General features: G+C 33.2%; 5 protein-coding genes across 7 annotated transcripts; 3 read left to right on the top strand and 2 right to left on the bottom strand.

Moving 5' to 3' along the window:
- Positions 1-9,569: 9,569 nt before the first annotated feature.
- Positions 9,570-10,539, bottom strand: LOC120184331 (zinc finger protein 7-like). The gene has a single exon (XM_039188826.1). It carries the CDS (start codon positions 10,461-10,463, stop codon positions 9,678-9,680), a length of 786 nt encoding a protein of 261 aa, XP_039044757.1. The 5' UTR covers positions 10,464-10,539; the 3' UTR covers positions 9,570-9,677.
- Positions 10,540-29,416: 18,877 nt separating this feature from the next.
- LOC120184289 (histidine kinase 4-like) lies at positions 29,417-34,662 on the top strand. Its single transcript, XM_039188790.1, has 11 exons — positions 29,417-30,156; positions 30,370-30,603; positions 30,720-30,889; positions 31,259-31,477; positions 31,569-31,755; positions 31,839-31,890; positions 31,982-32,211; positions 32,434-32,532; positions 32,628-33,328; positions 33,430-33,918; positions 34,030-34,662. Exons 1-11 carry the CDS (start codon positions 29,809-29,811, stop codon positions 34,289-34,291), a joined length of 2,991 nt encoding a protein of 996 aa, XP_039044721.1. The 5' UTR covers positions 29,417-29,808; the 3' UTR covers positions 34,292-34,662.
- Positions 34,663-36,802: 2,140 nt separating this feature from the next.
- On the top strand, positions 36,803-40,787 carry LOC120184288 (IAA-alanine resistance protein 1-like). 2 transcript variants are annotated; one of them, XM_039188787.1, is made up of 6 exons: positions 36,803-37,463; positions 38,348-38,431; positions 38,571-38,620; positions 38,810-38,861; positions 39,946-40,038; positions 40,343-40,787. In XM_039188787.1, exons 1-6 carry the CDS (start codon positions 37,130-37,132, stop codon positions 40,582-40,584), a joined length of 855 nt encoding a protein of 284 aa, XP_039044718.1. In that variant the 5' UTR covers positions 36,803-37,129; the 3' UTR covers positions 40,585-40,787. The 2 variants fall into 2 exon arrangements, with proteins under 2 accessions (XP_039044718.1, XP_039044720.1); XM_039188789.1 differs by lacking the exon at positions 38,348-38,431.
- Positions 40,788-47,078: 6,291 nt separating this feature from the next.
- On the top strand, positions 47,079-50,183 carry LOC120184286 (aluminum-activated malate transporter 4-like). The gene is made up of 5 exons (XM_039188784.1): positions 47,079-47,201; positions 47,440-47,805; positions 48,485-48,622; positions 48,716-48,985; positions 49,189-50,183. The coding sequence occupies exons 2-5, from the start codon at positions 47,448-47,450 to the stop codon at positions 50,067-50,069; spliced, it is 1,647 nt and encodes a 548-aa protein (XP_039044715.1). The 5' UTR covers positions 47,079-47,201; positions 47,440-47,447; the 3' UTR covers positions 50,070-50,183.
- A 4,995-nt stretch (positions 50,184-55,178) lies between these two features.
- Positions 55,179-70,580, bottom strand: LOC120184287 (glutamate decarboxylase-like). Of its 2 annotated transcripts, none has more exons than XM_039188786.1 (6): positions 70,560-70,580; positions 57,051-57,266; positions 56,512-56,927; positions 56,162-56,415; positions 55,999-56,051; positions 55,179-55,796 (listed from the first exon to the last, which is right to left on the bottom strand). In XM_039188786.1, the coding sequence occupies exons 2-6, from the start codon at positions 57,246-57,248 to the stop codon at positions 55,314-55,316; spliced, it is 1,404 nt and encodes a 467-aa protein (XP_039044717.1). In that variant the 5' UTR covers positions 57,249-57,266; positions 70,560-70,580; the 3' UTR covers positions 55,179-55,313. The 2 variants fall into 2 exon arrangements, with proteins under 2 accessions (XP_039044717.1, XP_039044716.1); XM_039188785.1 differs by lacking the exon at positions 70,560-70,580 and adding an exon at positions 57,350-57,505 and having other exon boundaries at positions 57,051-57,255.
- Between the last annotated feature and the right edge of the window lie 1,509 nt (positions 70,581-72,089).

Here is a 72,089-nt window from a genome sequence, read left to right as displayed (position 1 = left end):
CGCGTGGTTCGTATGATTGTTATTGTTGTAGCACAGAACCTTTATTGGGTTGTTTTTCTAAAGATTCTGATTGTGAAAGTGTTTGTCCTGCGTAGAATTTTATGTATTTTATTTCTATAAACTCTTGGAATTAGAATAAAATTAAATAAGAAGTTTTCTTGAACTCTGAGGGCAAGACGTGGAATTTGAATTCTTTTATATTTTAGATTTTTAATGTATTTTTTAGAGTAAAGTATATAAATAATCTCCGAGTATAGGGTGCATCTTTGTTTAGTCCCCGACAGCTAAAAGTTATAAAATGGTCCCCGACTATAGGGTGTTGTTTTGTTAAGTCCCTCGACTTTTAAAAGTTACAAAATGGTCATTCAACTATTCATATATTCCAAACTTGTTCATTTCCATTAAAAAAGTAGTGGTCGTCTAAACTATACATTAACTTCTTAATTTAGATATGATATTACGTATTCAGTTAATTAAAGATTCACATATTATAAATTCTAATGATAAAAAATTTAAATATCTTATTTACTACACATATATGATTCCATAGCTTATGACGGACACTTCTCATCAGACTAGCATAGACAAAGGAGATAAGGAAACTGTTGGCGTTCCCTGAATCCACGCAAATTCCATGAAGAAACTGATTCGATGCCACCACGAAATCAATAAAAACAGTATCTTTCCACATCACCCAAATACCACCCGAGAAACCATTCGCTTCAACTTGGAAAGAGCGGTCAAAACTCGACTTTCTAATAAACCCCTCCGCTTTGGCTCCACTAACACGAGGCTCAAAGATAGCAAAGATATCAGGCCACTAAGTCTAGATTAACAGCTTAAAATAACAGTGAAAAGTAAGGCCGAGAGTGCTTTGCGAATTCCAAAAGATCATTTTAACCATTAATAATAAAAAAATAGTTAAAACAAACAAATAGGACTCATGCTTGTTGAGGGTCTTGCTTGCGCCTCCCCCTCAAAGGTCATATTTTCCCGCCATTGCACCGTTTGTCCACTACTGTCACCCAAGACATTAGGATCGACGCCCCCGATTCTCAAATTGGCTTCAGCTCGCTTAAGGTCCCTTGTTAACGATTCGACCCAATCTGCAAGAATGGTTTGGGCGGACCGCGCTCCTCTTTTTTCCTTGACCTCGTTCCTTTCTTTGAAACGCCCTTAGAATTAGCCAAGTTTCGTAACACCGGCTTTGATGAAGAAACATGGCCACTCCTTATACCAAATCTACTATGCCGCCCATGTAACACCTCTCTTCGACCCTCATCAACAAGTTGGATTGCTGTACGCTTCCCAGTACTGAGCTCAAATTGAACCTGCATCATATTTTCTTTAGATCCAATTACAATAACCTCATTGCTCCTTTCATGTTGCTTCCCTTTCTTTTCCCCACATCACTTCTTACTTGCTCAAATCTGCATGCAGTAGCTGGCCAAACTCACTGCTCGAAGGGTCTGTATGTAGCCGAGGCATGGATATCGCCCCTGATCTTCATCCGCAACTTTCTTACCCTTAGTTTTGTCGCTGATGCTTCAAATAATGTAACAGAATCAGTGCAAGCATATCAAGTAATAAAGTCGATGCAAATTAATGCATTGAGTATAGTATCCACATAGACTAGTATTGCTTAAAGAATTGCAATAGCATTTAGTAAGTAAAATAACATAATTGTATAGGAGATGCTGTAAACAAAGTGTTGAACTATATTTTGATATAACAATCTATGGCAAAATATTTTTGGACTTAAATTGAATTTATTCAAAGCTTTCAAAGTTTTTCAAAAATAATTCAAAGTTCTTAAAGTAGATTTGAGCACAAAATGATTTTCACGTACAAGAATATCTCATGAACAATATCGATATTGTTCATATGGTACCAATACCAAAGGTAAAGGAAGTATCGATACTCACTAGGTAGTATCGATACTACCAACAATACTCAAATTCCAGAATGCAAAAATGGTACAGATACCCAAAGGAGTACCGATACTACTTTGTATAGTAGTATCGATACCATAGGTATAGTATCGATACCATCAGGCCCCAATGGCTAGTAACAGCTAGTTGATTTAAAAATAACAAAGGTAGTAACGATACTCTATTTAGGAGTACTGATACCCTCTGTACTGGGCAGTTTTATTTTGTAGAGATTTCATCCTCAAACGGCTATAAATCATCTGCTAGAAACAGCCACAACTTCATTCCAACATGTAAATACAAGTTCAAGACACTTGAAGAAGGGTTATGTAACATCCCAAAGATCGGGCTAGTGACCAGAGTGTAAGATGTTAAAACTTCATGTCTAATTTTGAAAAATTGAAAAGTCCAGGGATTTAATTAGAATATTTGTGTAGGATTAAATAGCAAAGAAGAATGATGGAAGGGAATAATGGTCATTTGATAAGAAAATATTTTTTAATTTATCCCTTGAATATTATATATCCACGTATAAGGGAAAATAATGGGTAAAAAAATCCAGAAGTCTCTTCATCTTTCTTCATCCTCCCACCGTGAGCTCCATAGATAGGTAAGTATTCTTCCAATTGATTATTTATTGTAATTTATGAGTGGTTTTGACTCTGGGAGTATTAGGAAAGCTTATGAAGGTTTAAAGGAGTTTTGGTCAAATTTCGAGTTGGAATGAGTAAGTTCTGGGCAAGAGGTATCTATACTGGATGAACAGTACCAATACTTCAAGGCAAAATAGGTGATATCTTAGTATGGGTATCGATACTGGATGAACAGTATCGATATCATAAGGTAAAAGTGGATGAATTTTTTAAAGAGTATTGATACCGAAGTAGTAGCATTGATACTAGGGGTATCATACCAATTTTAAGTAACGATACCACAGTAAGGAAGTATCGGTATTGTGCTTGAGGTACCGATACTAATCAGAATGAAATTGTAAAACAAGTTGTTCGTTTAACTTATGTTATTAAGGATTGATTATAGTGATTTGAGTTTTGATATTTATACCAATCGTATTATTGTGTAGATATCGAACGAAAGCCAATTTTGGACGAATCGAAGATATAAGATTGATCAAGCAAGAGATAAGAGTTATAGGTGTTTCTTTGACTAGTGAGGCCAAGGTGAGTACATACACTTATAATATATGGTGATGCGTGAAATAAGACTTGCGATGAGTCTATTTCCAATGTTTTGATTTCATGATTTTATGAATAATAGTATGTTGTTTATACGGTTTCTAGGTGTACATGAATATAAGTATAGTTGGTATCTGTTATTATGTTACATGCATTGTTGTACATGAACTATGTGCTATATGTTATCCTATGTGTTACATGATCTATGTGGATATATGAGAAAATGATATAAGCTATGTGAAACTTAACTACATGAACATGTGAACATGTGATATAAACTATGTGATACCGAATTATGTGAACATGTGATATAAATTATGTGATATCGAACTACGTGAACATGTGATATAAACTATGTGATACTAAACAATGTGAAAATCTGAAAATGTAAAATAAGTTATTTGACAATGGTCTATGTTATATATTGTTATAAATTTAGATTTTATGTTATATGAACCACATACTAAATATAAAATAATTTTATATTTTATAAAATTAACAAAATTAGTTGAGTTTGACTTTAACTTTGAATGTTAGAGTTCAAATTTGGCTAGGGATGTGCACGCGATCCAAACTCGACGAGTTTCGATCTGATATTTAAAAAAGTTTTGGATTCGGGTCGGGTAGGTTTTTTTGGATATTATCCTCAGACAGATTCTGGTTTAAGATGAAAAATATATTATCCGACTTGAAAAAAAAATATCTTATATTCAGGGATAACTGTAGTAAGACCCCCTATATATTGTTTTTTTCAATTAAATCTTTATTTTTTATTGAATAAAAACAATATTTTTATAAATATATTATTCTGGATTGGGTTAGGTCGATTTGAGTTTTATCTCAAAAAGACGTGTCAGGTTCGAGTTGGATAAAGGATACATAATTTTCGTGTCAGATAGAGGGTGTATAATTTTTTGGTCGAGTCAAGTTGACCGAAAACCTGACCCATACTCATATTTAAATTTGACCCATATTTGAAAGGGAAATTATCATTCAAGTCACTTTTGTTCAATTTTATCTTAGAAATTTAAAAAATATATTCTAATCACTTACGTTATCATTAGTTAAAATTTTGATCACATAATCATTAACTCTTGTTACTTTAGTGATGTAGAAAATTAAAAATAATTAATTTTTAATTTAATCCCTAAAGTTTAGAGAAAATATCGATTTAATCTTTAAATTTTATTCCATTCATTTTTACTTCCTTAAAGAAAGCCCTAAAAACCTCTCTCAATGTTAGAATTTAACCAAAAAAATTTATTATTGCCGACGGTTATTGAATCCCATTCGCAAACTCTATAATTTAAATCGTTGATCTTACTTAAAGAAATCTAGTGTCTCATCCAACTAAATCAACTGGTTATTAGTATAATTCACCCCTTTTGACATATTGAATGTGAATATATTATTTGTTTTATAAAAAAATACTCTAAATTCTACAAATTTATCATAAAACTCTCCAACCTCCTCTTTTTGATTCCCTAAATTTAGCATCGGATCATATCAATTTTAATCCATGTTGCTCCACTTTTCAATATACTTTGGTGCACTGTTGGGATTGGACACTGGATTTCTAGGCAACTATTTGAATGTGTAGGACATAGATGTCGGTAAAGATGATATTTTTTTGGATTAAGTTAAGATGATTATAAAGTAGTATATGTTTTAAATACTCTCAACTATTTGACAATGAACATTCAATCACCCTATTGTAGCCGCTGGTGCTCGAACCCGTAGCCTCTAGGAACAAAAACAATTCCTTTAACCAATAAAGCAAATTGACTCGTGGCGGTAAAGATGGTAATTAAATATAAATATTTTATTTCATATACACAACGAATTTTGAGTGAATATATATGTTAATCTTCAAATGTTTATTATCTAAGTTCTCGTTATATTTACAAATAATATATTTGATATCTGAATCCACATTTAAAATTCATTTTATATCACAATTACTATATTTCTATAAAGTGACTAAGATTTCTTGAATTTCTTTTTCGTGTAATTTTTATTTTTTAAAAAAATCATTATAAAATTACTTTTAAAATATATCTTTTGTGCTATTAAATATCAAAATCTAATAGAATAAATTACTATACTAACATTTATTTTTGCAGTACATGGAAAGAAATCCAGGATCCTTTAAATTAAACAAATCCAACACCAAAAGAATTAAGGCTAAATTACAACCATGGTCATTTAATTATGAAAGGATTCTAATTTAGCTATCAATCTTTTAATTATATCAATTATATCACTGAATTATTTAGATGAGATTAACATTCGATCAAGGAGTAAACATGATTGTTAACAAACTTGGTATAATTACATAATTGGTTCTCATTACCTGCACACCCTATTAATATGGTCTTAATTTTAATTGAATTCAGTAAATTTAACTATCATATTAGTTCCTTCAGTAAATGTTAACGACATGTAACTTGATCGGTATCATTTAAATAATTGAATGATTTAATTGATAAAATTGAAAGATCGGTAATTAGAGTATAATTTCCTCGTATTTAAATGGTCATGAATGTAGTTTACCTAAAAATTCATACAAAAGCTATATATACACACTAAATCTTAAAATATTAGAATACATTTAGTTTTCCATATGGGTGAGATTTTATTCCATTTTAAGAAAAGAATACCTTTAAAGGGTATTGCCATATAGCATATATATAATATAAACCCAATTTCTGAAATTGATACTATCAAACTTTCAATAGATACAATGGCAAATATTAAGTTTCTCTCCATTTATCTCCTTCTCTTCTTCATTGTATGTGCTGCAAACTCCCATCTTTATGAATGTAAGTATATTTTCAACTTTAAAAGAATAATTCTATTATATTAATATAAAATTATATGGTTTTGTATATAATATATATATATATATACACGTACGTATATATAATAGAATTGCATTATTCTAATATATTATGTTTATTGATGGTCGACTGGTAAAGTAATAACCAAAAGCAATTTAATTGATCGACGATGGAGACGGGTTGTTTGATCAGTCACAATTTATCCCTTTTAACGAGGATGAAAGATTATGGTTTGACGATGAAGATAAGATGCAGAATTTTTATTAAGAAAAAAAAGAATTAGACGAAAAAAGAAGGATTTTTCTTTATGTGGACGAGGAATGCAATATATCGTTAAATTCGATAATTAAATTAAGCTACTTAATTGAATGACTCTCCCCTTATTTATCTCTATATTAAAATTTCTATTTTAGTTATGTAATATTTGTTATTATTTGTAATTTTGTAGGCAAAAATGGAGGAGATGGAAACGAAACGGGAGGTGTTGATATAACATTATCAAAATGTCATAAAGCCAAGTGTCCTGGCCCGCGTGGTTCGTATGATTGTTTCTGTTGTACTGCAAAACCTTCGTTGGGTTGTTTCTCTACCGATTCGGATTGTGAAAGTGTCTGTCCTATTTAAAATTTTATGTATTTTATTTCAATAAACTCTTGGAATTAGAATAAAATTAAATAAGAAGTTTTCTTGATTTAATATACTGATAAAGATCAATAATTATTTTTATAATAATTTAATTATTATATATTAGTATGAAAGGACCACATGTGAACTTATAATTAGACCGAGAGGACGGCGGGCGCAATCGAACTCATGAAATTTTCAAATCCTTCTATATTTTAGATTTTTTTTATATATTTTCTAGGGTAAAGTACATAAATGGTCCCGACTACAGGGTGCAACTTTGTTTAGTCTTTCGACAATTAAAAGTTACAAAATGGTCTCCGATTATAGGGTGTTGTTTTGTTAAGTCTCTTGACTTTTAAAAGTTACAAAATTGTCATTCAACTATTCATATGTTTCAAACTCGTTTATTTCCATTAAAAAAAATAGTGGTGATCTAAACTATACGTTAACTTGCTATTAAATATCGATATCTAATAAAATAAATTATTATGTTAACATTTATTTTTGCAGTACATGGAAAGAAATTCAGGATATTTTAAATTAAACAAATTCAACACCAAAAGAATTCAGGGTAAATTATAGTCATGGTCATTTAAATATGGACGGATTCTAAATTAACTATGAATCTTTTAATTTTATCAATTATATCACTGAATTATTCATATGAGAATAACATTTGATCGATAAACGTGATTGTTAATAAATTTAGTATAATTACACATTTGGTTCTCATTACCTACACACTATATTAATTTCATAATATATTTAATTTAATTCAATAAATTCAACTATCATGTTTGTTCTTTCATTAAATATTAACGACATGTCACTTGATTGACATTATTTAAATAATTAAATGATGTAATTGATGAAATTAAAAGATCGGTAGTTAGAATATAATTTAGTTTATCCAAAAAAATCATACAAAATCTATATCTACACACAAAATCTTAAAATGTTGGAATACATTAACTCTTCCATATGGTGAGATTTTATTCCACTTTAAGAAGAAGAAAAAAATACTTTTGGAGTGTATTGCCATATAGTAGTATATATAATATAAGCATGATTTCTCAAATTGGATACTTTTAATGAAGTGCTTGACTCTAACGAACTATCTTATTCATCGACTATTAAATTGACAATGGTATTAGGAAGTTAACTGGTTCTACGTTCTTTAGAGGGTTTCTAAAGTTTGACAATGGTTATTTTCTTAGGTCCCAGTCGATATTGGGATTTCAATGAGTCTAAACGAGATAGCAATTGGAAAACTTGCATCATTCCAGTGGTTTTCTTTACTGGTTTTTTCATTCAGGTTCCACAAAACGAGGTTGAACCTCATGATGTGGAAAAAGAATTGGTTATCTTAGTTAATGACAAGGTCAACCCAGTTGGGGATCACTCATCGGGTACTAGTGGTTGTCATAACGTAACTCCCCACGGATTTCTTCCACGAGGTAAACATGTTCTTCTTTCTTACTTCATCTTTTTCTTGGCATTGCAGGTTGAGAAAGGTGTTTGCTCACTTGGAAGAGGATGAACGAAAGATGTGTTTGCTCAATGGTCTAATAGGAATCGGGGAAGGAGGAGAAAGAAGAAACGGGTACATAAGTTCTTTAAAGTTGGCTTAAGGGGATGGGGTAGCAGAAAGAGAGATGGAGTTTTATCAAAGGTGGTTCCCTACAAAGGCAAGCAACTGGAGCACCTCCTTTTTTCAAACAAATCTCATAATTCGAACGTTATGCGATCAGACATAGGGAAGTTATCTCTTAATCGGACGAGCAAAAGGTGGTCGGAGGTTGCTCGGATGGTTTGGGTTAATTTTTTTGGTCTAAGGGAAAATCCCAAGCTTTATGACGGGACATATCAATTCACCTCAACATGGAAGGGTTCAATGGTAGAAGATAGCAGTATGGGGGTTTTAACAAAATGGAAATCAAGTCAGAGGAGGAAGAAACATAGAGAAGCTACGGGTGTTATTTCTTCTGACAAAGTGGAAAATTCAAAGCTTTGAATCTAAGGTGGCGTTTGGTTGGATGGAATCGCTTGGAATTGAGGGAAATTAGAATCCAATTTCATCATTTTCCCATGTTTGGTTTAAATTTTCCAAGAGAATTGGAATCCCTCGTGCCTTTAACTTTCTATCTAATAAGAGAAAGTGAATTTCATCCAAGAATGGATAGAATTCAATTTACTACCCTCATCAATCTTTTGATAACTTATTCATATATTGAATAAAAATATTTTTTTATTATTTCGGGTCAGGTCGGGTCAGATTTCTAATTCATATATTCGGGTCGGGTCGAGTGAAACTTTATTTTGGTCGGTCGGGTCAGTTTTTTTAAGTGTGATATTCGGGTCGGGTCGAGTTCGGGTTTATGATGAAAAATACCCGACCCGAAAATATATATAATTTTATCTTATATATTTATGAATAATTACAATAATACCCCTCTCTATATATATTTTTTCAATTAAGTCGTCGTTTTTATTGAATAAAAATACTTTTTTATTATTTCGGGTCGGGTCGGATTTTTAATTCATATATTCGGGTCGGGTCGGGTTTTTTAAGTGTGATATTCGAGTTGGGTTTTTTTAAGTGTGATATTCGGGTCGGTTTCGGGTTTAGGGTGAAAAAAACCGGACCGCCCCGAAAAAAAATATATAATTTTACCTTATATATTTAGGAATAATTACAATAATACCCCTCTATTATAAATTTTTTCAATTAAGTCAATGTTTTTATTGAATAAAAATATTTTTTTATTATTTTATATCGTGTCTGGTCGGGTTTCTAATTCATATATTGAATAAAAAATAGTTTTACGTATACTTTTTGGTAACTAATTAACCTACTCCGATTGGAATGTATCGAAATATTGCCCTATCTTTTGGTAATTTATTAACATATTTTGATATGATTTTAACTTATAATGTGAATCTGATTCCTGCAATCATATATAAATGTTAAGGAAATCTAGCAAAAGTTATCTTATGATCTTAGCAGCCATTGCTAATTCATCTCGATTATACAGAGTAGTGCCGTAACGAGTATCACGTCTAGAAGTGAATGAACCTTCGGAAAATTAGAGCTTCAATGTAAGATCCAGCGAAGATGTATCTGTTCTTGGTGGTGATGCTGTTGCTACGAAACTTATGTTTGAACTTCGAGTAGAATCTCGAGGGTAATCTGAAGCCTGGTTGCTGCTGGCCCCTTTATTCACTTGCCTGAAAGTCCCTGGCCAAAAGAAGTCAACGTCATCTTCTTCCATGAATATCGGCATCCCGAAATACGCTTGATCGAACCTTGCTCCAGTTCTTGTGTCCAGAGGCCTCTGAGATTGCATGGTTCCGTAGTGCATAGCAGAATGAGCTTTGATCCGGAGAGACCGAAATGTAGAACCATGAAGGGGCAAAGACGCCAAGCTTGTATACCTATCAGACAATATCCCCATCCGCATTGCATGCTTTGTCATCGTCCTCTCCCTCTTATGAGCATTCTGATGTCCACCCAGTGCCTGCGAACTATAAAACTTACGCCTGCAATAATTACAAGAGAAAACCCGAGGGATAGTCGGTGTATTGACCCCTATCTCACTACTAGTCTCTCCGGTTCCCTTCATCTCGGCATCACCGACACTGAAATGGAGAGTCAGGTCTAGGGAAACAGACCCTGAATCTGGTTGAGCCTTTACAGGATTCGTGAGGCATGAAGTAGTGGCTGTGCTATCCTTTGAGGGATCCGAGGATGCTTCTTGCAGACACACGTTGGAAGCTGCTCGGCTACTCGCATCTGAATCATTTTCTGATTCTAACCTCGGGTTCGGTGGTGTCATTCTCGGGTACTCAGCAATGTCTACTGCTAGTTCCATTTGATATATCAGGTACGAAATGTTAACGTGTTAATAAGTCGGATCTCCAACGCATGCATGTAAGTAAAAGAAATGAAATGTTGTACTGTCAACAAGAACTTGCATTGCATAGCTGGACAAAACTGAAACACAAACATTCACACGTATCTATACTTGTGTCCAAGTTTCTTGTTCGAATTGTGCAAACCTTGTAAGTACAGAAAGGATGCGACTATGTATTAACAAATCAATAAGAAACAAAGAAACTTCCCGGTCAGAAATATTTCGTGTCTCGTCAGTTCAGGAATTTGGGTTTTTCTGTTTCTTGCGGGCCATGTACATAAAGAAATTCGAAGCTAAACTAGCATTCAACCAACACAGGTCGATAAATCATATGAAAATTCACCAACACAAATACAAGTAGACTTTCTTTCAGACTTTCCATTGCCATCTAGAAGAAGATAGTAATATATAAGAAAGATGGAGCAAATTGTTCGATGATCGGCAGAGCTAGGAATGCATTGGAATAGAGAGTAATCACCTCAGGCACACAGACTCAAACTTAACCTAGTGTTGAATATATTCTGTGGTTTCTCATTTCTTCCTTAAACTCGCTATTTCCCGGCTTCATAGCGGTCAAGAGTGACGATTCAAATAATCGAGTTTTTTTAGGAATATCAGTTCTTCGTGATGGAGGAAGCAACATGTGAGATATCGAGTTCTAGCATTCATATTAAAAGTTTAAAACTACCTATCATGGTACACAAGGACCTATAGTGAGGACTTCCTTTCCATGTTACTCGAGTTCGGGTGTTTTATTCCAAACACAAGAGATCAAAAAAGAGTTAAAGAAATTAGTATCCGGCCAAGGCCAGAGAGCTTAGCAGATAAACGAGTAGAGAATCAATATTAGCAATCCTAGGATCTAAGATGATCGATCGCAGGTGGTCGAGTTTCATGCCACCATAACTCTCCTTAATTTCATATGGTACCATATGCTTCCTAGGAGCATCAATCATGAATGCAACAAGATGCTTGATTCCATAGAAAACACAGCGCTAAAATCACCCAGAATCAATGAAGATAACAAAAAGTTCTACATATTCGACCCCATTTCCTTCTCGAGCAGCGATAGACCGAGGGGCTGCTGACCTGCTGGGGTGTGGCCGCACCTCACGAAAATTTCGAATCCCTACATAATTTAGTTTAGGTATTTCATGTGTATTTTCATTTGATGATCTAAATTCTCATCCCTGCAATTTTATCATTTCATACACCTAAATTTCAAATTTACTTCTTAAAGGTCGACACTCATGACATAAATCTAGCAAGCACGGCGTCAAACGAAGAACATCGTGGAAGATTTTCATTACACAGAATAAAATATAAAACAAACTAAAATTGATCTATTAAACATGCATACAAGCCATGAAAAGAAACAAGAAACAAAACCCAGATTTAGAAACCAGGTAACAACAAGCCAAGAAAAAAAAGGGGGTTAAAATTCAACAAAATCCAAAGCTAAAAACAAACACGGCAAGAACCGAAGCTTAAAATCAGCAAACACAAACCAAAAGCAAACCCAAACAAAAATAAAAATCAAATCAAATCCGCAACATATGAAAAAGATTCTTACTTGGTACAAAAATACGGATTTGGGGGGCAGGGATTCTAATTTTACCACAAATAGTACAGTGATCGTTAAAGAAGAAGAAAGGTGGAACAAAGATTGCAAAAAAAAAAAAACTCAAAGAAAGTAGATGGAATACAGTAACCCCGTGGTGCGGTGATTGTTGAATTCGTGCGGGGAAATGAGAGAGAAAACACTAAAGATTTGTAGTTACTGTAAAGTGTAAAGTCCCACGAAAGAAGCAAGATACTATGAAAGTGTTCGTCTCGTCGCTTTTCTCACTCTTCTTTAATTTTCTTTTTCTAATTAAAAAGCTGTTTGTGGTCAGATTCTTCTTTCCAATAGTACCTTTGTCAGATGAAAACACTCCCATGCTCTCACTTATGGAATTTGCATGGACATGACCCTTTCATCTCACACTACCCCATACCTTTTCCTAAAAAACTGTTAATCATATAATTTTTTATTATATTAAAAATTACGTCAAGAATTTATAATTCAAATTTTTTTTTTTAATCGGATATAAAAGATTTATAATACGACTCATTTAATCAGAACGGAGAATTTATGATAGATATGAAGATTTTCATATCAAAAACCATCACTAATCTCAATAACTATGGGATTAAAGTCATCACTAATCTCAATAACTATGGGATTAAAGTTATTAAATAATTAGATAATAAAAATTAGAATTATTATAAATTTATATTCAAAATTATAATGTATTAATAAACAGTTACACTATTGTAGGTGGTAGGCTATGTTTGAATATTTATTTCGTGAATAGGAAAAGAAGAAGATGAGAGTTGTAAAGAAAACATTATCTTTTGCTTGTGGGAATGGCATATGATATTTTTCATTCATTTTGTCTCCAAACTTTTTATTGTTTGTCGTCCTATTATCTATACTAATTAAATGTTATAAGTTTATATTTTTATTAGTTTATAATGATTATAAGATACTATTTTTATTTATTTAAAAAAATTACCATCTAATAATATTGAAACATTTTTATAAACGTCGTGTTCGAACTCAAGACCTATAGTAATAATAATCATTCTATCAATAATTAATATTACTTGATTCGTGTATATGCAACTTTCAAGGTTGGACGTAAATGATTAAAGTAGAATTGTAAGGTAATTGTTTGATTAGAGGTATGGATAGATGTAAAAATTTAGTTTAGGGAGTATAAATTTAGTAAGTTATATTAAAATTTTCAGGGGATGAGAAGTTATAAAATTATATGGGATGTAAAATAAGAAAATAAATAAAAATATATAAAAAATAATAAAATTTAAAATTTTTAGGAGGTGTGTTTAGTGACAACTAAGTCTTTGAGGGGCTAGTTTAACGAATTATTAAAAGCATAGGATCCGACAACTCGGAGTAGAAAATCGAGACATGTCTTTAATTAAGACATTAACTAGTGTGGTCCAAAATCACCTGACCCTCCCTGTCTTGCTCGGGTCGGATAGGATGAAATTGGACTTCTGCAATGTTTCAGTGTGACAAACCCATAACTTCAAAAAGAAATGGCCGTCGCTATGAAACGAGCCATGTAATCAGGGATGAGTATGAATCGAATTTCGGTCAAACCGATTTGATATAAAAATTATATAACCTCTATTCGATCCAAATTAAACTTAAAAAATATGACAAGTAAAAAATATGTTTTAAGAATTACGATATTTATTATAATGTTCATAAAATTCATCATGTTAACGTGAAAAGAGCCTAAACTCCCCTCTCGATAAAAGGATGGGTAAATTATAGATATGAAGATTTTAAGATATTTTATTATATTTCAAAATAAAATATTTTTTGTACCAATAAGAAATTGAACAAAACGTGGATTCAATTTTAATCTACAAAACGTCGACTCGAATATTGTTATGTTACCGTAAAGATTAATCTTCCAAGATCGGTGATTTAATTTTAGGGTAAATTACATAAATTGGCCCCGATTATTAGATATTATTTTATTGAGTTTTTTTACTATTAAAAGTTATAAAATGGTCCACCGATTATAGGATGTTGCTTTGTTGAGTCATTCGGTTATTAAAACTTATAAAATGATCACTCAACTATTCATTATGTTCCAAATTCGTCCTTTTTATTAAAAATTGATGACGGAATGAGTTAAATGTTAACTTAATGTATAAGATATGATAAAATCTGATCAGATTATCTCAAACGACTATCATATCTCGCACACATATTAACATCCAGCTTAGATTTTCATCATTTTTTAAACAAACAAAAAAGATGAGTTGCAACATAATGAATAGTCGAGTGACCATTAATAATAGAGTGACTCGACAAAGGAATACCCTATAATCATGATACCATTTTGTAACTTTTAATAATCAAATGACTTAATAAAATAATATCCTATAGTTTGAGGACCATTTATGTACTTTATCCTAATTTAAGGTCCTATACTTAATAGACCTAGCAAACTTGACCCAAACTCGATTACTCGAACCGATTTACCCGATGTTAACCTGAATATGATAATCAAATTTGATCTGATACCCAACTCATATCCGATCCGAACCATACCCGACCCAAAATTTAGCGAAACTGAAAGTAACCGGAACCAAAACTTAAATTAACCCGAACCGAAAAACCCGAACCAAATTTTAACCCGATCCAAGAATAATCCAAACCGAATTTAACACGACCCGAAAGTTACCCGAACAAAAATTAATTCGAACTGGATAATAAATTAATTTAAATAAAATTTATAATTAAATAAAAATATTATATTTATAATAAAAATAATATAAAGTTTACTTATGTTTACATAAGAGGAATATAAAAGTAAGAATATAATTGTAAGATTGAAAACACTAATAAATAAAGTTTTCTTATCTTTATTGTAATAAAAAATATTAGATTTATAATAAAAATAATAGAAAATAACTAAAATAAAGGAAATAATATTATATTTATAATAAAAATAATATAAAGTTTACTTATGTTACGACTAAAATTTAACAAATAAAGTTATGTATTATTTTTAAAATTTAATAAAAATTCTAAATTTATAATTGGAAATAAAATTTTTAATAAAAAAAAATATTTATTTATCAAATAGTTCTCATTATAATTTTTTCGTACAATATCAATATAAAATTTTGATAATACATTCTAACACGCATTATAGGATCATATTTGTGTCAAATTATCGATTTATCATCTCTAAATATTGGTTTAATTCAAAATATTGAATGATTGAGAATTGAAATTATGTCTAAATGATAAGATAAACAAACAAGAATACATTTTTTTACAATAATATATCAATAATTATATATATACTTGATTATACTCATAATCAATTCAACATGAATTGACATGATTTAAAGGTTGACATAAATCGAAAATCAACCGATTTGATATTGACCCGACTTGAAATCTAACTGATATGATATTAACCCGACCCAAAAATCAATCAATTTGAACTAGAAAACAACTGATCCGATAATCACCGACCTGATCCGATTTAATGTCCACTCGAACTAGATTCAAACCAAATTCGATCTGACCCGAACAAAATTAAATCAAATATAATTTAAACCCAAAATAACATTACTCAAACTCGATCTGAATGACTCGTTTATCCCCTCTAATACTTTTTATCCCCTCTAATACTTAATAGCAAGGTAGAAGGGTCCACAACATAGAAGCCAAGACTCGAGTGAGCATATCATAGGTAGGCGATCAATGCCAATTGCCTACGCAATGTAGATCCTCCGCTAATTACTGCTTGACAAATAAATCAATAGTCAAAATAAATCATAATACTATTTAATTATGAGATCATTAGTCTCCTCTAACAAGTCAGATTTGATCAAAGCTTATAACCCCACCGGTTTTAGACTTCAAGACTTAAGTATATTCTCATGATATGATGTGAGATTTAAAGATTTTATATGAAATTATTATTTTATGATATAATCAAACATTAATGTACACATAATTTCATATCAGAAGTATGGGTTTTAAAAAAATTATTAAACATTTACACAATGTTAAATTATAAAATTTTAGAATATATCAAAGAGAAAATAACCTCAGTGACCAAAAATGCCTTATAATATACGATTTTAACCAACTTTTTTTGGATTTACCAAAATGACCAACTAAATCGCAGTGCGATCGATAATTCGCAACGCGATCTCCGGTATCGCAAATCAGTTTCCAGGTTCGCAACGCGATTCTGACTATCACATTGCGATTTCCCAAATCCGCGTTGCGATTTACGTAAATCGCAACGCGATTCTGACTATCGCATTGTGATTTCCCAAATTCGCGTTGCGATTTACGTAAATCGTAATGCGAATACGTAAATCGCAATGCGATTTACATAGCGCCATTCGTATTAACGCGTATTTTTTTTCAAATTCCAAACACGAATATATTAATATATCGGAACAATGAACCGTAGGGATGGCAAACGGGTACAGTTTCGTGGATTCCGCACTTCATCCGCTCCAATTGGAGCGGGGATGGGTATAATTTTAGCGGGTAGTGAGCGGGTGTGGATTTATAAAGTAGTACCCGTCATGGGTGGTGGGCGGGTAATGGGTTTGAGACATTACCCGCCCCCGCATTCGCCCGCCCCACATCCGCCCGCCCAGCTAAATATCTATTAAATTTTGGACTATTATAAATTTAGGTGTAATTTTAGAGACTAATTTATAAATTTTAATATTATATAATATATAACATATAATTTAACCAAATATTAAATATATTTAGTCTTTAATCTAGTCTTTAATTAGGGAAATATTCGACTCTTTGATTAAACCCATGATCCCACTAACCACGTCATTTTCCATGTTCTTTAGCCCATGCTGCCCATCCAAACACAAATTAGCCGTACTATAAGCATTAACATCAAAAGCAGCAGTTTCCATATTCTTTAGCCCCTCAAGTCCCATATTATGCGCACTATGAGCATTAACATCGAAAGCAACACAACAATCCAGCTCTGCGACTACATGCTCCCTATAATATGTCTTCATAACATTCGTAGAGCCACTCCTCTGACAAATTGAAGCATGCGCTGCTACCCCATCACGAACTGTCTGGGAACCAACTCTAACATCCCATTAGTTTGCTGTCAGGTGGGTCTAGATGGGTATGTCGCTAGTGGGTAGTGGGTGTGGGGATGGATTTGAAAATGTACCCGCGTGGGCGGGTCTGGATTTGAAAATTTGTACCCATCATGGGTGGTGGGCGGGTGGTGGATTGAAAAATATTATGTGGGTATGGGGATGGGGGAGGGGGTATCCGCACCCGACCCGCCCGTTTTCCATCCCTACTGAACCGTCCACAGTATATCCCGTAATCGCAACTCATAACCTAAAACCCTAAATCACAACTCAGTCTCATCTCCATCTCTCACTCTCTAAGGCGACATTCGTCCCCATCTCCGACGAAATCAGTCCCCACGACGATAATAGTCTCCATCTCCGGCGAAATCATTAACGGTCAGAAATGGAAAATCAACCAAATCAACCACCGAGGGTTAGTTTTTTTTAATTATTTTTATTTTGAAATTTTTGCATTATTATTAGGTTTTTCATATTGAAATTGATGATAAGTTTACTGGTGTTTTCAATAATAGATTAACCATTTCACTTAGATTGCTTATATTCATTCGATTGCTGCCAATACTGCTAAACTGTTTAGTCTTTAACCCTGTGAAGATAGTATTTGTCTTTGTTTTGTCTTTTGGTTGAAGTAATACAATCCATTCAAGTTTCTTTCAATTTTAGTATTTGAAACCGAGAATGACTATCGCAACGAGTGAATCGCAACGCAAAAATGACTATCGCAATGCGAATTTGACTATCGCAACGAGAGAATCGCAATGCGATTTTCATTTCGCGTTGCGATAGTCAAATTCGCGTTGCGATAGTCATTTTCGTGTTGCGATTTAAAGTTTCAGAAACTATTCTTCTTCTGCAAATTGAAACTTGAATGAATTGCATTACTTCAACCAAAAAACAAATACTAAATTCACAGTGTTACAAATTTAAGTTTGAATAATAAACTACTACTCTTTATGTTTATTGTTCATATCTTCACAGTGTAGTTTTTGGTATATCTAAATTGGTATGTTTATTGTTTTTGCAGAACTTTTATTCGGCTCAATTGACCTTAAGAAATAAAGTAAGCATGGCCAAAACAATTGCGTCGAAGCTTTCACATGCACAAAGAAAAATATTTGAGGATATTTGCTTCAGGCCATAGTTGAAAGTACAACATCCGGGTGGAGATGCTATGTTGACCCATCTGTTTCTTCAAACCATGACTAGTGATCTACCAGAGACTATACAACGTCGTGATGAAGCGATATGGTTTGATTTTCCACCGGCTTATACGTGTTTTGGACGGGAGGAGTTTTGCTTAATCACCGGTCTACGCTTCGGACACGATGATGTAGATCGGTACACTAGACATATTACCCGCCTATCATGGTTTTCTCGGGTTTTTCCTGAGCAGTCAACGGAGAAGTCGAATTTACACGTGGAAGACTTGACGAGATTATTGAATAAGAAAAATGGTTTTACTTGGATGGATGACGTCGATGTTGTCCGAGTATGCCTTCTAATACTTTTGCAAGCCGTCTTTTTAGGCAGAGATGCCCGACAACCTATTCCTAATGATCTAATTAAATTTGTAGATGACCCTAAATGCATGGAACCTGTTTCCGTGGGGGTTCGTATCTATGGAGAGCTACATGGAATAAGTTGTCGTCTGCCTTTAATGATCGGAAAAGTTTGCGTGGCGATGGTTCCAAATACACTTTGTCAGGCTTTATTTGGGCCTTTAAGGTAATAATTTTTATATAATGTTTCCAAAATTATAATTAATTCTTTAACAATTACTAATGTTTGTTATTATATTGTTTGTAGATTTGGATATTTGAGGCCTTTCCCGCCATGCAGACATATGCATTAAAAACTTCTAATGATATTCCTAGGGCTATTTCCTGGAATAGGAAACGGTCCTTACAGCAATGGGAAGATTTACTACCGTATACTACAATAAATAATGTAAGTTAACACAAATACTACCATATGTTTATAAACAAGTTATTACTAGTACACGTTTAACTTTGTTTGAGCTTTTATATTGTTAGGAGGCCAACACTCCATTACAGAGGCTGACACCCACGGAAGTTGAGCTTGCCACTGATTGGTGGCAAGCTAGTAAGCTCTTTTTTGATGGCACGGATGATGAGCAGCCACCACTTCGAGAGCCATCACCTCACCCAGAGCCATCACCTGATCGACCCGAATATACACCTCCAACACGAGAGTCATCACCTATTTTGTCACATCATCGAGCCTCTTCTCCACCATCACCTCATGATAGGCGACCGACAAAGATGCTACGACTTTTATCTCCCTGTTCTCCACCTCCACGAGATGAGTTAGGGGAGTTACGTAATGAGTTAAATGCCTTGCGTGAGGAGGTCGGTACTTTACGTGATGACAATGGTACATGGCGTGTTGAGGTGTCTACTTTACGTGGTGAGGTAGCAGCTCTACGTGAGATTGTAGCATCGTTGCAGAACGAGGTTCATACTCTACGCAACGAGGTAAGTTTAATATTTTTCATGTTTAACTTGATGATAAATTTACTCGTAATTTCACTTAGATTGCTTAGTAAATTCATTCGGTTGCTGCCAATACTGTTTAACTGTTTATTCTTTAACCCTGTGAAGTTAGTATTTATTTTTGGTTGTCTTTTGGTTGAAGTAATGCAATCCATTCAAGTTTCAATTTGCAGAAGAAGAATAGTTTACTATCGCAATGCGAAAATGACTATCGCAACGCGAAAATGACTATCGCAACGAGAGAATCGTAATGCGAAAATGACTATCGCAATGCGAAAATGACTATCGTAATGCGAAAATGACTATCGCAATGCGAAAATTACTATCGCAACGAAAGAATCGCAATGCGAAATGAAAATCGCATTGTGATTCTCTCATTGCGATAGTCAAATTTGCATTGCGATAGTCATTTTCGCATTACGATAGTCATTTTTGCATTGCGATAGTCATTTTCGCATTACGATAGTCATTTTCAGATTCTATTCTTCTTCTGCAAATTGAAACTTGAATGAATTGAATTACTTCAACCAAAAGACAAATACTAACTTCACAGTGTTGAAAATTTAAGTTTCAAGAATAAACTACTACTCTTTATGTTGTCATTGAACCTGCACTAAACCTATATATTGTCCTTTTAAATGTTTATATAAGTGCTTACTTCTGGAATGTTATCTGATGCATTTTGTGAACAATGATATAATAATGACTTGGGTGAATACCGTGCAAGTTTGAAATATATTTGTCTTTGTTCTCACTGTTTAATATCATGTCTGTTTATTTACTGATTTATGTATTAATTTATTTTTAGCGGCCCGCCAAGGTGGATGCTCTACGTCGGGTTTTTCTTGCAAGATAGAGTTCACGCATCAGACGGCGTGCACGTGCCATTACGTCTCCGTTCACCCCAATAGTGCAAAGAATCCGTAAGAAAAAGCCCGACTCATCTGTCATCATTCAAGAGGCCTCCCCTATCGTTCAAGAGGCCCCTATCATCCCTCAAGAGTCCCCTCCCACCGTTTAATAGGCCACTGTCATCGTTGAAGAGGTCCCTCCCAACATTCTAGAGCCCGATTCATACGGCGTAATATATCGAATTATTGAGAAGCCCCCTCACGTGCCAGACATGATGGATGACTGTTGGCTTTCGTATAAGTTACCGTCCAGTACCATTCCGGCAGATGAAGTGGAGAGGAAACAACTACCGGAAACAATTCTGGATAATACCCTTTGGGCTAAGACCGCAGTTGATTTTTATCTACATGAGCAGAGCCAAGGGTGTTACGCTGACATATACAAACTCAACGATGATATGCATTTGTTGATTGAACGGTCTTGGTGGGGTGTATTATTAGGGGTTGAAGACAACGGCTATTTCGATGTGCGGGTAAGTCTTATATTTCCTATATTTCAGTTTGATTAATTTTTTTTAAAATTTATGTAATTCACTAATATATGTCTTTTTTTGTAAAACAGCATATTGATGCATGGGTGACACGTCTTCTAATTGTAAGGAAATTGAAGAAAAATATTAAAAAAACACGATATACAATTATGCCGACGTCTTTTCACATAGTTCACTTGAAGAATCAACGACAGGAATCATATGTGTTGGCTAATGGACAAGCTAAACTTTATCCTGCATGGTGGGAGGTCGATAAGGTTAGTATATTTGTTTAAATATTTTAAGGGTGTTCATAAATAAGTGCGCAATTTGAATTATTACATTTCGATGCAGGTGTTTATCCCTGTTTTAGACCGTACTCATTGGCTTCTCGTCGAGCTTCAGCTCCCATCCCTAAAGACAATAGTATATGACATCATGATAAATTACATATCATTGTCTGATTTGAGAGATATGATTAAGGGATGGAGCTCTCATTTGGCTAAATTCTTGGATGCAATTGATTATTGGACTAAGTCTGGAAACAAGAAGCCAAAGAAGTTCAATGTTACAGTTATCAGAGACGAGACCGCACCACAACAAACGAAGGAAGCCAGAGGGGATTGTGGTCCTCTCGTATGCATGTGCTTGGAGCGTTTGACGACAGGAAGTACACATTTTCTACCTCCCACCGATAGAGATAGAGGTGCAGTAGGCTTGTGGTTTCGGTATTTTATGGCTAGAGCGATATATGCGAGACGCTGCCTACCTGCATCCGCGTTATGAAAGTGTCCATAAACAATTTGTAAGTCAAATGCAAGTGTTGTTAAACATATTTACTCTTTTTGGTTTGAAAATGTTTGGTTAAGTAGCTAGAATTCAATAATTTGATGTTTGTAGGTTTTAGATGTGTAGAAAGTGTTGTTGATTCAATGTTTGGTTTCTGCAGGTTAATCCTGAAGTGAGCTGCGTGAAATGGATGTATGGGTGCAAAAGTTGATTTCATTATTATTTTTTGATTGTTTAATTGATTTGTAAAAGATGATTTGTAAATGTTGATTTGTTTAATTGATGTGTACATAATATTTGTGCTTGTTTAATTGATTGAAATGTAATAGTTGATTTGTTGATTTCAATCTGCATTATGTTGAATGCAAAACAGACTATCGCAACGCGGAAATGACTATCGCAATGAGAGAATCGCAATGCGAAATGAAAATCGTAACGAGTGAATCGTAATGCGAAAATGAAAATCGCAACGCGAAACTAATTTCGCGTTGCGATTTTCATTTTCGATTTGTTTAATTGATGTGTACATAATATTTGTGCTTGTTTAATTGATTGAAATGTAATAGTTGATTTGTTGATTTCAATTTGCATTATGTTGAATGCAAAACAGACTATCGCAACGCGGAAATGACTATCGCAACGAGAAAATCGCAATGCGAAATGAAAATCGCAACGAGTGAATCGCAATGCAAAAATGAAAATCGCAACGCGAAACTAATTTCGAGTTGCGATTTTCATTTTCGCATTGCGATTCACTCGTTGCGATTTTCATTTCGCATTGCGATTCTCTCGTTGCGATAGTCATTTCTGCATTGCGATAGTCAATTCCGCATTGCGATAGTCATTTCCGTGTTGCGATAGTCATATTCCCGTTGCGATTTCCGCGTTGCGATAGTCAAATGAATGTCTAATAAGTGATAACAACTGAACATATCATAACAATGAAATTGTGGTGGAACCATTAAATTTTGAGCACCATAAACTGGGGTTGAAAAACTTAGTTGATTACTACCCGCTACTGACCCAACTTCACTACTTCTAGGTTCAACAACATACAATGTAACATCATCACTTGAAACACTAATGTAAGCAATGAATCGTTCAACATCTTCATTGTCGGTTAACAAATAAACTTTACCATTTCTCTGATAAGATAGCCTAAATCCACTTAGGGGCTCTAAATTCAATTTATTTGCAACACGTAACATTAGAGTTTCATAAGTTAACTTTTTAATGACAGTTTTAGTTGAAGATTCATGGGTAAAGGCATATATTGTATAACACTATGAACATTCTCCCATGACCCTCCAAAACATAAATCTATCCAAACATGATCAACATTAGATGATTTCATTATTGTAAATTAATTTACTAAACAAACGAGCTGCGAAACTAAAACCTGTTGCCGGATGGGGAAGGATGTCATTGGATATAGGAACGGATGTCACCAGAGAGAGTGATAGATGGAGATGGAATGAGTTGTGATTTAGGGATTTAGATTATGAGTTGATGCTGCTGCGTAGTTATATACCCAAAACATTTGTGTTGCGAAATTAAAACATATTGCGAATTCAGAAATCGAGTTGCGAATTTGAAATTCAGTATTGCGATAGTCAGAATCTCATTGCGATTTACGTAATCGCATTGCGATTTAGGAAAATCGCAACGCGATTTTGGGAAATCGCAATGCGATAGTCAGAATCGCGTTGCGAATCTGGAAACTGATTTGCGATACCGGAGATCGCGTTGCGAATTATCGATCGCATTGCGATTTAGTTGGTCATTTTGGCAAATCCAAAAAAAATTGGTTAAAATCGTATATTATAAGGCATTTTTTGTCACTGAGGTTATTTTCTCTATATCAAATTAGATTACCAATATAAATATAAAAATAAATAATTAACTTATATAAAAATTTGAATTTTTCAAGAAATATAATGATTTCTTTCAATATTCCTTGGTCTATCCTTGTAACCAAAGATAGTAGGGAAGGAATTAGGAAGCATGCATATGTTATCGTGGGTAAAACATGTTAATGATCAAAATGTAATTCATTTCATAATGCAATTTAATTATATTGTAAATAATTTTAAATTGGGTTTTGGAAAAGACATTTTGTTCTTATTATTTAGCCTATAAATAGTGGATAATTTTACTATTTTGATAAATATGCATAAGCAAATGACATTTTCTTTGAAACATTCTATTTGTTTTCGTTAACTTTTTATAGCTTTGTTTTGAGTTTTGAGTTTTGAGAGAAGAGTAATATTATCAAAGTCTACTTCGTCTTTTGGATGTACGAAATTTGGAGAGTTGTGTTAACTTCGAGGGACATTCATCTATTATAACGATTACATACATTAAGGCGATTTCGTTTTTAAAATAGTGAAATACCACAACACAATTATCGTTCTGTTTGATTATTTTATTTAATATTTTCAATTCAATAACAATACCTCGACATATAGCCGTTTGTTTTCCAACATAACATAGATCAGATATATGATCATCTTTTAAACTCAGATAAATAATAATTAAAAAAAAAACAATTTTTTAGAAATTTTGGATAAAATATATCAAAATCATTCATTTATGTTAAATTATTATTTTGCAAGAACAAAGCGACTTCAATGTTGCAATAATTGTTATTATTCTTTTAGATAATGGGTTCAAGCACCGCCTACGTAGAGAGATTTATGAGTGTTAATTATCAAAATAATCATTATATTTCATTAAATTATCAAAAATTATAATTAATTTTTATAAAATTTTACAATTATTATAACATTATAATGACTTTTATCGTAATAAGTCAATGAATTCAATACTTATTTTTATAACTTTTGAAAGTTTAATAATCAAACTGATTATTCAAGTATTATCGAGTGTTCTTCGATGTATTTTACCCAAATTTTATGTTCTTTATAGAAAATTACGGCCATGAAAAGCTTTGAGTAGTGAAGCAAAAGCACGAAGAACTCATGGCCAAACGCCAAGCACTTTGACGGTCGCTGTAAAACCCGGGGCGTGAGTTCGGACAGAGCGTTCGTCGGTGCAGATCTTGGTGGTAGTAACAAATATTGAAATGAGAACTTTGAAGTTTGAAGAGGGGAAAGGTTCCATGTAATCACCAAACACTTATGAAATGATCATGTACCAACAAAAGATTCTGATAGGATATTATCAATTGTCGTTTGTTCTCCTTCAATCTTTGTTATTCTCGACTCCGCCGCGAAGAGGAGTCATTCTTTGTTATTCCCGACTCCGTCGCGAAGAGGAGTAATTATTTGTTATTATTGACTTCCTCTTGAAGAGAAGTCAATCTACCGTACGTCAGACTTAATATACGGTTAAGGAAAGACGTTACCAGTTTTATTATTATTTTGTAATAAAATTTATAAAAAATGTCCAAAAACTTTATTATTTATACATAAAACATTAATGTTTTTTAACATTTATGGTAAACTGCCCAATAATAACAAAACTTGTAGAAATAATAATGTTTCCGGTAGTTTTTTTACCGATTTTGTTAAAAAATAATAACAAAACCGGTAGCGTCTTTCCTTAGCCGTATATTAAGCATGCCACACGTGAGACTTTTTTTGAGTAGCACCTAATATGGCCGACACCAACACAGTTCGAGTGGGCGTTTTTACCCAAAAATCACCCTAACAGATTGTAATTACCTGTCAGCCATCGTTTCAGAAAATTTTACCGATCTAATACCCTTTGTAGAAAGGCACAGATGATGATTCGCGCCTTACGCTTATGTGGCGCCATGTGAGGTAAGGCGTGGATGATGATCCATGCCTTTCTGGGATGGGTGCTAGATCCGTAAAATTTTCTGAAACAGTGTCTGACAAGTAATTAATTTCTGTTATGATAATTTTTGCGTAAAAACGCCACATAATATTAAGGAAGTAATTGTAATTTGTTTGCCGGAAAAAAAGCTAAAATTTAATTAGCCAATTATTTTCATTTTCTGCTTTTTAAAAAATTAAGTCTTATAATCATAAAGAACATCACGTGCCTTTCACACTTATCATTTTCTTCAAATAATTTTTTTCTTTTTTTAATAATTTTTTCATTAAAACCTGAAAATAAGATAATACAAAACATTTTTTCTTCAATAATAATAATAATAATAATAATAAAGAAAAATAGTGCCAATAAACTTTGTATCGTCTCTTGATTTTGTCATTATTTAACAAATATTTTTGTGTTGAATACGTTTTAAAATTTAATTGAGCTTCAAAGTTATTTTTAGATACGTTGAGATAATATATATATATATATATATGTCGAGTATAAAATTCTTATAAATCTATATTTTAATATGTTTTTGATACACTGATTGAAGGAATAATTAGTGAATTCTTATAAACAACGATTGGTTTAAGGGGATACTCTATTTAAGGGGATGACGCACATTTAAAGGTACACTAGCATAAACTCATTAAATTTTTATTAATGTGCGATTCCAGTAAAATAATACAAATTAATGACTCAAATATCAAAATAAAACAGATTAAAAATATAATAATAAAAAGTAATTTTTTACAAATCAATGATGAAAATAAAACATATTAAAATATTTGATATAATTATAACTCATGTATTTTCAATTATTATTTTAAAAATCAATTATAAATAATGATAAAATATTTTTCATTATTATCATTGTCATCGACCAATTAATGGAGTATATATATGAGTTATAATTCAAATTAATCATTTATTATGCTATTATTAAAATTAATTAAGAAAAATCATGGTAAAATGTTTCTAAAAGAAAAGTATAAATGCATACATAAAAATCTAAATATTTTCATTTCTTTTGTGTTACTCTCCAAATTTGTAACAAAATTCAATAAAAAGAAGAAGATAAAGCTAAAAAATATCACCTATATATTTAAAATATTCTTTCTAATATCAAGTTTAAAAATATAAAATAAATATTAAATTTTAATTTTATTAAAAATGAATACACATTATTAACTATTGTTAAAAAATAATAATTAATGAATAACAATTCATTTGATCCCTCAATTGTAATTAAAAGTTTATTTTAATATTTTTTATGTCTTTAAATTTAAAAAGTTAAGAAATTGTTCAAAAATATAAGAAATATTTTATAATTTTTTAAATTATAAAATATTTATTATTATCATTATCATCACTATCATCATCATTATTTTGAAAAAGAAATATTAATTATAAAATTTTTATAAAATTATTCATATTTTAAATTACTTACTCTCAAAGTTTTTCTAGACTATACGTATATGGTTTTAAAAAGGTCAAAAGGGCATTAAAAAGGATAAAATGGTAATTAGTAGACATAATTGTATTGTGTAATTTCATGCAAAAACCAAAACTTGTTGAGTTATAAAATAATTTGCAAAAACATATTTAAAAATTTAGTGCATAGTTTTTTTACACAAAAAATAAAGAAAATTGGCATTTTTACAAAAAAATCACCCTAATAAAAATTTATTTCCTGTTAGATATCGTTTTAAATTTTTTTACGTATCTAGTACCTATTCCAGAAAGACACAGATCATCAATCGCGTCTTACCCCACTTGACGCCACATCAACATTAGGCAATGATCATTATTCATGCCTTTTTTATAAAGGATATTAGATCGGTAAAATTTTCTGATACGGTATTTGATAGATAATTAATTTATGTCGGAATAATTTTGTTGGTAAAAACGCCCTTAGAGTGGGCAGCAAATGTTTTTACATAAAATAAACTTCTAGTGGGTTTAAAGCAATATTAATAAGCATAAACAAGTGTTGATGAAGCATTGATTTAATGATAAAATTAAAATGTTCTAATCTTAATATCTTAAGTTCAAGTTTTATTGTATTTAAATATGAAATATAAATTTGAGTCCAACTTCGTATCGATTTTTTATTAAGTTAATGTGTTTATAAAGTAGTATATGTTTTAAATACTCTCAAACCATTTGATAATGCACGATCAATCACCTGCAATTACTAATGTCCGAACTTATTTAAACTCCTATTATAATTATTTAAACTCCAATTTTTTTCACATGAAAAACAAATAAATTCATTAATTAAAAATGGGAGCCAGCTTAGCATTTATATATTTAAAAATATTATTTTCAAATTGTGTTTTAGGTACAACTAACAAAAAGAAAGTTATGTTGTAATAATTAAACCATGGGAGGGTGAATATTAAATAGTTTTTTTTTTTAAAAAAGGTACCAATTTAAAATAAAAATGTTTAAATTTTTAAATTTTAAACATATTTAATATGCTTAAAAATTTTATTTCAAACTTATTAAATATCATTTTAAAATATGAAAAATTTACTAAATATGTTATACAGAATAAAAATAAATAAATAATTATTACGAAAACTTGATTCGAAAAACTTTACACGAAGTTTTGGTCAAAATGTTGAAGGGCAAAGTTGACAATAGAGTGATAAAGGAAAGGGTATTAATGTCAAATAAGGGAATGAAATCTGTGGCTTGTCGCATGTCATTTTCCAAAAGATATGTGATGTTGATTTTTTAGAACCTCAAAGCAATTTTTTAGTTTATTTTAATTATTAGGATAAAATATAAATTTTAATAATTAAATTTTATTCTTTTTTATATTTTATTTATTATAATTTAATTTTCTTATTAAATTGATTTTTTAATACTTAATCGTTTTTCACTAACAACTAGTTTTTAATGGGTAAATTACTAATTTAATCACTGAATTCTACTCAATCTCCCATTTCGTTAACAATACTTCTAATTATTATCAATTTGACCACTAAACTTTATGATTATTATCAATTTGACCACTAAACTTTATGCATTGGATTTTTTTATCACTCCTCTCTTAGCAACAAAAAGTCATGTCATAACGCTGTTAGTAAAAAACGACTGAGTGACAAAAAAACACACAATGTATTAAGTTCAATGAGAAAATTGAAAAGATATAAAATACAGTGAGTGAAATAGGAGATAATAAAATTTAGTTGATAAACTTATAATCTACCCTAATTATTATTATATGATTTAACTTCACGGTTTCTTCAATAAAATCTAGCATCCCAATGAAAACACAATATAAATAATTATTTAATGAATTTACCATAAATTCTTTGAATTTTAAAAGTTCGAAGAGGGAGGGAGGGTTTATTAATGTAGAGTTTGTCTTAGAGGGAGACAACAGCGTATCTGCAAAAAATCCAAGAAATTCGATTCAGTTGATGAAGAAATCTGGGTAAATTATATAATTGTTTTAAAACTAAAATAAAATAAAAAATAGTAAAATAAGAGGAAGTAAGCCCCACAGCACAGATCAAAGGACGACCAAAGAAAAAAAAATAACACCGGGTAGTAGTATATGTAAAATATTTATTCAATGTGCTGTATCTATGATACCATTTCAAATGACCCCATTTCATCCTCCAAAGATCCTTAACTTTATCTTTAATTTCCTCTTCTTTCTGGTCTTTGCTGTGAGTGCTCGCTGGTCAATCTGCAGAATTTGATTTTAATATAAAGGAAAAACAGTGAACTGTCTGTGAAGTGTGAACGTGTTCGTCGTTCTCTTGGTTGTCCTCAAACACCTTTCACACTCGGAAGGAAACATGATTAGTGTTGTTTCCCTGTAAAAAAAAACCTTTTTTTTATATTGGCACCAGAGAAAGAAGAAAGGAAAAAAAACCCCTTTTTTATTATTGGCGGTGAGAGATGATGAGAAATAGTCTTTGGAGTTTGAGCTTTTCTCTTACATCTTTTGAGAGCCACGCTTGTGTCTGAGAATAGAAAAGTCTTCCCCTTTAATTCTTAAGAGTTCATTTCTTTGTTCAAGCTCAGATATGGAGTTGGTGTCAAAGAAGGAAGAAAGAACAAGTTGAAATTAGCGGTTTAGTTGGTTTTGGTGATGGGTCTAAAGTTGCAACGGAGCCAGCAGCAGCACCACTCGGTGGCTGTCAAAATGATTGAGCAAATGGGGAGCAAAAGAGGGTACACATTTATTCAGGCCAACAGGGCTTGGTTGCCCAAATTTCTTTTGCTCTGGGTAATGGTGATGGCCTTTTTGAGCACTTGGATCTACAAAAAAATGGATGCTGACAACAAACTTAGGAGGAAAGAGGTGTTGAGTAGCATGTGCGACGAGAGGGCAAGGATGTTGCAAGATCAATTCAGTGTTAGTGTTAACCATGTTCACGCCTTGGCCATCCTTATTTCCACTTTTCATTACTACAAGAATCAATCTGCTATTGATCAGGTTTAGCCTTCTTGTTCATATAAATTTGGAAATTTCTATTTAAGTTTGAGAAGAAAAAAAAACCTTTGTAGAGCTTAGTGTGGTTGATCTTATGTTCTTTTAGTTCATATTTGTTGAGATTTTAGAATACTAAAAATGACAGCTTTGGATTATTGCTGTTTCTGATTGTGCACTTTGTGTTGTTTTTTGTGCGTGTGTGTGCAAGAAATGCAGGAGACTTTTGCTGAGTACACTGCAAGAACCGCATTCGAGAGGCCATTGCTGAGTGGGGTGTCCTATGCAGAAAGAGTAGCGCACTCGGAGAGGGAGGAATTCGAGAGGCAGAACGGCTGGACGATAAAGACGATGCAGAGGGAACATTCTCCTGTTCGAGACGAGTATGCTCCGGTGATACTCTCTCAAGCAACCGTCTCCTATATCGAATCGCTCGATATGATGTCTGGGGATGTATGTGGTTTGTTATATACAATCTGCTTATCATAAGTTCTAAGCTTTTTACCTTTAGTTTGATATTTAAATTCGGTATTCGGTTCGAATCACATTGCCCGTGTTGCTTTGTGCAGGAAGACAGGGAAAACATCTTGAAGGCTAGGGCTACTGGGAAAGCTGTCCTAACTAGCCCCTTCAGGCTTCTCGGTTCCCATCATCTAGGTGTTGTGTTGACATTGCCCGTTTACAGATCCAAGCTCCCAACAAGGCCAACGGTGGAAGAGCGCATTGAAGCAACTGCAGGGTAAGTTGTAGGCTTTTGCTACTAGAGTTGGCGAATACATTCGACATAGTTTTGAAATTTATCGGTCAAACCAAACTGAAAAACGTCACTAGATAGTTTGAGAGTGGTTAGAAGAAAAGTTTGTAGTCTATATCAAATGCAATTGTATTAGAATGAACACTTCAAATGGGGAAAAAAGGGTTTAGACTTTTGTTAATGTTATCAATGCTGATGGAGTTAGTTATTCGAAGGTAGATAAGTAAATCCGAAAAAATGTACAGTTCTCCACACTTTTTGCTTAATAAAACAGGCCTAATTGCTTCAGTTAGTTCGTTTCTTTATTAGCGAATTGTTGATTTCGTTATGCATAAAAAATAACTTGTAACGCAGATACCTCGGTGGAGCCTTTGATGTGGAGTCTCTGGTGGAGAATCTGCTCGGGCAACTTGCTGGAAATCAAGCGATTTTAGTGAATGTGTATGACATTACTAACTCTTCCAATCACCTGATCATGTATGGCCACCAAAATCAAGATGGTGACTCGGCTCTGTTGTATGAAAGCAAGCTCGATTTCGGAGATCCGTTCAGGAAGCATACAATGATATGTAGGTGAGTGAAAAACCAGTTTGTTATTCATGAAGTTTACGGAATGAAAGTTGTTGATTTTACAAGCGGCTTAGTCATCGGCTTTTTCGAGCAGATATCATCAGAAGGCACCTACGTCGTGGACGGCGCTGACCACCGCTTTCTTATTCTTTGTGATATGCTTATTAGTTGGCTATATCTTATATGGTGCAGCTATACACATTGTTAAAGTTGAAGACGATTTCCATGAAATGCAAGAACTGATGGTTCGAGCCGAAGCTGCGGATGTTGCCAAATCGCAGGTATGTTTCTAAGTATACGTAACAACACATTGTTGACTACTAATTTCCAAGCTAAAACTAATTATGATGTGTTCTTTTTGCAGTTTTTAGCAACAGTTTCTCATGAAATCAGGACTCCGATGAATGGTATCCTCGGTATGTTCTGAATATCTCAAGTTCTCTTTGAAATATGGGCATTAACTGATGTTAAGCAGCAATGTTTTGGTGACTTTTTGAATGGTTGCAGGGATGCTTGCTTTGCTTTTGGATACGGATTTAAGTTCAACTCAAAGGGATTATGCTCAGACCGCTCAGGTCTGTGGAAAGGCACTGATAACATTGATAAACGAGGTGCTCGATCGGGCCAAAATCGAAGCTGGAAAATTGGAGATGGAAACCGTCCCCTTCAACCTTCGATCTATCCTAGATGATGTGCTGTCTTTATTTTCCGATAAGTCTAGGAACAAAGATGTCGAGGTAATTCTAGATAGAATTAATGGAAAATCTAACACTTCATTTTTCGGTTTATTTAGTTCCTACAGGCAGTGGATGCCTATGATAGGAGAAGGAAAAACCTTATGGTTTATAAGAGCTTGAACTAACTCGGTGCCTTCTTTTTTTCTGTTTTCCTATCTACAAATGGTCATGTTCCTGATGCATACAATGACTCGAATACGTGTAATTGTTCGGGAACTGAAGTTGGCTGTCTTTGTTTCCGATAAAGTTCCAGAAATGGTTATGGGAGATCCGGGAAGATTCCGACAGATTATTACGAATCTTGTTGGGAACTCTGTTAAAGTAAGTTGGTTGCTTTATCTTCACTCATTTTGGCTTTCAGTAGGTGGTATATATCTATGTTGGTCCGACTTTTCATTTTATTGTGATTTTGACAGTTTACCGAACGGGGACACATATTTGTTAAAGTTCATCTAGCGGAAAACACGAAGCCCGCAGTCGATGCAAAATCTGAAACTTGTTTGAATGGACGGTTGGATGAAGGTGTGCCGATATCAGGTGCACACCAGTTTACAACCTTGAGTGGTTATGAAGCAGCCGATGAGCGGAACAGTTGGGATTCCTTCAAGCATTTAGTTTCCTACGATGAATCGCGATACGACGCCTCGATAAACATGACGGTTCCTGGTGAAACTTCTCAGAGTGTCACTTTGATGGTATCCGTAGAAGATACGGGTATCGGGATCCCTTTAATTGCCCAGGATAGGGTTTTCATGCCGTTTATGCAGGCAGATAGTTCAACTTCGAGAAATTACGGCGGGACGGGCATAGGCTTGAGCATTACCAAGTGTTTGGTTGAGCTAATGGGTGGTCACATAAGCTTCATTAGCCGGCCACAAGTCGGAAGCACATTCTCGTTCACAGCAGATTTTGGGAGATGTAAAAAAGCTTCGTTTAATGACATGAAAAACGATCTTCCTTCTAGTTTCCGAGGATTGAAAGTAACAGTAGTTGACGGAAAACCGGTTAGAGCTGCCGTAACTCGATACCACTTGAAGAGACTTGGCATACTCGCTGAGGTTGCAAGTAGTGTAAAGATAGCAGTTTCTGCATGTGGGAACAACGGCTCTTCATGCGTGTAAGTCGAATTCCTGTTTAGAATCGAGAAAATCTTATCGTTGATCCAAAATTCGAACTTTCTACACTAATATAATGTTCTAACATAGTTGAATATTGCAGAAGTAAAATCCAGCCGGATATAATTCTCGTCGAGAAAGATTTATGGCTTTCCGGGGAAGATGGCGGTTTGAGCTCACTGATGTTGAATGGACATGCGTTTAAGTCGCCTAAAATGATTCTTCTTGCGACAAATATTACTAATGCCGAGCTTGAGAAAGCAAAGGCAGCCGGTTTTGCAGACACTACGATTTTGAAACCTATGAGGGCAAGTATGGTGGCTGCATGTCTTCAACAGGTGCTTGGGATCGGTACGAAGAGCCAGGCGGGAAAAGACATGCCGAATGGATCTCTTCGGAGCTTACTTTGTGGGAAGAAAATATTAGTAGTTGATGACAACATGGTAAACCGGAGAGTTGCTGCTGGTGCATTGAAGAAGTTTGGAGCTGCCGTGGAATGTGCCGAGAGTGGAAAAGTTGCACTAAAACTTCTTCAGATTCCGCACTCATTCGACGCATGCTTCATGGACATTCAGATGCCGGAAATGGACGGGTAGGTAATTATGTATATTATGTCTCTCTCGACGATCAATATACCGATACTAAAGGGAGAAAGAAGTGTGTATGTGTTGCTGTCATATAATATCCTGAACTTTTATTTCAGGTTCGAGGCAACACGTCGGATTCGAATGACGGAGAGTCAAGCAAACAAACAAATGAATGGAGGCGGCATAGACAAAGGACTTGCCCGGAAAGGCGAGTTGCACGTCCCGATATTAGCCATGACGGCTGATGTAATTCAGGCCACCTATGACGAGTGCCTTAGATGTGGGATGGATGGATATGTCACAAAGCCCTTTGAGGAAGAAAATCTCTACCAGGCAGTAGCCAAGTTCTTCAAAGCCCAACCGATCTCGGACTCGTAGCCGAACACCTTGCACCCGCGTTGGCAAAGTGAACACAACCAAAAGCGAGGAATATGATCCGACCGGACATTTTCGGCTAACTTTTTTTCCCCAATCCTGCTGGTGCATTTTTTGTTAAAACGCTGCATGTAGATCGCATAAGTTCCCGAGAATTCTCGACTGCATCGAAATCACACGAGTGTTGGACGATGATTTCTAACCCGAACTCCGATTTTTGGATTCGAATTCGAGTATTTGTATACTACCACAGGAAACTACATCCCTATGTGTTTGCTGTATAGATCTTTACGAAGGGGATGCTTTGATTTTCTCTTGGGACTTTGAGAACTTGTGCTAGGAAATTGAGTTCTGATTTTTATGATTTTTTTTATATCAACTTTGATGGAGTTTTCGAATATATATATATATATATATATATTATGTAAGTTACTATGAAAATTACAATTTCTAATATATTTTTTATACGTACTCGTAAATTTATAACAAAATATTATCTCAATATGTATTTTTTGCGTAATTACTACATTTTCACACTTGCCTTAATTATGCTTTTTCTTAGAAAAAGGCTCTTTTAAGTATTTTTTTTATTAATTTAATAATAAATATTCAAATAACAACATGTGAATCCAAAATCCTTGGAGATAGCAAGTATTTTTAAAGTAAATTATGTATTTAGTGTTTAAATTATTAATTTTGATATGTTTTAGTACCTAAGCTTTTAATTTTTTTAAATCATATCTAACGTTTAATTTTCATTTCATTTTAGTACCCGTTATTAAAAACTTAACGCATTTAGTGTCTAAACTATCAATTTTAGTTCGTTTTAGTACCTAAACTTTCAATCTTTTCAAAACTTAACGTTAAATTTTGAACGAGTACTAAAATGAAACAAAAATTACAGTTTTTAACCGTGAGATACTAAAATGAAACAAAAACTAAACTTTAAGTATGATTTAAAAAAATTGAAAGTTTAAATATTAAAACGGATTAAAACTAATAGTTTAGGTACTAAATTAGTAATTTAATTTTTTTATTTCATTACTCATCAAATCTATTGACTGTAGAGGTGGGTATACGGGCTACCCGCCCGTTTAGCCCGCGGGTTTTGACGGTGTGGGCTTAAACAGAGCGGGCTGAAAAACCCGCATTCATAAACGGTTTTGAATTTTAAGGCCCGCGACCTGTCCATTTAACCCGCGGGCTAAACGGGCTTACCCGTGGCCCGTTAAATAAAAATAATTTTAAATGCTTTAAATGCAATAAAAAATAATGTTTTAACTTACTACAGCTTTAAAAATGATCGAGCAACTTGAAAAGGAAGGTAACACATCAAAATAATAAATAATATTTAAATTTTATTTTAAATAGCCGGAAATGATTATAAAATAATATTTTTTAAATTTTTTAATCATTAATATATATATATTATGATATAATTACTTAAACTCAAATTAAAAAACAATATTCACTTATATAACCAAATTGAAAAACAAATAAAACAATAACTACATTATACTTTTATAAAACACGATTATTCAATGCTATAATATGAAGACACAGAAGTGTCTGAAAGCATAAATTCAAACATAAAAATTCAACAAAGTCAAACATTATACAAATCTAACAATAAAGTTGTCAATTGATCCTAATAATTGTATTTTATAGATACTTTAGAGAAATGCTAAATCATAATATGAAAATATAAAATAAAATACTTACAATATAAGAGTAAATTTGAAAGATACAATTATACTAAAATTGATAAAATATAAGTCATTAATTTGTTAAAATATATTTATTTTGTAAAAGTCTTTAAAAGTTAAAAAGTATGTTTTCAATTTTTTCTTTTACTTTTCTTTCTTATTTTTAATTCAAATATTACATATCATGTGATATATTATTAGAATATCACGTGATTTTTTATAATTAAATAACAAAATGGATAACATACTTCATGAAAAAAAATAAAGGTCAAAATTAAATAAAAAAATCTTTAAATACCAAAATGATAATGGTGTATATTTAAATGAAAAAAATATAAAGCAGCGGTAAAATTATGACAAACGTCCTAATAAATTTAAGAACTACAATAATTATAAGTAACATCATATTTATAAGTAATTTATTTTATTTTTCTATAAAATTCTTTAAGTTTATTTTCTCTAAAATTTTATGAATTTTAAATTAAACGGGTTTTGTGGGTAGCCCGCGGTTATACCCATTAAACCCGCGAGTTTAACGGTCCGGGCTAAAAAACCCACAATTTAAACGATTTTTAATTTTTGAGGTTTGAAGCCCGTACGAATAGCGGGTTAAATGGGTAATCCGCGGGCCTTAGCCCATATACCAAGCTCTAATTAACTGTAATCCACCAAATATTTGTTATAATTACAATATTACCCCTAATTATTGTATTGTCATCATGCCATTCTAATAATGATTCCACAATAAAAAGTGTCAAAATTGGTATTAAAAAAAAGAAAGGGAAAAAAAGATTTATCGTTTTAATTTCGTCAGTCGGAAATCTACATAAAATATTTAATTTTTACTTGCAAAAATGGAAAGCTAAGGTTTATCTCGTTAAGTGGTGCACACACAAAATGGATGTAGTAACCTTCGGCATCATAGTAGCCCTAATCCTGGTTTTTTTAGTCATTGTTTGTTTCATCACCATTGAAGGCACTTGCAAACGCCGTTCTTAGTTTGGGTCTTTATTCTTTTTTTTCCCCTTTCAATTTCTTGCTCCTCTTTTGCTTTCCGATCTGAAGTCTTTTTGTTTTCAATTTCACTAGAAAAAGGCAGTAAAAAGTGGATTAAAAAAAATGGAAGGGATGAAAGATGGGGTTTGAGAAAACACCGATCTTTTTGGTGGTGGTTTTGGTTTTTGTGAGTTTGGATCTGTGTCTCGGGAGTGGGTACGGTATGTCGCCGACGCATGGTGACCATGGGCATCATCACCAATGTGATCACGGACATGGGCATGGGCATGACCACAACCATCATCATTCCCATAACTATGATCATGGCCATCACCAGCACCTCCAGGCGGAGGAAGAGAGGAAAAAGATGATGTTACCGGAGGACTTGGCTGAGGAGGAAGACATGAAATTGTACGGATTTGGGCCATATCGGGATGATCACGATCATGATCATCCCAAGCTCTCTGGTTCAGGTAATTTTAAATGAAACTTACGTTTTTAAGTCTACTTTGCGGTACATCTGACGTCTTCTTAAGTTGAGTTTGAGTGGAAAAGGTGAAGCTTTTTGGAGTTTGACTTAAGTTCCGAGTGAAAAACTTTTCTTTTAAATCTGGGTTCTTCATTTTATCGGCTTAAGTAAGCTTGATTATAGTTTCCCACTGATTAACCAACCATGGATATACGCTAATCTAGAGATAGATTTTGGAAGTAGAACAATTTATGTAATATTGTTTAGTTTATTCTGATTTCCTAAAATGTTTGGTGTGACTGAATGTGAAGGAAAAGGATGGTTATCGTACGGCTCTAAATGAATGGCAGTTTTAATCAAGTTGTTGGATTGAATTTCACTTGAGGTGGGCACTGGGCAGAGTTCCCCCTTTTAAAATAGATTGTACTGGCCTACCGCTTGTAATTCAGCTGTTGTATGCGCTTGTAGCAGAAATGTCGATAATGAGATCTGGTCTGTAACTGGTTTTAGGATTGGCTGTTGTATCAATTATTTGCTATGGGTTCAGGGTTTAAGCTTCCTCTACATGTCAGTTGCTTATGGGTGAGGTGCTAGAATCAGCTTGGAATGCCGGGTTTAATCACTCAGTATAAGCTTCTAACACTTACCATTTAGCCATTTGTTTCTGAGGCAATATATGCACACTGTTTTCTGGCGATCTGTATAATGCTCTTGGATTTTGTTTTTGGGTTCTGATTGCTTGTCATGTTGGAATTATGCATTCCGCTGCAAAGCTGCTATCCCCTTGATTTTTGCATTTTTGTTGTTCGACATCCAACAAGTGTCGAGTTCACATAATTGATGCAATTCTGGTATGAGGTTTCAGCCTTATTTGGACTTTTTTTGCAAGCCTTTGGTTACGTGCATTGGGATGTTCGCTCTTAGTAAGATTGGCTTCCCTTATTTGCCTGATTATTTTACCTTTGATATTCAGTAAGTTAGTTTTCGAAGCATGATCATTTATATATTTGGTCTTCACTTCAGCTTTATTTTCTGCTGAATTAATTTTTTTCTTTTCCCGTAAATATATTATTCCTGATAATGGAGCTCAAAATTTGATTATTTATTGCAGTACAAGGGAAGCCATCCAAGGCGATTGTTGATTCCCTGGCTTTATTTGGGGTTAGATTCTTCAAACCTTTTATCTGTCATGAAATTTTAAGTAAATATTTTGAAGATAACGTCTGTTGAGTACCTGAACAATATAACTTTTCTGTAGTTCTGGGTTGAGCAATATTCAGAGCTCATTATTCAATGCTCTCTCTCTCTCTTAAATAGTTTTCTACATTTTGTTGTACATTGATATTACAGTCAGGAGTTATGTTGGGAGATGCTTTTCTTCACCAGTTGCCGCATTCGTTTGGTATGATTTTCCTCATGTATAAACTTATAATCAGTTGATTTAATTCTTTTAACACATTTAATTAATATTTTACGTTTAAATTTGTCTTTGTTTAAAATAACGTGGTATGTTTAAGAGTTCACATTTATCAAATAGTCTAATTATATTCTGTAATTTTAAGTAATAAACAAAATATATTTTATAACTTAAATTCAGTACTTAAATTTGTGGTTTATCAAAAACGTTGTTATAACCATGGCTTTTGTGGTATATTTAAAGGCTTTTAATACATGAGCTCTAGTTCTTGGATCAATATAACTAATATACTTCAAGTTCCTTGACAGTCAGCGAGAGATTTACTTTGCATTTACATCTTTTACATGGTTGAGTTTGTCTCGACAAGGGAGGCCACAGAATTTAGTTCCATCTGGAAGCCATTTGGTGGTTTTGGGTGTTCAATTACAGGGATGCTATTTGAACTTCCTGGCTACTGCTTGCCTTTCACAGCAATATACGCTTTGCGTGCGTTCGATGTTTTAATGATCCAATGGTTGTTGAAAAAGGGATTTTTCACATTCTTGGTTCAGGAGAGGGGGTAAATGTAAACTAATCAAAGATTGATGGCTCCTTAATATGACTTCACATAAAACATGTTCCCAAAGGACAGTGACTTTGGTTTGTTTGTGCAAATGGTAGTTACCTTATTATCCCATCCAAACAAAAAGGCCTACAACTGCAATTGCAACTGGAGATATAACTCCTGAGTAGCCTAAGTAGATTTATGGACCAAAGTGTCTTCCGCATTAGCCTGAGGCTCCCAATGTCCATCAACACCTTAGTGATGCATCAAAACTCTTCTTTTCATGAAAATCATAATGTGATCCTATAGGATATGTGAAATTATGGGAGGTTTGCTAGCCAAAGCATCATTAGGCTTTTTCTTTCTCTATCTCCGGGTTGCTTTTATTAATCTTATTAAAAGAAGTCAAATCTTAAATTCTGATCCCAAACAAGTTGACAGAATTAGTGTAAGGGCAGTCTGTATAATCGTTTGCTGGTTGAATTATGCTATTAGATAATTCATTTGCTTATAAACCGTCTGCAGGTGGACACTCCCACTCACATGCTGATCTCGTGGATCATGATCATACGCATGCGCACTCTTTGAAGGACCTTTCTGTGGGCTTGTCCGTTCTTGATAAGTAGCAATATATAACAAAAGTGTGTGTTTGTGTTTGTGTATGTATGCATGAATGCGGGAAACATGCTAGGCTGGTCTTATAATTTCTTTATATCTGCAATGGTGTAAGAAATTTCTTGTTCAGTAATGTTACTATTGAAAATTCGAATGCATGTCATAGTCTCATAGATGGATGAACCAAGTGTTCCATCTTTTCAAAGCAGTTAAACTTGTATAATGCTGAAGGAAATCCGTTGAAAGATTGTTGCTCTGCCGAAAAGAAATAATGCTCTTTTCATGTTGGTGTTTCTGTATGTCACAGCTGGGATAGTACTCTTTCTTCTTGTTGAAAAGCTGGTCAGATATGTCGAAGAAAACTCTGGAGGGACTAGTGGTTGGAGCCATGGTCCTCGTCACCTTCATCACAAGAGCAATAAAAAATTGAAAAATGCTGCTGCTGCTCATGACAACAGTTCGCAACCTGACATATCAGACGACTCTTCAAATGTAGATAATGCATCTCAGCCTGAAATCCAGAAGGTAGGGTTTAAATATTTACGTTAGAGGTGTGCTGTATTCATACTACTAAGATCGGGCATACATGTTTGCTGGCTATGCCATTTTTATATAAATTCTGGGGCTGACACTTAAGTGCAATGCATGAGGTGTAGATATGTGTGTGTGAACCATCAAACACGTCTAATTGACCGATAAAATTTGTCCTTTATCTGTTTGTATCTTGTATGTAACATTTATTACCTGTAAAAAATTACCCATTTTGGAGATTAAATCCCTTTAAGTTGTATCCAAATCAGTCCTTAATCTTTGACTTGTATCCCCCTAAGATATTGTCTCTTACTTTTGCTTTTATGATTTTATACGTTCCTCCGCTGCCTAATTTGATTGGCCATTCGAGATGCCTAGAGAGTACAAGTTCAAGGAGGTGGTCATTTATTCAATTAAATTTGTGTAAATGAAAAAAAATATCTTATTTTCTCAAAAACGTATTTCAGTGATCAAGAATAAAGTATAGGCAGTAATATATAAAATAATATTATGTCTCGTTAAATCTGTTTATTATTGATTTCTCGTCAAATTTTTTTATCCGACTCTTTGTTATTTAAAATTTATTGTTGATAAAAATATGAATAAAACATATTTTAAAGTTGTTAAATGAAGTAGTTTTCAAATATTTATTTTATAAAAAGTGATGAATTAAAATATTTAAAATAATCATGTGTTTAAAAATTTTGACTTTTTTAAAATCAATAATAAGCATATTTAATGAGACGAAATAAATATTTAAAAAAATGAAATATTAATTCAATTTTCATTAAAAATTTAAAAATTTAAATTCAAATAATTTGGAGAACACAAAAGAAACTTGAACCGTAAGGTGACTGATTTGATTGGAAGGTGACAATTCAAATTTCACATCTTACTTTCAAATCATGTCGCGCACCCTGACCGACTAATACGGGCCAACTAAACTTTAGAAAAAGAAATATAATAATAATTAGAGTTAATTCCATCATATCTCCCCAAATTATGACTTTTATTTCAAATTAGTCTTTAAACTTTTAAACATTCCAATTTCATCCCAAAATTATGACTCATTCTTAAACTTTTGAACATTTCAATTTCATTCCCAAACTATGAATATCATGCCAAATTGGTCCCTAAAATTTTGCATCATCAATTTTATCCTCAAATTCATCCCAATATATAATTCATTTCAACCAGTTCAACCTAAATTATTTTCAAACATATATTAACATAACTTGGTCTAAAGATTTTATTAACAATAGATATGATTTATATATACGCATAATGTAGGGCTAAATTGAAATGTTCAAAAAGTTTAAATACTAATTTAGAATGAAGATCATAGTTTATGGATGAAGATAAAATGCTAAATGTTTGAGGACTGATCTAGAATGGTAATCATTATTTGGGAATGAAATTAAAATGTTTAAAAACTTTGAGAACAATTTGAAACAAGGGTCATAGATTGAAACGTGTGACGCAATGAGCTGCAATAATTATAATACATCTAGAACTATAAAAAAGAAGTCGACTTTATATAAAAATATATTGCGAGAATATCAGGGTGTCTTGCTGTCAATTATAGCTAAGTATTTAATAGCTCGCAAAACCACGCCACATAAAAAATGGTAAATAAGAGTTTCATTACAGGGTAATTTAAATTGTTTATAATACCTTATAATAAAAGTTAAATATTAACATGGTTGGTTTAAGTAGTAAATAGTTTGATATCGTTTAAGTAATGTTTCGGGTATGAGTCATTGTGTATGCAAAAAATTTCGCTAGGAGACTTACCCGCCAAAACTAGGTGTACAACCCGGGTCGACAGGGACATAGTGAGAATTAGATATAAACATGACCAAATATTAAAGTTTTTTAAGAAAAATACAATTACTTACTAGGTATTTAAATTTACAATTTAGAATACAATGCCTAATTTGCCCAATAATTAAATTTATAATGAACTAAATTGTTATTAGACCAAAAAATTGAGAACATTGGATTATTTTTTTTTGTATAACCATTAGTTTCCGATTTATTGATCGACTAATTTGAATCGGATACTACAGAGGCGAGGGCGAACCTTCGTTCCCAATTTACTCAATTCACAATCGCCAAGATTCGAACCCCTGACCTTGCTTAAGAGATATAGTGCCTCATCCAACTAGACCAATCAATTGTTGGTATTGGATTATTATTCTTTAGTTTGACTCCTACTTGATTAAATATCTAATAAATTCTTATGTTTTTAATTTGAATACTTATTTTTACATAAACTAAAATACTATTAGATAAAAATCGATTGAACATAAAATTATTTTACAGGGGTCGGGGCCCCTTTGGACCCTAGACTCGATCCAAATTAATCAGGTAAAAGCCTTACAACTTGATAGCAAAAAAAAAATTCATTTAATTAATTACAAATCTTCTCAACTATGAAGTAGAAAAGAGTTTGATGAAGTGAAGATAATATGATATCATTACTCATTCAACCGACTCATATAAATTTTTAAAGAAGTTATGTTAAAATATTATTTCACATATTTAAATCTGTGAGCTACTGGGAGGTTGATTGCAAACCGTATTTTAGCTGGATATTAGTCAAATTACTGAAGCTGAGAGAGGAGATTAGGAGATTGCTCCTGCCTTATGTTAACTGGAATCTTATTAATGGGAAGTGGATTTGGGATTGCATTCGTGAAAGCAAAGAGAAAGTTAGCTGGCATAGGTTAGTCTGGTTTCCGGGCCATGTTCCTAAATTTTCTTTAATTTATTGGATGGTCATTCTTGATAGGCTACCCACGAATGATAGGCTTGCTCGGTTTGGACTGACTGTTGATGCTGGTTGTGGCTTGTGTGGTGTTGGTTCGGAATCTCGTGACCACCTCTTTGTTTTCTGTTCTTATGCAAGAGGTGTTTAGGGGGCTGTCCTGAATGTTTGTAGCCTCTCTTTTGTGGCTCGTTCTTGGGATGATCTCCTTCAATGGCTTTTGGCTAACCTTAAAGGTAAATCTCTTAGAGTTCGCGTCCTTAAACTTGCGTGGATTAATTTTCTTTACCTCATTTGGGAGGAACGTAATCATAAATATCATAGAAATTTGATTCGTTCGATAGATGTAATTATAAATAGGCTGTTAGAGTCTGTAAAAATTAAGATGTACAGGCATGAATATACTGATTTGAGGATGTAAGTAGTATTTGCGCTTATATGTTTGTGACGTTTTGTAGCAGCCTTGGTTGCATTATTTTGGATGAAATATAATTTACTTATCTAAAAAAATATTATATTCAAAAAAATGAATTTGATGAAAAAATCATTTAAATATGAATGGAATTGAACTATAACTGTCACTGTTTAGGTTTGATAAATTTTTTTTTGTAATATATTATATTATATTATATTATATGTGATTTATAAATTTATATTAATATGTAATAGCATATTTAAAATTCCCCACACCACCACACACAACCTCCTTCCTTCATGTCTCCATTGAACCGGCGAGATCCACCATCACCGCCGAACTACACACCCGCTGATCACCATCACCACCCACCTAATGGCCACCATCCGGTCACCGTTTCCCACTCAACGATATTCTCGTGATATGAATTCACAGAATATCTCAGCTTTAAATCCACAAGTCCAGTAGATCAGATGGAATCTTAACCAAATAACCATTTCGACTCCATGATTTCAACATTAATCAAGCAAATAAATCAGAATTTTCTATATTCCAGCTTCCTGCAAAGACCCAGAGCTGCTGGAAATTAAACGGATCAAATCGTTGTGTTTGAGCTTAAACCGGGCACGACCCATTTGAGAATCCCACGTTTATTTTTCAAAGTTTGGCCCATGAAATCTTGAATCACTTGAAAACAATCACAGTATTCTCATTAATGGAGACGTTAAAAAAAACCCAGATTTGCAAGAACAAGAAATCAAGTTATCACGGAGACGTGAAAAATCAAGAAATCAAGAACAAGAAAAAACCTAGATTTGCAATCACTAAAATAAAAAAATACCGAGAAAAACATAATTACTTTGAATATACAAAGTTGAATATACGTGGCACGTCGGCGAGTGTGTAGTTCGACGGTGATGGCGGCCGGCGTGACGTGAGGGAGGGAGGCTGTGTTGGGGGTTGGAATCAGGACTTCAAATCGTGATCCGAAAACGTGATAATACCCACGTAATAACGGTATCGCCGCCGTCCGAATTACTTGTTACACACGTAATAACACACGCGACAGCTACAGTAAACACCAATTAGAATTATAAAGGGATAGGGCTGGAGTAGGGGATGAGGGTGAGATTTTTTTAAAACAAATTTTTTTAGTAATAATATTTTATATATAAAATAATAATAAAATAAATTATGATGATTAAATAAAATTTAATAATTAAAATAAAAGAGAAAAAATATTTGACTGGTAAATTATATAATTTACTCAATTTATAATAACATTAAACGGAAAATTGAACTACTTAACATGTTACATCAATACAAAACTAATAAAAAATATTTTTAATAGTCAATAAGTATCGACACAAATTATTGAGATTTAATAGGTATATCAAGATTATAGACCGATGAAATCATTCCTAACTTAAACTTTTCATGTCCAAATAAATAAATAAATAATTTAAATAGTGATATATAACATTAAGGTAAGGGACTATGGTTAAAATTATGTTAGATAATTTATCACATGACAAGATCTATATAACATCATAAAGAAAACAATTTTAGTCATTTAATTTTTTGAAACTTTATGATAATAATATATTTTGATTTCTTTTTGTTATATTATCATTCTTTATAGAAGTGATTAATTTTACTCAAAATAAAAATTATTTTAAATTATAATAAATATTTACGATAATAATCGTAAATTAAGTACATAATTAAAATATTTCCTATAATCATTAAAAAACTATCAACTTAATATCACAGAAGAATCATACAAAAAAAGAGTAAAATCTAACAAAGAAACTCGAACAAAAATAAATATAAACAGATCTGATCGTCTCGACAAACTGACCAAAAAAGGGGATCAAGTTATTGAAAAACCATCGACAAACTGCAAATTAGACTCGAGCAACGTAAAAAGTTATCTACGAACGCATAATAGGTTTCCTAATCCAATCAACCTTAACGATAACAAAATTTGATTCCCTAGAGGTTTTGAGTTCGAGTAACAATGTTTGCGGGATATGTGTGCGGTTTCAATAAGTTAAGAAAGTTCTAAACAAATATTAATTCATAATCACCTCAAACCTTTCAAACAAAATTTCACTTATTATTATTATTTTTAATAATTTCTACATAAGGGAGAGGAAGGAAATTTTGCTCATAATGAGTAATAAAGCCCATAATCTACGGGAAGAGAAAATGTCAACTGAGAACTTTTAATCACTTTCTCTAGAGATTATTGACAAGAATTTACTTATTTTATCATTTAGAGTACTCAATTAAATGAAAAATTAAGAATATAATTATTTTTTTTAAATTCTAAACTAAATATTAAATATGATTTTGGAAAAAAGTAATAATTCAAGTAACAAAATCGAACAAAAATAATAATATAAATACTGAACGTATAATTTACCTTAATATCTTTGACAATTCTTCGTCATATTATCGTTATACGTTGATTATCTGTCAATAAAATTTATTATTATGTCCATAACATTAATACTCATACTAACATACTTATAATTAACATCGGTAAAAGAATTCACTTAATGAACTCATCAAGTGATTTTAATGGTAAAAGAGAATATTGATTTTCCTAGAGGTTATCGAGTAATAATGTTTGTAGTGTATGTATGTGTCTTTAATAAGTTAAAAAAGTTCCGAACAAATACTATAATCTTGGGGGAGAGTGACGGTGTTAAGTGGGAACGTTAAACTACTTTCTAAAAATTATTGACAATAATTCACGTAAATTATTTTATCAGTTAAAGTACTCAATCAAATGAAAAATTAAGAATATAATTATCTTTATTGAAATAGTTTGAAGATATTTTTGAACCATTAATAATAATCATAATAATAATAATAATAATAATAATAATAATAATAATGTTTTTTGTTACAGTAGAATAATAATAATGTTAAATACGAAAAAGGATCAATGGCTCCAAGCCATTATTTTCTTCATACATTAGATCTAATCCTAGATAAGAACATGGCAAATAATTGAGATCCCAGACAATGCATGGTCCCGACAATTATTATAAATTATAAACTAAGAACGATAGAATACATTAAAGAGAAGATATGATAAGGCATCTTGGTCATCTGATTTAGATCTGATTAGATTATAGAATTAACAATGATAGCCAATTATCACATGCCTAATCACCATGAAAAAAAATATTAGTATAAAATTCAAGTTGATTTGGGTAATGATTCAAGTTAAAAGACTAAACCCAATATATAATCCATTCTGGGTTTACAAAGAAGAAATTCAAGATATCAGCCAAATGGCCTTCAACATAAAGCATGGGGCACGGGATTTCTGAGTTTTTTCGATGGATGGTTTTCACTTTTCACTCAAAGTCAAGTGAAATTATCCAAGAAAATTGTTATTTTAATGAAAACCAAGTGGATGGTGACGCGTGGGAAGAAATGATTTTGATCTCTCCTTATCTTTCTTCCTTGCCTCTGTTTTGACTTCCATTATATTATTTTTTTGATCTCCTAATCAATCAAAACTAAATCCACCGTCATTCAATTCACGTAGATCGGATCAAGCTCATACCCAGTTTTTCTTTCTCCCGTATCCATTGAACCCAGATGTTTGTTCTTGGAGATCTTGTTCGGGCCTTGTAAATCACCGTTTCTGTTTTCGATCTGTTTGGTGCAGAGAAAATGGCGGGGAGGTCTTTTCTGAACGGTGCGGAGAATAAAGAAAGGTTGCTTTCGAGGAAAGGGTATTCGGGATTAGGCTCCTACTACTCGAGTGGCGGCGAGGATGGCGTCAAAGGCCGGCGTTTCCGATCGTGCCGTGATTCGATCGAGTACTTCTGGAACGGCCTTCATGAACTCACTGTCAAGTTGTATGAAATGGGTCGATCGGATACTCGTAAGATCTTTTTCGCCTTCAAAACTGGGCTCACGCTAACGTCCGTCTCGTTGCTTATGCTATTCAAAGAGCCCCTCAGGGATGCCAGTCAGTATTCAATCTGGGCAATTCTCACTGTCGTTTTGATCTTCGAATTCAGCGTAGGTAAGTAATATATATATATATATATATATATATATATATATATATAGTAGTGTTTATAATATACTACTTTGTTCTGATTTTTATCTATACAATACAAAGATGTTTCAATACGTAGCTTAGAACATTCTATTTTATTACCTATTGATACCTAAACGAGATAGGACGGATCGCAAGCTATTTGAGATCATTTCTATTAAATTTTGATCAACATTAGAATAGAATGAATTTTAGCTTGTACTCAATTTGAATTCTTAATGAACCGAAGCTAATTAATTGATAGCCGACTCGAAAAAATCACGAGTAATATTAACATTTATATGTTCTTTTTCTGAAAAATATATATACAATATAAGTTTTCATGTACCTAAGGTTTAATATATTTTTCATGTACCTAAGGTTTAGGTTAAGTTTGAGTTTGAGCTTCAATCAAGCTAACTCTTTGAATATTTTGAGTTCAAGATTTTGAGTCCGAGATAAGTTTCAATATTTGATTTTGAGTCAAATTTTCTCACGAGCTTTCGAGTCGAGTCGAACTCAGATTTATACTTCTTGAGTCGATCAATACTTGAATTTGACTCGGCTCATTTACAGTACTAATCACTGAGTACACTCAATGGGTTCATGTATACGACTTACTATCGGCGGTTGTTTTTAACCGATGTGATTCGAATATTTGTAGGTGCAACACTCAGCAAAGGTATCAACCGATCTATAGGAACGTTCTCTGCTGGAGTGGTAGGTTTAGGCATTGCAGAGCTATCGATAATGTCCGGAGAGTATGAAGAATATGTAATTTTGATCAGCATTTTCATAGCAGGTTTGGTGTTTTTATGATGAATTTGTATTTACCTTTCAAAAGGGTCATTCAACTTTATGTATGAATTTGTGAGATCTTTCATTTCTGGTTTAGGGTTTATTGCCAACTACTGCAAATTGCACCCTAAAGTGAAAACGTACGAATACGCTTTCCGGGTATTCTTGTTGACGTTCTGTATTGTGCTGGTGTCCGGGAACAACTCGAGAAATTTCATCCACACTGCCATTTGGAGATTGTTGCATATCTTCTTTGGTGCCGGCATGTCTATGATTATAAGTATATGTGTTTTCCCCATATGGGCAGGGGAGGATTTGCATAAATCCGTGGTGAAAAATTTCAAGAACGTTGCTTCTTCCTTGGAAGGTTAGTCTTGTGTTTCGAATACCGATCCTCTGTGAAGCTGTTCCTGTTGATGTGCGGTTCTCGATCGAGCTTTGTCGGAAGAAGTATGTGCTGTCCTTGACAGACAGACCTACCCTGACGGAGCTCGTCGAGACTTTCAGCAGAGCCGCACATCGAGTGTGATGTTTACGGAGCCTAAATTGACGAATCGTGTTGTTTTCTAGGTTGTGTTAAAGGTTATCTGCAATGTGTTGAATATGAGAGGATTCCTTCCAAAATTCTCACATACCAAGCGTATGATGATCCATTGTATAGTGCGTACAGATCAGTTGTGCAATCTTCAAGCCAGGAGGATACTTTGCTTGATTTTGCATCATGGGAGCCTCCACATGGTCCTTACAGGTCATTCAACTATCCGTGGAGGAACTTTGTCAAAGTGAGTGGTGCATTGAGGCATTGTGCATTCATGGTGATGGCGATGCACGGGTGTATGCTCTCGGAAATTCAGGCACCACCGGAGAAGAGAAAGGTTTTCGCTCTGGAGATGCAGAGGGCTTGTACCGCGGGGGCTAAAGTGCTGCGTGAGCTCGGAGAAAAAGTCGAAAAGATGGAGAAGTTGAGATCCGGAGACATACTGAGGGAAGTTCACGAGGCCGGAGAGGATTTGCAGATGAAGGTCGATGACAAGTCGTATCTTCTAGTCAACTCAGAAAGCTGGGCTACCCCGCCGCATCACAAGGACCTCGAAGAAGAAGTCAAAGAGGACGAGTACAAAGTGGTGATCAAATCCCTGAGCGATATGTCGATGGAGCCTTCGGACTTGATTGCCTCGGAGAGCATGGCACAGAAACCGTCTTGGCCACGTCTCTCCGTCACCGCAGAAGCATTGCTGCAGCCTGGTCAGGACTCCAAAATATACGAGAGCGCTAGCTCGTTATCTCTAGCGACATTCGCATCACTCTTGATCGAGTTCGTCGCGAGGCTCCAGAATCTCGTTGACGCGTTCGAGGAGCTTAGTGAGAAAGCGAACTTCACGGATCCCCGCGACCAACCACCTCAAAAGGAGGCAACCGGATGTTGGAACAGATTAACAAGTTGCTTTTAGTCAAACAACTAGCGAAACAAAAGGTTTTAAGATTGATTTTCTGTTGTTGTTGTAGATTCTTTTGTTCAACTTATTATTTTACATTTGTTCATGGTAATGAAATTTTCTGATGTTTCCAATGTAGTAAATGCCAAATATATATATATATATATATATATATATATATATATATGTTGGCACTTTGATGCATGTTTTTGACTTTTACATTTAACACAAAAACCTCGAATATTAAAGGTCTAATTAGGGATATACGGGTAGAATTTCGTGAATTTTGTATTGTATCCGTTTCAATTGGGGCGGGGATAAACATAAGTTTAGTTCGTGGTGGGCGGGTGTGAATGTAAAACTCACCTAAATTTTAGATCATTATGAATTTAATTATAATTTCAAATGTTATTATGTAAATCTTAAGATTTTATAGGACAAGACTTGTAATTTAACCAAATATTAGAGTATAAACATTTTTAAAATTGAAGACAGTTCGACTATCTCAAATTGGTGGGTATGAACGGATACGGGATGAGTAATAAGTATCTAGTTAGGTAGTGAGTGTGGGAAAATTTTATCTGTCGTAGGTGCTGAGTGGGTGATTGATATGAAAATATTAGATAGATATGGAGATGAAATAACTCGTCCCACCAGTCATCCCTTTGTCTCTTTATTTTTCATTTAAATATCTTTTAAATCTTCTTTTAATTTAATCGTTTCAAGATTCAAATCAAATTTCGTCTTTGAATTAACATATATGAATACTCATACGCAGCCGGACAATTCTTGTATAGTGTAATTGGTGACGGATTTTTTTTTCATTGAGCTAAAGTAATTACAAAGTAATATATATTCTAAATACTCTCAATCATTTGATAATGAATACTCAATCATCCTGCTGCATTCGTTGGTGTTCAAAACCCATGACCTCTAGGAACAACAACGATTCCTTTAACCACTGAGATTAGTTGGTTCGCGCGACGAAATTATTTTAATCAGCTTAAGAAAACATTTATTTTTTGATATTTAAAGTGCGACTTGAAAGTCTTCAATTGTGAAAGTGGAGACTTATGATTTATTCAACAGCAGAAAGGTTTATATAACTATCTGTTAATGTTTAGGTAACTGATAATAACCCTAAATTTAAATACTAATTTAGATTAAATTGACTTGAATTATAAAAGACTTGCCTATGGCATGGTTCGGGTGAGCCAAAGGAGTGAAGCTTAAAATTTTAATTTATGATTCGAACGAGAATGCGTTTGGATAATAAATTTTAGGTTTAACTACACGGATGATCTCTTATGTTTGTGTTTTGTTCACTTTTGGTTACTGATTTCAAAATACATAAGATATGGTCATCTTCGTTCTTATTTAATTAAAATGTGATCACTTCAAGTTAATTGTTGTTAAATATTTTGGTAGAATCACACATTTGTTCCATGTTATTTACATATTCTCTCGTTGTAGTCATACTTTTAATAAATTAAAAATAAATTTAATCCTCCAATCGAATGATGTCACATGTCATTGGTACCACGTGTCGTGTCATGTCACAATTCGGTTCGAAGACTAACTTTATTTTAATTTAACAAAGCAAAGCAAATTGGTGGAAAATTAATATATTAAATTAAAATAAAGTTAATCCTCCAACCGAATGGTGACATATGACACAACACATTGCACCAGTGACACATGAAATCATTCGATTGAAGGATTAAATTTATTTTAAGTATGACTAAATTGAGAGAATATGTAAATAAAATGAATCAAATGTGTGATTATAACAAAATATGACATCACTTAATCTGTTAACGACAATTAACCCATGGTGATCATATATTAAATAAATAAAAATAAAAGTGATCATATTTTAATTAAATAAAAACGGAAGTGATCATATCTTATATATTTAAAAAACAGTAACTAAAAGTAGACAAAACACAAACATAAATGATCATCCGTGTAGCTAACCCTAAATTTTAAAATTGTTATACAAAATAGTAAAGTACACAAATGATCTTACGATTATAGGGTATTGTTTTATTAAGTTATTGGTTATTAAAAGTTATAAAATGATCTTTTATGTGATGCATGAGGTGGAGTGACTATATGATACATGTTTACTAGACTTGCGTACCTGATATTCTCTGTTAAAATACATTGGACTATAACATGAGCTAAAATGAAACAGCACAAGAAAAGAAATAGTATAGTTCAGTAAGAATACACTAAAAGTAATAGTACAGTAAATGAAACAATACAATCAAAGAATCAGTACAGTAAGAGAAATAATATAGTAAAAGAAATAAGCACAATAAGAGAACAGTACAGTTTAATTGTCGTCTAAACTGGACGTTAATATGATGACTAAGATATGCTAGTTGTTTGAGATTTTAGGATCAAATTTTATCATATCAGAGTCAATATGTTAACGTTCAGCTCAGATTGTTGTCATTTTTAAATGGAAAAGGACAAAATTGGAACATAATGAATAATTGGATGACCATTTTATAACTTTTAATAGTTAAAGGACTCAATAAGCAATACTCTATAGTTGGAGGACCACTTTGTAACTTTTAATAGTCTGAGGATTCAAAAAAATATCACCCTATAGTCGAGGGACCATTTGTATACTTTACCCTAAAAAACAATGGAGGTGATATTGATAATGCAACTTAGCTTATGAAGATTACATTAAAAAGAGCACATGAACAGTTGTTTTACCAGGTTCAATTAGCAACGACAATACCTCTCTCTGACAAACACCATCAAGTTAACCCCATTCTTCTCTTCTCATGGAACCGTGTAGCCTGAAAAATAGCAACAAAATCAATATTTCTTAACCTTATTTTATGTTGAATTGATTCAGTTTTCTTGGCAGCCAATCAATTAAAATATTGCTATAAAGCCCCTAATCTTTTAGCTTTTCTCAAGTAAGATCCCACCATGATTTTGATTTGTATTTAAACAAGTCCTTATATTAAAAGAAGAGGGCTACTTGCTCCCACATTTCTTCCCAGATTGTCTGTTCCTAATGTTGCACCTTTTAGGGATGCCAACGGCAATTCCTGGATTGATTCCAGCCTGCTTTGCCAATGGGGATAACAGAATGGCACATAGGCACCTTGGAGAAGCCTTGAGCAAGGCACCAACCTTGGAGCAACAAGCAGGCGGAACTTTCGTCTTCGCGTTCCCGGCCGCTCCTAAGCACGGGTTTAAACTTACCACGACGGACCTAATCGGGGTCTTCCCGCACTCCCCGGCTGCTTCGACATCGTTAACGAACATCACAGAACTTATACCGAACACAAACAATGCAACGAGGAAATAAGGTTTTAAGCTAACACCCACGTTTCTTAAGCTCCAAGATTCACACTCAAACAATTTGCTAACAATTGAAACAATGTATATATACACACAAATGAAGGGACAAGGGGTCGTGTGGTGCTGCAATTGGGGTTTTAGTGGGGTGGTTGAATGTGGAAGACATATTTTCAACTTACAGATTATTTTATAACAGTTTAATAAATTTTTATTTTTGTACTAATTTAATAAAATTTAATGATTATTTTATAATTTTAAACAAAAATATATTTCAACATTAGTTTAGTAATTATTTCAACACCAACGCTTTTTGACTATCGGCATGCTTGAAATTGGAATCATTCAATAATTTGCTCCACTATCATCTAAATGAGTGGTGCCCACAGGTCAAGTTAGGTTCAAAGACCAAGACAAATGATTAAATCTTCGTATAAGTTAAAATCAGGTCGAGATCATATTAATTATGTTTCCCATTCCGTTTTCATAAATATTTTTTTAATTAATAATATCCAATCTATTTACTAATTAATCTAGTTCGAGTACGGTAGAAATGAGAACGACCCTCTCAACTCAGAGGATTCGACGATCCTCCCAATCAAGTTTACTCCATTTGAAGAATCGACGACCCTCATAACCTAGTTTACTCCCAACCTAATTTACTTCATTCGAGGATTCAACTCATAATCTTACTAAGAAGAAAAAATAATCTCAGTGACCAACTTTTTTTGGATTTGTCAAAATGACCAACAAAATCGCAACGCGAACTCTAATTTTTCAATTCAGTTTCCAAATTCGCAACGCGAATATCCAGATTCGCAACGCGATTGTAAGATTCGCAACGCGATTGTAAGATTCGTAACGAGATTTTGAAAAATGTGTTGCGATAGTTAAAATGTGTTGCGAGAGTTTAAAAAACGTGTTGTTGCGATAGTGAAAAAGTGTTACGATAGTGAAAAATTCAAAATAAGTTTACATTTTAATTATTTCAAATTACGTGGAGTTTGAAACAATAAAGAATGTGTTGCGATAGTGTAAAAGATTCCCAAGTCATTTGTAAGATCTTAGTTTGAAACGATAAAAAATGTATTGCGATAGTGTAAAAGATTTTCAAGTGTTTGCAATGCTCAATCCCACGTAGTATTGGAAACATTATTGAGAATGAGTATTTAAGCATTGGATTTCCCACTTCCTTGTTGAGTGGAATAGAACAAGGGGACTCTCACGCACCGTCGTTCCGTCTCGGGTCGTGGTCGTAGTAATACGTGTCTTCGACACGTCCGCACGATACTATCTTTTTAAAGAAAATTCTTAAGAAACAAATGCAATACCACCAGTGAATTTGAAAAATCGCAACGCGGACTTTAACTATCGCAACGTAAATTTGAAAAATCGCATTGCGCTTTTTTATTATCGCATAGCAATTTTTTAAAATCGCAATACGATAGTCAAAATCACATTGCAAATATGGAAACTGATTTGTGATACTGAAGATCACGTTGTGATTTAGAGATCGCATTACGATTTTATTAGTCATTTTGAGAAATCAAAAAAAATTGGTCAAAATCATATATTATAAGACATTTTCGATGACTGAGATTATTTTATTATTAAAAAACCTAATACCTTATCCAGACCAATTGGTTATTAGTTCATAAATATTTTTTAACGGTCATTATACTGTTTTTCATCTTTTATAAAACAAACCATTATGAACTACACATAAATAATTAAAATAACACATCAGCACTAAAAATACATAAATATCTTAGAAGTATAAATCCCTCACAGAGATTCAGAATCCCAAAATAAATAAATAAAACATAAGTTTACAAGAAAAGTTCAACTCAAATGGATTCAACATGCTGAAGCTTGAAAAATAAAGACGGGAAAAAAACCGAACAGAAGGGTGGTAGAATCATAGAACAAATCTTAACAAATTTTGTTCTTGTTGGATTTTCTCTCACTGACATATTTCTTCCAGTAAGCCATGACTTCCCTTTGAGTCTCGATATCAGTCTTCTTAACGTTGCCGTTTTGTGCATCTGCTTCTCCTGCTATAGCCAGTTTGGCACGGACCCTAGCGGGGAGGGTGTCGAGCTCGTGGAGCACCTTCTGGATGTCGATCACGAGACGCTCGGCCAAGGTGCGGGAGAAGTCTTCTCTGATCACGACGCGTAGCACGATGATGTGCTGAGCGTCGGCCGGCATGGTGTAGGCCGGCACGATCCAACCGAAGCGGCGCAACATGTCGGATACCTCGAACTCGTCGTGATGCTTGTTGTCCTTGAGGGAGAAAGCCACCAGCGGAACACCGTCGTCCTTCGACACGATGTTGAATCGCCCTGTTTTCTCCAACCCTTGTTTCAGGACCAAGGCGTTCTCGTGACAGTTCTCCATCACATTCCTGTATCCCTGTATGATTCAAACACCATTGCATCACATAATTCACATTAGTATTAGATAAAGCAACTAAGCACAAGTATCTGTACACATATCATAGCAGATCCTATGGTCGGATTCGGATTAACGCAACCTTATCCGTATTGTCTTAACTCAGGGACGGAATTAGGATGAAATTATGGACCATAGGGGAGCACCATGTCCCCTTACATACCTCATATCCCAAACGGATCAGTTGGTAGTATTGAGCAATGACTTGACTAGAACCTGCATATAAGCATGACACAAGTTTAGCGTTGGTTCATACATAGTTACATACATGCCTACATACTGTAAATTGGGAAAAACAAGACAAGAAATTGGATTGGCAAAGTGACCTTTGGAGAAATTGAGAGTGAAAGTGGGTTGATCAGCTCCAAGATAGTTAATGTGGAAGATGAGTTCTTCAGGCAAATCTTCCTTGCTCCTCCAGATAACCCAACCAATACCAGCATAAACAAGACCATATTTATGGCCACTGACATTAATACTCTTCACAAGGGGAAGCCTAAAGTCCCACTCGAGTTCCGGGTACAAAAACGGTGCGATAAATCCGCCGCTGGCCGCATCGACATGGATAGGGGTATCCCATCTGCAGAAAACAGATCAAAGTGGGAGCATACAAGTCACACTTCAAAATTCAGATTATCATCATGTTCATGCAAAAAAAAAAGATGCAATATGTTACCCAGTTTCTTTGTTCTTTTCGATCAAGAGATTGTTTAGAAGCTTGACGTCTTCGAATTCGCCGTTGAGGGTCGATCCCAAGATTGCAGCAACACAGATGGTGTTTTCATCGACCATTTCCACTGCTTTGACAGGGTCCATCACGTAGTACCCTTCACTGAGTTTCACTTCTTTCAACTCAACTTCAAAGTACCTAGCGAATTTCTCCCAGCAGACCTGAACATTGGCACCGGTCACGATGTTGGGTTTATCATAAGGTTTCCCTTCAGCTTTACGCTTGTTTTGCCATTTTCTCTTGAAAGCAAGGCCGGCCAACATGATTGCCTCGGACGAACCAACGGTTCCCACTCCCACGGCAGCCTCGCCGTCCCCCAACGGCGCGTTGAACAGGTGTGCTATCATGTTCACACACCGGTTCTGCATCAAAAAGAAGAAGAAAAAAATTACATATCAAGGTGTTTTGACTTTTTTTCTTGGATCTATATGAGAAAAAGTTAATATTTTTTTCACAAAACAAGAAGATATTGTCTATAGATCTACCTGAAGCTCAGTGGTGACTGGGTATTCATCCATGTCAACGTAGTTCTTGTTAATGGAGTCCATTATAAGCTTATCACATTCAGGTTCCATCCAAGTAGTAACAAAGGAGGCAAGGTTCAGCCTGGGGTTCCCATCCAGCATCAGTTCATCGTTGATGATCTGAAACGCAGCTTCCTTTGGTATAGAGTTTTCTGGCATCTTGAACCTGCAGTTTTTTATTTACATATAAAAATTGGTAATCTTTTTTCCGACATCGATGGAAACACAAAGTGCTTCAGGTTTCATGGGATCATTTTTACCTGGGAAGTGAGTTTCGGACATAACGTGAGGCAAAAGTGGAGTGAATCGAGACATCACTTTGAGATGCTGTCTTGGATAACACCATTGTTGACAAAATGTAGTTTCAAAAAGAGAGATCGAAGATTTTTTGTGTGAAGGTGAAGTAGTTGTTGCTCGGTGAAGGATAACAAGAGAGGAAATGGTATTTATAGGGATGTTTGGGTCTTTGCCACGTGTCCACATCCGGTACATGAACCCTGGCTGATTGTTACCGCGCTCACAGGCTGAACATATTGAAAATAGCCAAATTAAAGGTAAAAGAGATTTTACAAGTAAATGGTGCTTTCCAACTCACCTCTAATTTTCTAATTTCCAGTTTCCCACGTATGGGAACTTTCCCTCTTGTTTCGGAATAAAATTTTGGGTAAATTACTCATTTGACCACTTAACTATTTATCCCTTTTACTTTTGCCATCAATCTTTCAATTTTATCAATCACACCACATAAATATTTGATTATTTCAATCAAGCCACTAGCCGTTAACAGTTGGCGGAAATGATGTTGTGGCAGTTAAAAGCTACTACTCAGTTGACTAGTTAACTAGTTAATTATTTCAATCAAGCCACATAACTATAATTATGCCAATTCCTTTTAATTACCACGTCATCATCTCCATCAACTGATAACGTCTAGTGACTTGATTAAAATAATTAAATAGTTATATGATATGATTGATAAAATTAAAAAATTGATAGCAAAAGTAAAATAGTTAAGTGAATAGTTTACCCTAAAATTTAATGCGAACTGCTAATGGGTAAATTTTTTTCATTGATGATATTATATCATTTTACGATGACGCATTAATTTTATCATTTCTTTTTGGGTTAATTACACAATTAATCATTTATGTTTGTGTTTTATCCATTTTTTCTCACTGATTTTCAAAGTATATAATATATGGCCACTTTGGTTTTTATTTAATTAAGATGTGGTCACTAAGGGTTAATTGTCGTTAACAGTTAACTGATTAGGTGATGTGGCAGTTAAATATTTTAGTATGATCACACATTTGGTCCATGTTATTTACATATTCTCTTAATTTAGTCCTATTTTTAATAAATTAAAATGAATTTAACCATTCAATCGAATGATGTCATGGGCCACCATTTAGTTGGAGGACTAACTTGTCACTATCTGGTTGGTGGAAAATATAAATATATTAAATTAAAATTAATTTAGTCCTTCGATTGATCCAATTGAATGGTGACATGTGGTATGACACATGATATCATTTGATTGAATGGTTAAATTTATTTTAATTTATTAAAAGTAAAAGTAATTGAGATAATATGTAAGTAATAAGGACCAAATGTGTAATTATACTAGAATATTTAATTATCACGTCACTTAATCTGTTAACTATTAATGACAATTAACTCTTGGTAACCACATCTTAATTAAATAAAAACCAAAGTGACTATATCTTAATTAAATAAGAACGAAAGTGACCATATATTATGTTTTTGAAATCAGTGAGAAAAAGTGGACAAAACACAAACATAAGTGATCAATCATGTAGTTAACCCTTAATTTTTTTTAGTGAAAAGTGATCAAAACATAATTAAAAAATAAATTGTATGTGATTTTGAAAAAATAATTAAATGACTAATAGAGAACTACAACAATAAATGATTTATTAAACATAAAATTTACCCAAATTTTATTTAGCTAAACTATAAATTTCATCACAATTCACAAAAATAATATCTTTATTAGCGGAGAAGGATGGTTAATTTTATTAATAATATTACATAATTGGCCAAAAAAGATATTGAAGGTACGTAATATCATCATCAGTGCTACCTTTTAATATTGGCGTTATTAAATAAAAAATCCTATTAATTAATTTTTTAAGTAGTAACTCTTTCACATATTTGTTAAAAAAATATCCCTAAATTGCACACATATGACGATCTCGCGTCCTATAAAGCACGAGAATGTGTCTCACATTTTACAAGATGTGAGGTATAATGTACTTTTTAGATTATCCAATTTATTAATGTTATTTAGTACCTTGCGTTTTCCCATAAACAAGGTATTTTGTTTTCACAGGAAATCACAAGTGCTTGTAGGCATGTTTGGCTATTTAATCACAATTTTTTTGTAATTTATAAGATTCTTTGTGTAGTATTGGAGTTGATCTTTAAGTTGAGGTGAACATAAAGACATATGAGATATTGTAGGGGGCTAAAAATTGCGTTGAAAATTGTATCAAAGCTTGTTTTGTGCAAGAATAAGAAGATACAAAATTGTGTTCAAAATGGATCCAATGCTTGGTTTTGTGCATGCACAAGCTAAAATGGCTTGATAGACATGACTAGTATTGGCACATACGAGACATTTTAAACAGTGTAATAATCGTGTTGAAAAATGTTTGAAACAAAAGTAGTGCAATGAAAAACCATAAGAATGTTGAGGGAATAAGTGGGTGTGTGTCATTTGTGGGTTTGATGCCTCAAGTAGAGGATGCCACCGGAAGAGTATGCATTTTTAGAAATATTGTGGGTTTGATGGAGGTGGATCAAGCATAAATGTGGAATTCGGAACCACGAAGCCATGCCCACCACTGTCAGATCTATGTCACGAGTGATACGTCAATAGAGTCACATGAAGAGAATGTCTTTTTAGAAATGATTACTTTCCTGAGCATTAAGATGAGTGGTGATGTACCATTTGTCAAATCAGTGCGAAACAAGTCATAGAGGATGCCACTAGAAGATGATGCCTTTATAGAGTTTTCCAATAAGGTCGGGTGACTCATGTTTAATTGACTTTACAAATATACCGTATAAAAGACAAGTTGCAGAGGAAGCCACCCAAAGAGAATGTCTTTTATAAACATTGTTGATTTGACAAAAAAATGAAATTTATAAAACAAGCATTTTGTCGAGAATGCCATATCTTTTATAAAAAGCATTCTCTTCAGGTGGCATAACTTACAACACCAATATTGACATAATTTTAGTGTTAAGTTGTGCCACAAGAAGAAAAGCCTCTTATAAGCATAGATCGTGCTAAAATTTATAATATCTGTGAAATGGGATATTTATTTATAGTGTTAATCTCATGTTGTGCAAAATACGAGTTTTGTAGATGAAACTCGCTATCTGAAAAACGCGAGTTATTGAGGGATTCCTGACATGGCAGATATTCCTGACGCAGAAGCAACATTTGATTTGGTATGACAAGTCTTGCATTAAAAGGAGAGATAAAATATGTATATAAAAATAAGACCAGTGTCCATTTTGGATGAAATATCTTCCTAAAACAAATATTAATGGCTATATTTCTTGCAAGTGTGTTACATTCCAAAACTTATTTATGCGCTTCCTTCAATGCCAATATTAAGAAAGACGAGTTGTACAATTTGATTTCAACTGAGCTTAAAAATCTACAACACGATAGATGTCTTCGTTGCAAGCTAAAGTTCTCGTGGGAAATATCGGTACTGAAGCACATTATATGTTGACCTTATCGAATACAAGAGACCTTCGAAAGATGTTTAAGGCTTACATAAATGTTGGTGGTAGGAACATCAAGTTGATTGTAACGTTTGAGGAAGAACCATATTCAACAAGCAATGAAAGAGTAACTCGATTATCACAAAACTATGAGGACGATGAACCAGTTATGCTACGTATTGTCCGTGAATGCCAGTAGAGAGAGCTTTAAACAACTCGTGTAGTTTATTTTTTTTATTGGTGGTAGGAACATCAAGTTGATTGTAACGTTTGAGGAAGAACCATATTCAACAAGCAATGAAAGAGTAACTCGATTATCACAAAACTATGAGGACGATGAACCAGTTATGCTACGTATTGTCCGTGAATGCCAGTAGAGAGAGCTTTAAACAACTCGTGTAGTTTATTTTTTTTTATGTTTTTAAAATTAGTATTAAAATAAATTTTGTGTTAGTATGATGATTCCCAAGTTGTTTATGAATCAAACCGAACAACAAATGATCATATTGTTCAATGATAACTTAAAAAATTAATCATTTAAAGTTGATTAATAATTTAAACAAATTTTAAAAAACAAAACATTTTAAAAGAAAAAAGAAAAAAGAGTTTGGTTAACTAAAAAGAAAGAAAATGCAGTTCGAATAACTAAAAAAATTACAAATTTTAACAACTAATGATGTCTATGTCCACCCGTACTGCATTGTGGTGTACAATGAGTCTGGCGATGATTTATACAGATCAATCTATATTTGGGGGCATCGTTATCACTCTTATCATCACCACCACCACCATCACTGCCATTGGGACCAAGACCAGTGTAGAACATGCTTTGCAGCGGCTTCTGCTCAACATTGTCGGATCTGAAGTTTGTTGTCAAAGGTCGAGGTGCACACGGATGTGACGGATAATATGCTTCAGTTGGTGCATGAGGGCAATGAGAATGGATAAAGATAGTCAGATATGCACGAAATGCGTCAACAACAAAAAAACCTTCTATCGATGGCGCCATATGATAAAATGATGAGGAGTCGCCATATATTGAACTGCTGACTGGGTCAAGTGGGTGAACGTAGGTTCTGCAGTGGTGTTTGGTGCTATGTATGTGGTGTTTGTGTCGTTCCTGATGACAAGGCTTTAGCGTGTTTTCGTCTACCCCAACTTGAACCATATTGCGTCGAGGGACGTTGCGTCAGGGGACGTTGTGTAGGCAGACGGTTTTGGGGAGCCTATAAATTTCTCGCGCTCGTTCCTCCTCGGTTAGTATATATGGCATCCCATTTTGCTCGTACCACGACATGTAATCATCCAAAACACTATAGGTTAAGATGGGTTCAGAAATAAGTAGCCTAATGAACATCGTCATCCATTGCATCACCCAGTCCACACCCAATCCATATTCGTCTTCCCCTGTAGCATTAGGCGAAGGCATTGTCCAAGGTTGTTGGTGGTGGCGGAATCGTTTTGACACAACCAAAATACTACAACACGCGATCAGTAGGATGCCACTCGATTATCTCATAGACTATCAACGGGACCACCGACATCCAAACATGCGAGCTGTGACGTATCTCGTTCAGAGTGCACGCTATAATAGCATCGTCACTGTACGACGTCCACACAAACTACACAAATATTTTTAAACTATGTTAGAAAAACTTGAATAAAAAATTGATATTTCATTTAGGAATAAAAAATATAAAATCGATTACCTCGTCTCTCATCTTATCGATCGACAATCTAAAATCACTTAGATTTTTTTGTAGTTGGGTGTAAGTGTGACGGATCACCTATCATTCATAAATAAAATATAATTATTTGTAAAACTCAAAAAAATATGTAGTAATAAATATATAAATATAGGTTGTTTGTAATTACCTCCGAAGTAGTGGAAATTGTAACAACATTTAAACCCAAGCCCACGATTGTAACAACATTGTTGAACTATGTTTCGATATAACAATTTAAGGCAAAATGGTTTTTGAACTTGAATTGAATTTACAAAACGTATTTGGACTTGAATTGAATTTACAAAATGTATTTGGACTTAATTGAATTTATTCAAAATTTACAAAAATAATTCAAAGTTCTTTTAATTTAAAATTGAGCACAAAAATGTTTTTATGAATAGTAATTTACTATTTGAACAGCAAATTACTATTTGAACAGTAAATCACTGTTTGAACAGTAACCCGAGGCTCAAAAATTCCAGTATGTAAAAGGGGAACCGATTCCCCCCAAGGGGTACCGATTCCCTCATTGTTCATCAGCCCAACGATCATAATATTTGAATATTATGAAGGGGTATCGATTCCCTATGAAGGGGTACCGATTCCCCCCATTCTGGGTAGCCTATTTTTGCAGAAAAATCATTCCCAAACGGCTCCAAAACATCCCCAACGGCTAGCTATGACTTCAAACACATTCCAAGCTATAAATACAAGCTAAGGACACTTGAAGAAGTAAGAGAACAACTATCCAAGTAATAAAACACAAGAGAAGAGTTTTTCATTCTTATTTCATCTTTCTCTTGTAAATATTTTGTTCTTGTGAGCTTAATTCTTGTAAACACCTACCTTAAAGAGGTTTTATTGTTTACATATTTTATCATTTTGTAAAGGGGAAAGGTTCTAGCTTAGCCCGTGTAAAAGCTAGGGAAAGGTTCTAGTTAGCCCGGAAAAACTAGGGAGTTTGTAAGGTTACTCTTTATCCTCAAAAGAAAGAACAAATTAGTGAATTTGTTGGAAAATCCTTGGTGAGGAGCTAAGGTAGTGGACGTAGACTTTGATTGAGAAAGTCGAACCACTATAAATCACTGTCCAATTCTCTATATTTCAATCTCCTTACTCCCTAAACACAAAACCGTTGTGACCCCTCTTTGCAAATCGTTCCGGTTGTCGTTTCGAGCTTCCGAAAATCCTAACAATTGGCATCAGAGCCTAACTCGTTAAGAAGGTTTAACCACCTTGAGACGATCCTAGAAGAAGCTCTACCAATTCCCTACACAACCGAGAAGATGGCTTCCACCTCCGGCTCGTTCCACATGGAAGACTCCCTACTAACCGACAAACCTCCATAGTTCAATGGAGTCAACTATCATCATTGGAAGAAATTAATGAAGGTATTCATCCAATCCAATGATCTTGTATGGGAGATAATCGAGAATGGCTACTCTTCTCCAAGAAGAATGAGAAGAAGCGGAGTGACAAAGAACGGAAGAAAGCTCAACTTAATGCCAAGGCCATGCACATGTTGTTTTGTGCATTTGGTCCTGAAATCTATGAAGGGTTTCTTCATTTCAAGTGCCAAGGAGCTTTGGAATAAGCTCGAGGAAATCCATGGAAACAAGAAAGAAGAACCAACAAAGTGGTGTCTCTAATGGCTTATGAAGAGCCCGAGGTATCTTCTAACTCAAATGAATTTAATTCATATACGTTTGATGAGTTACAAGATGCTTTTAATAGGCTATATTCTGAGTTTGAGACCATGAACTCCAAATATAAGAAAATGATTTCAAAATTTAAAATTGAAAATGATTTTCTTTTGAAAACAAAAATAGATTTTGAAAGCCAAAATGAAATTTTGAAAAAGGATTTAGAGCTTTCAAAAATAAAATTGATAGTTTTGAAAAACAAAATTTGATTTAAAAGTTAAGCTTGAATGCTTAACAAAAGAAAAAGAAATCATTTTAAATAATTCATTTAGTTCAATAATGACAATATGCTCACATTGTCATTATCATGGTCATTTGGAACATACTTGTCCTTTGAAGAAAGAAAAACGTTTTAAAATTAGGCAAGTATGGCTTCCGAAAGGAACAAGGGGCATTGAAACTAACGTCCAAGGATCCAAAGCAATTTGGATACCAAAATCTACTTAAATGTCTCTTGTAGGTGTGGGAGCAATGGTGATGAGAGTGATGATATTCAAGATGCTCTAGCCACACATGAAAAAGGAATGGGTAACCTCTAAGCTTAATGCTTTTAATTTTGGTTATTTGGTTGCTCATTTGATTTTAAGCATGCATGAGTTTTGTTTTTAAATGATTATGCATCATTGTTTTAATCTCATGTATGTTGAAAAGATGATTATGATGAACATTTTAAAGTTATATTAATTTTTAAGAATTTTTAGTTCATCATAATAAAATTTTGGTCAAAATTGGTTTTAATGCAATTGATATCTCTCTAACAATTGATATCAAATTTTCAAATACTTTGATTTTATAAATTTTAATTTTTGGCCTAAATTTGAATGTTTATGCATGTGGTCTAAATGAAAATGATATCTCTCTAGCAATTGATATCAAATTTTTAAAATTGCATAACATTTTTGGAAAACTTTATACAAATGCACTTAATTTTAACAATTGATATTGATATCAAATTTCAACAATTGGTATTGCATAAAGTTTTTTAGTCTTGGATATATTGAATTTCATGTGCTAAATTTTATTTGGAATGCATTTATTGAGGGGGAGTTTTTGATTTTTCAAATATATTTTTAAATGTCAAATTTACCACTCACTCTCCAATGTTATTTTAGAACTTTAAAAGATTGAATTATTTTTGATATAACAAAAAGGGGGAGAAGTTTGGTTGTTTTAAAAAATTCAATTTCTTAATGAAAAAGGGGGAGCTTAACATTTTCATATGTTTTCCAACAACTAGTATCTTTTTCATTAAACATTTTATTAAGGGGGAGTTTTTGCCAAAAACAATTTTTCAAATGTTTTGTTACATCAAAAAGGGGGAGATTGTTGAACTATGTTTCGATATAACAATTTAAGGCAAAATGGTTTTTGGACTTGAATTGAATTTACAAAACGTATTTGGACTTAATTGAATTTATTCAAAATTTACAAAAATAATTCAAAGTTCTTTTAATTTAAAAGTGAGCACAAAAATGTTTTTATGAATAGTAATTTACTATTTGAATATTATGAAGGGGTACCGATTCCCCCCATTCTGGGCAGCCTATTTTTGCAGAAAAATCATTCCCAAACGGCTCCAAAACATCCCCAACGGCTAGATATGACTTCAAACACATTCCAAGCTATAAATACAAGCTAAGGACACTTGAAGAAGTAAAAGAACAACTATCCAAGTAATCAAACACAAGAGAAGAGTTTTTCATTCTTATTTCATCTTTCTCTTGTAAATATTTTGTTCTTGTGAGCTTAATTCTTGTAAACACCTACCTTAGAGAGGTTTTATTGTTTACATCTTTTATCCTTTTGTAAAGGGGAAACGTTCTAGCTTAGCCCGTGTAAAAGCTAGGGAAATGTTCTAGTTTAGCCCGGAAAAACTAGGGAGTTTGTAAGGTTACTCTTTATCCTCAAAAGAAAGAACAAATTAGTGAATTTGTTGGAAAATCCTTGGTGAGGAGCTAAGGTAGTGGACGTAGACTTTGATTGAGAAAGTCGAACCACTATAAATCGCTGTCCAATTCTCTATCTTTCAATCTCCTTACTCCCTAAACACAAAACCGTTCCGACCCCTCTTTGCAAATCGTTCCGGTTGTCGTTTCGAGCTTCCAAAAATCCTAACAAACATCAAACAACCTCCAAGTGCTTGTCTGTTCGGATTAATAACTTTACATGGCTCCCGGAATAAAAAAGTCAACACTATCGATCCCTAACTCTTATTTTTATAGGCTCGCAAATCGCTTAGATGATACAACCACGTCAAATGCACTTTGTTTTGGGATTTATCAGCCATCAAGACCCCTCAATAACTTGTAAAATATGAGCACGACCAAATTGATGTAAAATAAAAATGGTGCGAATATATTAAAAATTTATGTTCAAAAATTACAATAACATAAACTAAAACAAAATTTAGATATTATAAAAATTAAATTAAATTAACATACATTTTAAAAAATTACATGTTTAATTTCTGGAGCAACATCAGAGGGAGCCGTGTAAAATTTTGGTCTAAAATTTTAATATAGATCTTCCCTCCATCCAAATCGTCCTTTGTCAAAGTAAGTCTGAGCAGCTCCTCACACAAGGTTAACTAGTCCTCATGAGCCATACCAGTAATAGGACTTCCATCAATAGACAGCTCAAGACGGCATGCGACATCTTCAAGGGTAATAGTCGCCTCCCCCCACAAGGAAAGTGAAACGTGTGCGTCTCCGGTCTCCATCGTTCAATCAACGTGTTTATCAATGGAGGGTGCAACTTCATACCACTAGTGATAGTGCCAATGTAACTAAAACTAGATTCGTGCAAGTATGGAATAATATTGTCATTAGGGGACGCGAAAGGATTGGTAAAAATACTCAACGAAAGTTCAATAATTTTAAAACAAACAAATAAATTTGAAATAACTAAATGAATAAATTAAAAATAAATAAATAAATAATTTCAAAACAAACAACTAAATAAATTCAAAACAACTAAATAAATAAATTTAAAATAAATAAATAAATAATTTTAAGTGGAATGAATAAATTTAAAATAAATAAATAAATCCAAAATAAATAAATAAATAAATTGTTCAAATTTATCAAAGAAATAAATAAATTATTCAAAATAATTAAAAAATAAAATCAATAAATAAATATTATCGTCGGATTTTCCTGTCCATAGGTGCATTCATGCGGAAGATCAACTCATTTAGTCCCGCCATAATAATATGAGAGAGAAAATATATATGAGATAATTTTTTTTGTTGAAAGAAGGTGTGAGGATTCGATCGGTGGGGCGCTATTATAGCGATTTTCACACTCTTCCATAAGCGAGTGATAAAATGTACCTCGTGTTGTACAAAGAGTGAGGTATGTGGTTTCAAATTAATTAATTAATTGACTGAAAGGAAAAAAGAAAAAGCATTTCGAATCGGTCAAAATAAAGGTCCCGTAAACCCCTCAATCTTTAGGGAAAAATCACTAAGCCACCTAAAAGTTATGAATATTTTTATTTGAATATTTTTTTAAATATATATATATATATATATACTATTAAATATTAAGTTCTCAAACATTATGATTTTTTTTTGTTAATATTGTTAAACTAATAAAACTAAGAGAAAATTTAAAAGAATTTTAATACTTTAGTGACATTAAGTTAAAAGCTTCACTATTTTATACAAGTTTGATTATTTAACTTTTTCCTACTTATTTCCACACACACACACACACAAAAAACTTTATCTATTTTTAACGACCTTTCACCGTCCTTATATATTAGTTTTATATTTTTAAGATAGTTTAATGACTAGAAATAAAAAATTAAAATTATCTTTTTATTTTCACGTGAATGGTTCTCATTTACAATTATTAATTTCAATAATCTATTTATACTAATTTAACAATTTTAAAAGATATAAAATTAAAAAAAGAAAATACATAGTATGGATGGATCATGTCCCCCTGTCTCTCTCTCTCTCTATATAGAAATCACGTATCACATGCAAACATTGCACGTGAATTACTCATTTTAGAGAAACTCGTAACGTATCACATGCAAATACTACACGTGAATTATTCATTTTAGAGAAACTTGAATATTTAGTTGGCTAATATAAAAAAAAACCTTGAATTTTATTGCTTTGATTTAGGAGTGGTAATGGGGAGGGGCAGGATGGTTTTGCATTATCCATTCCGTCCCCAACACTTGCGGATACGATTTTAGGGAATTCTCATTATATATTTTGAGGATTTTTTTGTCTCCATACCCATCCCTTACAGATCCCTGTGGATTTCGGTTAATCTACGTCATAAAAATTAAACAAACGTTTTTTAAATCAGTGCAACACCTAAAACTTGTAAGATATACGTATTGTCTCAAATTGATCTCTATCTATAATATAAAAGTTTCAAAAGTCAATATTCATCTAACACCCAACGTATATGTACAATCATAACCATTGCAGTATTAGAATATATATAGTTAGGGTTTTTTTTTATTTTCTTATCATATATAATTTTTATTAAAATATATATTAAGAGTATATAAGTAAATGATTATAAATATATTTTTAAAATTTTGTAAAATATCAGGGATCCTCATGGTTTGGATATAGCAATCCCTGTCCCCATCCCCATTTAAGCTTAAGGGATAAAACTTTCTCCATCCTTATCCCCGTGGGTGAAAATTTCGGTTATTTTTCATCCATGTCGATTCAAATCTCCACGATTTTCGGGTTCGCCCGATTGCCACCCCTACTTTTATTGAAATAAGCATTTAACCTTTATCTTTTACACAAATACAAATTTTATCTTCCTGCACGGAAAAAACTTTTATTATTTTTTAATTTAAATTAACATAGTACATTATTTAAATTTAGCATGAGACTAAGCGCTCTCGATAGTAAATGAATTATTGTTATTCATTAAAGTATTAGGTCTAAGCACCATGAATCTATGGCGGATCTAGAAATTTAAGGATGAGGGTCCAAAATTTTAATATTTTATTTTTAAAATAATGGATATGCATAAATTGTTGTTTTTATTTTATTTTTCCCTCAACATATTAAACTAAGGGGTTGTTTGTTTGGCTCTGAATAGAATCATTCAGCGCTGAATTCTGAACGGTTCAGTATTCAGTGTGTTTGTTTCTAACCTCTGAATGAAGACTGTGTTGAATGATTCAGTAAATCAGTGCTGAATGATTCAGTATCAAAGTACATTCTGAATGATTCAGAACCATTATTAAACAACATGTCACATTCAGAGCTAATTCATATAGAGCCTCTGAATCATTCAGGCCATTGAATCATTCAACGCTTAATTATTCTGAAGTAAACAAACATGCCCTAAATTTTTCCCTACTTTTAGCCATTTATTTATAATGCTTCAATCAATCTCGTCCAAAAAACAATTCAATGTTTTAATTTTATATTTCAAATATTTAATTAATTATATTTTATGACGTTGTTTAAATTTATGGACGCACATAAATTTATATTAATTTCCCCTTTTGGTTTATGAGTTGTCATTTTGTTTTCTTTATATTATAGTTTTTTAAAAATAATTGTGGAAACTAACATAATATATAGTTTTTAAAGCGTTTTGAAAATATATATGTAATATATAGTTTCCAAAGCATTTTTAAAAATTATACATAATACATAGTTTTTAAGTCATTTTGAAAATATATATAATATATGCTTTTTAAAAAAACATTTTGAAAATATATAATATATGTTATTTAAAAAAAACATGTTGAAAACTATATAACATATAGTTTGAAAATATTTTTTAAAAATTATATAATATATAGTTTTGAAAATATTTTTGAAACATATTATATATAGTTTTAAATAAATAGGGTTCAAGTAGTCCAAAAAAGAGACAAATTGGGCCTGACCAGCCTGATTGTATTAGGGTTTCTACAGTTTCAACAGACGCCACAAAGGAGGGAAACATGGAGACCGAGAGCCAGTCAAGGCTCGTCACAACGGCCAACAGAACTTTCGGCTGAGATCCCCGGGACTGAACCATCACGGGGTATCCGGTCAAACAACAACTCACACATGCACGAACAACCAAGAGATCCCGCTCATCTCGGAACCAAAGCGGCCAACACCGGGGCTATAAAAAGCCCCCGGTGAGGCCATGCAAGAGGGGAACAAGACTCAAAATAGAACCGAGTACACGAGAGAGAAATCACATAACCGAGGGCATCATCGAGAACCCACACACGGAACCAGCGAGCCACAAAATACAACAAGGTATCAACAAGTCAAACATCAACAGTACATAAAAAAATCAGCCAACTTCAAATAACACAGTGAGTAGGAACCCAAAGGCCGAAGCCCCACAGCAAGAAATCAAGAACAAACACACAAATAAGGCATCACCGGGCATCGGGAAATGGACGGTCTCGCGAAAAAAGGTAAAGAACCCGAAGTTGATTTCCTAGATCTACATCGGATGAGGCGTTTGTGGGGGATTTGGGGCACGGTTTCGGTTTAAGGGCGTTGAGACGAGAGCTTGAGTGAATGGTGAGAATGAAGGAGAATAAGGGATTTTTAGGTGTTTATATACCAGGGGCCTTTGTGCAATTAAAAGATTCTTTAATCCTCTCCGCAGTCCCTCATGGTTTGAATCGCATTTCAATCTAGTCACCAGTTGTAATTTGGCCTTATAATTTTCAATCTAATCAATTTGATCCTGGTTTATATTTTTATATTTTTATGAATTGGCCCCTCACTTTTTAATTTTTATTTTGAAGATCCTTTTTCTATTATCAATTTAACCCGTTAATTCTGATTTATTTTGATTCGATCCTCTAAGTTTTATTAAATCATTTTTTCCTCTTTTTTATGTTATTTTTAAATTTCAATTATTTTTTCTGATTCCTTCGTTATTTTCTTATATATATATATATATATTCTTTTAATTTATTTTCTTTTATTTATTTCTTTTATTTTTATTTATCATTTTCTATTCATTCTTATTTATTTTTATTTTTATTTCCATTTTTTCCTTCTTTATTTTTGTTTGTTATTTTTTTATATAGTTGTTTTTTATTATTTTTTCTCTAACATTTTCAATCTTCATTTTTAGAAGAAGTTCAACCAATCGAAGGTAAGTAACTGGAATCGGTTTTTTTTAATTTCAATTTAATTTATTAATTTTCGCAATTAAAGACAACCGATAAATTAATTGGTACTGAAAGGGCGATTCAAGAGTGCTAATCCTTCATTGACCGTAACAGACTCCCGAACTCGACACATTTCTGGTGTAACACAGACCAGGTAAGATGGTGTCCGACCCACCTAAATTCGTTTTAAAGTGGTCGATGGCGACTCCTAATCCATTTTCCTAAGTCGAAGCCCAATTCCGGGGCCCAACCGAAAGACGGTTCCTACAGCTTGGCGACTTCACTGGGGACATGTAAGTGAGTCAAGCCGAAATTAATTTTCGGTTGTCTTTTTTAACGAAAGTTATAAATTTAAATTTATTTATTCAATTCTAATTATTTACCTTCAATTATTTTTCAAGTAAATAGTTTTACTGACGTTTTTTTTAATGATTTCAGATTTTTTAAAATTGTCATATCTAGCTCTATACCCGAGCTCCGAACCCTTTTAATTGGGGGTGAAAGTGACGTCTTCGTGTGAATTTATTCACCGTGCGGGCCTAGCAAGTAGCCTTCGGGATTCATATACCTTATGCCTTTGTGTGAATTTATTCTCCGTATGGGCATAAGGGAATGTTTCCTCTCGAGTTTAACTTAGTCCACACAAGCTTGTAATGGGCTTAGGACTAAGGGTCTGGCAAGCC

Source organism: Hibiscus syriacus, unplaced genomic scaffold (assembly GCF_006381635.1).
Source record: "Hibiscus syriacus cultivar Baekdansim isolate YM2019G1 unplaced genomic scaffold, ASM638163v2 tig00112864_pilon, whole genome shotgun sequence".
Classification (NCBI taxonomy): domain Eukaryota; kingdom Viridiplantae; phylum Streptophyta; class Magnoliopsida; order Malvales; family Malvaceae; genus Hibiscus; species Hibiscus syriacus.
Note: the sequence above shows the minus strand (reverse complement) of the source record. Positions and strands in the feature narration are given on the sequence as shown.

Excerpts from the sequence above, each read along its gene's own strand:
- LOC120184331 (XM_039188826.1), bottom strand. The coding sequence starts at position 10,463 with ATGGAACTAGCAGTAGACATTGCTGAGTACCCGAGAATGACACCACCG.
- LOC120184289 (XM_039188790.1), top strand. The coding sequence starts at position 29,809 with ATGGGTCTAAAGTTGCAACGGAGCCAGCAGCAGCACCACTCGGTGGCT. Across the intron at positions 30,890-31,258 it reads CGCATTGAAGCAACTGCAGG|ATACCTCGGTGGAGCCTTTG; the intron begins GTAAGTTGTAGG and ends CTTGTAACGCAG. Across the intron at positions 32,212-32,433 it reads CTAGGAACAAAGATGTCGAG|TTGGCTGTCTTTGTTTCCGA; the intron begins GTAATTCTAGAT and ends CGGGAACTGAAG.
- LOC120184288 (XM_039188787.1), top strand. The coding sequence starts at position 37,130 with ATGGGGTTTGAGAAAACACCGATCTTTTTGGTGGTGGTTTTGGTTTTT. Across the intron at positions 38,621-38,809 it reads ATTCCCTGGCTTTATTTGGG|TCAGGAGTTATGTTGGGAGA; the intron begins GTTAGATTCTTC and ends TTGATATTACAG. Across the intron at positions 38,862-39,945 it reads CCAGTTGCCGCATTCGTTTG|GTGGACACTCCCACTCACAT; the intron begins GTATGATTTTCC and ends AACCGTCTGCAG.
- LOC120184286 (XM_039188784.1), top strand. The coding sequence starts at position 47,448 with ATGGCGGGGAGGTCTTTTCTGAACGGTGCGGAGAATAAAGAAAGGTTG. Across the intron at positions 48,623-48,715 it reads GATCAGCATTTTCATAGCAG|GGTTTATTGCCAACTACTGC; the intron begins GTTTGGTGTTTT and ends TTTCTGGTTTAG. Across the intron at positions 48,986-49,188 it reads CGTTGCTTCTTCCTTGGAAG|GTTGTGTTAAAGGTTATCTG; the intron begins GTTAGTCTTGTG and ends GTTGTTTTCTAG.
- LOC120184287 (XM_039188785.1), bottom strand. The coding sequence starts at position 57,435 with ATGGTGTTATCCAAGACAGCATCTCAAAGTGATGTCTCGATTCACTCC. Across the intron at positions 57,256-57,349 it reads GTCCGAAACTCACTTCCCAG|GTTCAAGATGCCAGAAAACT; the intron begins GTAAAAATGATC and ends AAAAAACTGCAG. Across the intron at positions 56,416-56,511 it reads GAAAAGAACAAAGAAACTGG|ATGGGATACCCCTATCCATG; the intron begins GTAACATATTGC and ends TGTTTTCTGCAG.